This window comes from Schistocerca cancellata, chromosome 2 (assembly GCF_023864275.1).
Source record: "Schistocerca cancellata isolate TAMUIC-IGC-003103 chromosome 2, iqSchCanc2.1, whole genome shotgun sequence".
Lineage (NCBI taxonomy): Eukaryota > Metazoa > Arthropoda > Insecta > Orthoptera > Acrididae > Schistocerca > Schistocerca cancellata.
In genome coordinates this window covers 1028288201-1028360289 of record NC_064627.1, presented here as the reverse complement: position 1 = coordinate 1028360289, position 72089 = coordinate 1028288201, and the positions used below count along the sequence as shown (strand labels likewise).

The 72089-nt window shown below is 41.1% G+C and overlaps 1 non-coding gene across 1 annotated transcript; it reads right to left on the bottom strand.

Moving 5' to 3' along the window:
* Positions 1-34180: 34180 nt before the first annotated feature.
* On the bottom strand, positions 34181-34252 carry Trnag-acc (transfer RNA glycine (anticodon ACC)). Its single transcript has one exon. It is a non-coding gene; the product is annotated as a tRNA-Gly (tRNA).
* Between the last annotated feature and the right edge of the window lie 37837 nt (positions 34253-72089).

Sequence of the window (72089 nt, the reverse complement as noted above, 5' to 3'; positions counted from 1 at the left end):
CAGACACGATTTAACATTCGGAAAGGGCCTGATACGTAAAGCATTTAAAAGCTCTTTGACGATTTCCAACGGACAGGCTGGGCGGCTGATGATTTACCAGGCAATGTTACCCCAGGCAAACTACAGCTACTTCTCAAAATGTCGCCACGGTTTTTGGAACCATTCAGCAAACTCCACAGAATTCCGTTAGAGGAATTGCGGTAGAGACTGTTTTGAAGTGTTCTAGCTCGCAGAAAATACTGGGACAGAGCCTTCACATGCTTGCACTCAAATCCAAAGCCACCAAGCCATACTTGTACGAGCTGTGCCACAGAGGGCTGACTTTGCTGACCATATTCACACAATTATAATGAAGGATACGATATTGGCTGCGTCTGGTTGACAGATAAAGCTCACTTCCACCTTAATGGAGTCGTGAATAAGCAAAACTGTCGATTTTGGGGTGCTTGTAATCCCCATTTGTGTGAAGCGAAACAACGCTTCACACAAATGGGGATTACAAGAACTCCAAATTCGACAGTTTTGCTTATTCACTGTTTGGGCTGTGGTATGCAGCAGAGGCATTATTGGCCCTTTGTTCCTGCGAGAAATAATCACTGGTGAACGGTACGTTGTCAGTTTTGGAATAATCTGTCGCCACACAGATTTACCTCGCAGCGAGTGATTCATGCAAGTTGGGGTTAGACCTCATCGCACCGAACACGTGTTTCACTTTCTTGATGAATACTTCGGCAAAGAGAGTTATTGCGCTGGATTAGTTGCAAATTATTGGTGCTGGCATGGATTGGCCTCCATATTCGCTCGAAACTACTCCTTGTGACAACGTTTTGTGAGGCATATTCCAGGACTCTGTCTGACGGAACTATCCCACGATGTTGGGCAATCTTGAGTCGGCAATACGTGTGCCATAGGTATCCGTTTTCGTTGGGACACTACTGGATGCGATGTCAGATTTCACTGTTCGGTTACGCCACCTCCGTACTGCGATCGGTTGATGTTTCGAAAAGATTGTAATGTGATTGCCCGAAACTGCTTGCAGAGGAAGAGCTTAGTTACGCACGTTGACACTGTACGAGATTCACGGCGTACTGTGCCATCCATTAGCAGCTTTTAGAACCATTTTGAAACTTCTGTACATTCTTACAGATTCCACAATACACATACATTTTGCTTTACTCATCTATCGGTCTTAGTTTTCGACATATTTACTTTTGAAATTAGAGACTCGTGCGCTGGATACTCCGTATTAGTATAGTATGCCACATCAGAACGTAGCTTCAAAACGAGGCACGTCTTAACACCCCGGGATACCGAATCCGCGAAAACAGTACCACTTTAACGGCTGACATACTTCCGAATAAGAAGCACACAGCAAACTCTAGATTGAAAAGCAACAGCGCAGCAGAGAGATGCTTTCCCACACAGTGGTTGTGCAGAGGATTTACAAACACTTCAGAAAGAACTTGGCTAGCTTAATATCTCAAAGATGTAAGTAGGCTGTTTATGTTTTCTTACTGGCAACGTTACGTAGCGCTCTGTATCAAAATCACTTCACTGGCTGTGCTGTGTGCAGTCTGTGGATAGTTTGCATTGTTGTCTGCCATTGTAGTGTTGGGCAGCGGCAGCTGGATGTGAACAGCGCGTAGCGTTGCGCAGTTGTAGGTGAGCCGCCAGCAGTGGTGGATGTGAGGAGAGAGATGGCGGAGTTTTGTAATTTGTCATGAACTGCTATATATATTATGAGTATTAAGGTAAATACATTGTTTGTTCTCTATTAAAATCTTTCATTTGCTAACTATCCCTATTAGTAGTTAGTGCCTTCAGTAGTTTGAATCTTTTATTTAGCTGGCAGTAGTGGCGCTCGCTGTATTGCAGTAGTTCGAGTAACGAAGATTTTTGTGAGGTAAGTGATTTCTGAAAGGTATAGTTTAATGTTACTCAGGGTCATTCTTTTGCAGGGATCTTTGGTAGTCAGATTGCGTTGCGCTAAAAATATTGTGTGTCAGTTTAAGCACAGTCTTGTATAATTGTTCTAAGGGGACGTTACAAAGATAGTTGAAAAATAAATATTATAGATCTTGAAGAAGACATGAAAGAGCCAACAACAGGTACCTCCCAAGCTGCAAAAGACGGATTTTTTATTATCTGCGAGGGTTGACCAGAAAGTAATGCACCGCATTTTTTTCTTCAAAAATTATTAATTGAACATACTGAGAATTACACACACGAAATAATGGTGTTTTATCTACACACCCTATTTTTCCAAGTAATCCCCATCCCGTATTATGGCCTTCCTCCAGCGCGAAACAAGGGTGTGTATGCCCAGTGCTTCACTATGTGAATCACCTCCTCATCGTCCTCAAAATATCTTCCACGAACGGCATCCTTAAATGGCCAAAACAAGTGGTAGTACGAGGGGGCCAGGTCAGGTGTGTCAGGTGTGATAGCCGTGGATGGTGTCCCAGACCGCTGAAAATCGTGGAGCTCCGCCGAACCGCCTTCTGATGACCTCACCCTCCGTGTCCAGGGACTAACTGTACTTCTGTCTACAACAGATGCTCCATAGACTTTGCACTAGCGTTTGTGAATACTCCCCACAGTTTATTTCTCTGCAGTGAAAAATTCAATGACGGCACGACTGTTTGTAACGTACAACAACTACAGACACCGTTGTGAAACTGACCTGCAGCTAAGCTATCTGTGGAAAGTGATGGAAACTTGGCACGTTCACCCCAGAGACTTCAAATAATACACACGTAAAGTTTCGCATTCGTACCATTGTTTTCGGCTGAGAAAAAAAGAATGCGGTGCTCTACTTTCTGGGTAACCTCGTACATGATAAACCTAATTAGCGTTTTATATTTCCAAGCATCTTCGTTACACTTCCAATGTTGGCTAAACCGATCTTTCACAATCCTAATAGGATATCTCTAAATTCGAACGCTACGGGACTGGCAACTTGTACGCAGATTACTGTATAGTTGCATTGGAGTTTCCCAGAATCCGTCCAACATATGAGTCCACCGTTCGTCTTCCTTACTGAAAATTTCTCGTGGTCGTTTCAGTTTGTGGCGCTCCGTTGCCTTACCCCCAGACATTTAAACGATTTAACGCAGCACATTTGAAATACCTGCAGTTCTACATTTCCGTTTTTTTTTCACAGCTGTCCACATTTCACCTCCATTCTCAACAATTACCTAGGGTGACCTGGCCTGTGTTGGAAAGGTCTGTGGGACAGGAACTGTAATCTTTTTTTCCCCTCGTCTGTAACCATGTCGGGGGAAGGTGTCTGGATTTCCCCTGTATTCATTCCAGACCTGGCCGCGAATACGGCCGCATACAGTGCCTCTCTGACAAGACCTGCCGTGTTCCTATTATGCCCCTTCGACCGTTCCTTCTCGTTCTCTTTTTGTCGCCCCCGTGTCTGTAATTCTCTCTCTTCCTTTTTCACTCTTCTCTGCTTCTGCAGGTCAGTACGCGTGTGAGAGGAAGTCTGTGTAACGGAGTACCGGCTAACGTAACAGTGACGTGTGTGCGAGTGTGAGTGCGCGCTTGTGTGTGTGTGTGTGTGTGTGTGTGTACGTGCGTGCACTACTGCTCGCCACGAGAAGGAGTGCGGGATCATTTTTCTCTCGCGGGCTACCCTTTGTGGCCGCCTGCAGAGAGGAAATAAAATATTCACAGGTGCCGGATGTGGGGGTGTGTTGGGGGCGGACCGGCACATCCCTCTGGGAGCCCGGGCACCGAAGGCGCCCCCGTAAATCCCGGGGTACACCCCCGGCTTATTAACTCGCGCTCTTCTGCTCTGCGAGTGGTAGCCCGGCTCTTACGGAATCGTGACCCTTGATTTTACCTTTTTTTAACGTGGATTTCTTGAGCTACAAGATTATGGCAGGCACTGACTAGACGTATGGGAGGCGTTGCTGCTTGTCCAGTAACGGTGTCAGTAAATGTGCGCTGGATGCTTAAGAAACAAAAATTATCATTTTAAGCGTTAGTTTGTGATCGTTAACCGTATTAAGAAATTTTGAGGGTACAGCTTAAATTTTTTCTTTGCGAGAGGGTGTTCGAGCCCTAATAAGAGGATAAATGCACAGTGACAAACTGTTTGCTGTGTTTGTGCAGCACCAACAGCACAGAGATTTATGATTTATAAACCAGAGGCTCTACATGACCAGCAAACACGTAGGAAACCTGCTTATCCAGCAGGGAATGAACACACTGTGGTCACAGAATATCCACGCTGGCGATGAGCAAAAGATAAAGGCACCACAGAGGCAGTTATGACATTGCGCTTCATAATGTAAACGAGACTGGAGATAACTAAAGACTCCCTCGTAGGATATGCCGACCTAGAGAAAGCGTTGGACAATGTAAAACGCTGCAAGATTTTCGAAATTGTCATAGAAATAGGAGTATGTCACAGGGAAAGATAGATAATACACATTATGTAAAAGAACTAACAGGAGAAAAAAGCAGAGAAGAGCAATAAGGAAATAACCGGACCATAAAGCGTGTTAGATTGGGATGCGTCCTCGTTCAATATGCATATCGAAGGAGCAATGACGGAAATAAAACAAAGATACAAGAGCAGCCTTAAAATAAGTGTGAAAGGATACTATTGACAATATTCGCTGGTGACGTTGCTATTCTCATTGAAAGCGACAAGTGATTACGGGACATGATGAATGAAACGAACAGTGTAATAAGACCACAATGTAGACTGAAAGTCGCAGAAAGGCAAAAGTGATGAGGAATATTGAAAAGAGATTATTGATAAACTTAAAAATCAAAATTTGGGGCTAGAAAGTTGACGACATTAAGGGGGGAAGGGGGGGGGGGGGAAGGACGTCAAACGGGCCGACTTGGAGCAGGAGAGGCATCACAGGACATTTTAATTTTCACTGTCTATACTTTTACACATAAATTCATAAAACTTTGGCAGCATGACCAGAAAGGATTGCGCAATATACAAACCATAGTTACATGTGCATGAAACTCTAGAATTTCCCAAATTTATTGAAAACTGTTGCAAAAATTGAGATAATTAACTATAATATTTGAGTTTTTTTCTAAAGATGGAGTTTAAAATGTAACAGCCTCATTCATTTTTTTATAAATTAAATAAATTCTAGAGTTTCATACACCTGTATGTATGATTTGTATGCTGTGCGAAATTCATCTAAGAATCTCTCTTACTAATGAAGAAAGGTGTACCTATAGCAACAGATGCAGTAAGTGAAAAAAATGATGAAATATGACATGTAAAAAATTATTTTGTTATGTTTTTGAACTTCCACTGCTATGAGTGTGTATCCTGAATCCTTGCTGGTCATGTTGACAACGTTTTATGAATTTATTTGAAAAGTATAGACAGGGGAAATTAAAATGTTCTGTGGTGCCTCTCCTGCTCCAAGTCGGCTCATTTGACATCCTACCTCACTTAAGATATTCTGTTATTTTGGAAGCAAAATAACACATGAAGAACGAAGGAAGGAGGATAAACAATGCAGAATAGTAAATGTAGAGAACATATTAGCCAATACGATCATCATCATCATCACTAGAGGCGGACCCACTAGTATAAAGGAAAGCGGGTTTTGCCGTCAGGGAAAAAAAAACAACGTTAAAAGCAGAATGGATCAGTCAGAAGAGTTCAGTGACTTCGAACGTGGGCCAGTCACTAGATGTAACTTGATAAAAATGGAAATGAGCGTATGGCGTCAATGGCTGGGAGTTCCCAAGCGGGAAGTTCGGCCGCCAAGTGCAAGTCGTGTTAAGTGCGACGAAACACTGGGCGACTTGAGCCTCGATAATGGAGATGAAACAATGATGAGGACAGCACAACACCCAGTCCCTGAGGGGAGAGAATCTCTCACCCCAGGGGCAGATGTGGAATCTGACCACAATCTGTTGGTTATGAACTGTAGATAAAAACTGAAGAAACTGCAAAAAGGTGGGAATTTAAGGAGATGGGACCTGGATAAACTGACTAAACCAGAGGTTGTACAGAGTTTCAGGGAGAGCATAAGGGAACAATTGATAGCAGTAGGGGAAAGAAATACAGTACAAGAATAATGAGTAGCTTTGAGGGATGAAGTACTGAAGGCAGCAGAGGATCAAGTAGGTGAAAAGACGAGGACTAGTAGAAACCCTTTGGTAACAGAAGAAATATTGAATTTAATTGACGAAAGGAGAAAATATAAAAATGCAGTAAATGAAGCAGGCAAAAAGGAATACAAACGTCTCAAAAATGAGATCGACAGGAAATGCAAAATGGCTAAGGAGGGTTGGCTAGAGGACAAATGTAAGGATGTAGAGGCTTATCTCACTAGGGGTAAGATAGATACTGCCTACAGGAAAATTAAAGAGACCTTTGGAGAAAAGAGAAGCACTTGTATGAATATCAAGAACATTGATGGAAACCCAGTTCCAAGCAAAGAAGGGAATGCAGAAAGCTGGAAGGAGTAGGGTCTATACAAGGTCGATGTACTTGAGGACAATATTATGGAAATGGAAGAGCATGTAGATGAAGATGAAATGGGAGATATGATACTACATGAAGAGTTTGACATAGCACTGAAAGACCTGAGTCAAAACAAGGCCCCGGGAGAAGACAACATTCAGTTAGAACTGAAACTTCCTGGCAGATTAAAACTGTGTGCCGGACCGAGACTCGAACCCGGGACCTTTGCCTTTCGCGGGCAAATGGTCTATCAACTGAGCTACCCAGGCACGACTCACGCCCCGTCCTCACAGCTTCAATTCCGCCAGTACCTCGTCTCCTACCTTCCAAACTTCACAGAAGCTCTCCTGCGAACCTTGCAGAACTAGCACTCCTGGAAGAAAGGATATTGCGGAGACATGGCTTAACCACAGCCTGGGTGTTGTTTCTAGAATGAAATTTTCGCTCTACAGCGGAGTGTGCGCTGATATGAAACTTCCTGGCAGATTAAAACTGTGTACCGGACCGAGACTCGAACTCGGGACCTTTGCCTTTCGCGGGCAAGTGCTCTACCAACTGAGCTACCCAAGCTACCCAAGAACGACTCACGCCCCGTCCTCTCTTATTCCCATTGCCTAACCTTTATTCTACCGTAACCATTTCATTTTATTCCTTCCCGTACAACAGCTATCCATTCCCGCTCATGATTATTAGGTTTTCATCTCTCTTTACGCACTGAATTACCCGTTCGATACCCTCATATACTTTCTCTGTCCCTTCATCCTCTGCTTGCGACACCAGCACGTTTGCTTGAACTATTACTGTAGGCATTGGTTGGCTTTCGAATCTGATGAGACCAACCCTATCACAGAACTGTTCACAGTAGCTCTCTCTCTGCCCTGCTTTCCTATTCATAACGAACTCTTCTCGCATTATACAATTTCCTGCTGCCTTTGATGTTACCCTATACTCATCTCACCAGAAATCTTTGTCTTCTTTCCATTTCACTTCAATGACCCGCACTAGAGTGAGCCTTTGCATTTCCTTTTTCAGATTTTCTAACTTTCGTACTACGTTCCAAATTCTGACATTCCATTCTCCAAAACGTAGAATTCTATGCCTTCATTAGTTTTTCTCAAGGACATCCCGCCTTGACAGTCCCCTTCCAGAGATCTAAATGGCGAACTAAATCGGAATATTTTGCCAATGAAGAGATCGTCATGACACGTTTTCAGGTCCTCTGGATACTCATTATATATGTATAATGGTAGTGGTTTCCATTGTCTTCTGCATTCAAATGCTGATTCTTCCACCTTTTAGGGTCGGTTTCCCATTTCCCCCCTGCCCTCTTCGACAAGACTTTTGTCAGAGCCATGTTGATTTCTTATGCCAGCAATTTTCGGTCGCTATTGCTGATAATTTGTATTCAAAATCTAGGCAGAGGATACTTTGTTACCTGCGACTCATGACGTTTAGACTGGTAAGGAAAGACGCTACGGGCCCCCCTTTTTTTCCTTTATTTGTTCTCGGCATTTGGTCTGTGTGGACGTGACATGGCACGCCTTCCTGTTCATCGTTGATTAATTCATAAATTTTTATTTATTTTTGAATTACAGAGGGCAGCCAGTCCACTGACCTTAGACGTTGGACTGCCGTGACGGAACCCTTACATCACTTTGTGCTATCGTGTGCTCTGACTTTGTCACTACCAGTATGCGTCGGAATTTTATAGATATCACTCGAAAATGACAACAAGGCAGAAACTAGCTAGTTTAGAGGAAATAAGACACTAACATAAGAATAAAGGAAAATGGTATTATTCTTTGTATGACTTCAACTCTTCTTCCAGTTTCCATCTTCTCCTGTCCCTTTGCTTGCTTAATCCCTTTTTCTCCTCTCGTCACTACTTGCATTCCATTGTTTGTCCTACATCACTTCTCTTAAAGTTAGTCCACTCGTAAGGTACACTGCTGCCACAACCCTCTGTTATAGCTTTTTGTCATTTTATTCTCATCGCCACATGAAAACGTAAACTGTTGTTGTATCTTCACGATTTGTTGTTAATCCGATGCACTGTGCTCACAGGACAATAAAAAAATAATTACTGAAAGACTGCCTTTTTTCACTCAAACACTGGATCTAGGCCAAGACACTTCCCTCAACTGCACTGTGTAATAAAGCATAATAAATTACCACTCAGATTTTAATTACGAAAGAAAAATACTTAGTAAGAAAATTATTTTCTCCATAGAAGTTTCTGGTAGTCAAATTTATTTAATATATATTTTCAGTACGAAAGGAAAACTTACTGATGGTTGTAGAACAGTACCACAACGTGTTACGGTAACGAAAAGAAGAAAGCACTCTTCTACCATTTATTCTTTGCTGTTACTATAGAGGCGTCCCCCGAGGATTGATCAGTATTCAGGGATTAGATAGGAGACGTCGGTCGAACCAAAAATATTCTAGTGAGCATGGGCGCTGAAACGCACACCTTAAGAGCTATGAGCACTTCGTCTTCGATTCTGTGATATGAATCTTTTCTATTGCAAGTTCTTTGCTTTGCATGTTTTTGTAGGAGGTAATGTGGACCAAAACAATAAAAAGATGTCCAGTAAACATGGGATCTAAAGTGAAAACTTTAAGAGCCATGAGTACTTCTTCAACAGAAGAGACGTGTTACACTATAGGGAAAATGAATAAGTGTTTTTAGCTGTTAAGATATGCATTTTACAGCCTATGTTTACTAGACATTTTTGCTTCGACTCCTATTGTACCCCTGAATACTGATCATTCCTTCCGTAACACCCTGTATTCACAGCAATTGTTCTTGTTAGGTCGCATCAGTTTTCTATCAGAAACTTTCCTCATCTTACATTTCAAATTAAATCTAAGACCTATTTCAACTCATGCGGCATGATCAAGGTGCCAGTAAAACAGACAGAATGCTTGGTTTCACGTTATAACATGACACTGTGATTCACAGCTTACCATGAGAAAAAAGGCATAAATCAAAATAATTAAAAAGTATGTACGTCGCACTTAAAAATTCACTAAGATACAGATCAAATTGCATTTTATGCTGGTAACTTGTAAAACAAAAGCAAGACAATGTTTGGCGGCAATTGTTTAGCTGCTAGCTGCCGTCGATAGTAAACACAACTGAAGTAAGGGGGAAGTATAAACTTAGTTGTTGAAGCGCTCACACAAACTGCGGTAATAGCATCCACTTGGATGGCAGCTAGCGGCGGAAATATAACCGCTACCGAGGTTCTAAGCTTCGAAACTTTCGCGAGTCAGGAAAATTCGATACCCCGTCTACAACAGAAACCAAATTTCCGGCGCTCAGGCGTAAATGCCAGACAGAAGTACTTGGCAAACTGCATTACGAAACGAGAGGCCTTCCGATTTCATCGCTCGTGTTTCTACGTTACGACTGAAGGCAGGTTTGAAAGGAAAACGCAGTACACAATTCCACATTCACTACTGCGTTGCTGCACTGGCTGTTGTAGGCTATAATTTTAATCTGTAATTGTCTCCAACCTTTCCCTTCTCTGTTCATCTTTACTTCAGTTTTTGTCTGAATTAATTTAAATCGCGTAAGAGCAGAGACATCATCTTCATAAGCTCTATTTTTAACAGATTTAATTGTGAGAGCTCGTTTTGTATGAAATTATGCCGGTTTTCTAGTATTCCATCAGAATTCTATAGTTTCAGCTTGCTTTATTCCATCTACTGTTTCTGATCCTTTTGGAGGTAAGATTAAAAAAAATTCTTACAAAGTACTTCGCAGTACTGAAGGCTTAGTCCTCTCTCAAGCCCTTTTAAAAGTCTTGCAAGTGTCAGATCAGCACACATTTCTCTCGAGACTGAAAATTGTTTCTGGAAACAATCCTTTAAGCTGTGGCTAAGCCAATTTCACGCAGTATCCTTTCTTTCAGGTGTGCTAGTCCCAGAAGTAAATCAATTCAGATTTTGAGTTATACCTTGACAACTCAGTCGATATAGCATTTGCCCGCGAAAGGCGCTGGTTCCGGGTTCGAGTCCCAGTCAGCCACATAGTTTTACTCTTTCAGTAAATTTTGAAAATATTTCGAGTAGATTTCCCGCCCATGTTATAGTTCTGGGTGGTGATTTTAATTTGCCGGATATAGACTGGGAGATACAAACGTTTATAACGGGTGGCAGGGACAAAGAATCCAGTGAAATTTTTTTAAGTGCATTATCTGAAAACTACCTTGAGTAGTTAAACAGAGAACAGACTCGTTGTTAGACCTTCTGGGGACAAACAGACCCGAACTATTTGAAACAGTTAACGCAGAACAGGGAATCAGCGATCATAAAGCGGTTACTGCATCGATGATTTCAGCCGTAAATAGAAATATTAAAAAAAGGTAGGAAGATTTATCTGTTTAGCAAAAGTGACAAAAAGCAGATTTCAGAGTACTTGACGGCTCAACACAAACGTTTTATCTTAAGTACAGATAGTGTTGAGGATTAGTGGAGAAAGTTCAAAACTATCGTGGGATATGCATTAGATGAGTATGTGCCAAGCAAGATCGTAAGAGATGGAAAAGAGCCACCGTGGTACAACAACCGAGTTAGAAAACTGCTGCGGAAGCAAAGGGAACTTCACAGCAAACATAATCATAGCTAAAGCTTTGCAGACAAACAAAAATTACGCGAAGCGAAATGTAGTGTGAGGAGGGCTATGCGACAGGCGTTCAATGAATTCGAAAGTAAAGTACTATGTACTGACTTGGCAGAAAATCCTAAGAAATTTTGGTCTTATGTCAAAGCGGTAGGTGGATCAAAACAAAATGTCCAGACACTCTGTGACCAAAATGGTACTGAAACAGAGGATGACAGACTAAAGGCCGAAATACTAAATGTCTTTTTCCAAAGCTGTTTCACAGAGGAAGACTACACTGTTGTTCCTTTTCTAGATTGTCGCACAGATCACAAAATGGTAGATATCGAAATAGATAACAGAGGGATAGAAAAACAATTAAAATTGCTCAAAAGAGGAAAGGCCTCTGGACCTGATAGGATACCAGTTCAATTTTACACAGAGTACGCGAAGGAACTTGCCCCCCTTCTTGCAGCGGTGTACCGTAGGTGTCTAGAAGAGCGTAGCGTTCCAAAGGATTGGAAAAGGGACGTCGAACAGATGTGCAGAACTATAGACCTATATCTCTAACGTCGATCAGTTGTAGAATTTTGGAACGCGTACAATGTTCGAGTATAATAACTTTTCTGGAGACTAGAAATCTACTGTGTAGTAATCAGCATCGGTTTCGAAAAAGCCTGTCGTGTGAAACCCAGCTCGTGGTATTCGTCCACGAGACTCAGAGGGCCATAGACACGGGTTCCCAGGTAGATGTCGTGTTCCTTGACTTCCGCAAGGCATTCGGTAAAGTTCCCCACAGTCGTTTAATGAACAAAGTAAGAGGATATGAACTATCAGACCAATTGTATGATTGGATTGAAGAGTTCCTAGATAACCGAACGCAGCATGTCATTCTCAATGGAGAGAAGTCTTCCGAAGTAAGAGTGATTTCAGGTGTGCTACAGGGGAGTGTAGTGGGACCGTTGCTATTCACAATATACATAAATGACTTTGTGGATAACATCTGAAGTTCACTGAGGCTTTTTGCGGATGATGCTGTAGTATATCGAGAGGTTGTAACAATGGAAAATTGTACTGAAATGCAGGAGGATCTGCCACGAATTGACGCATGGTGCAGGGAATGGCAACTGAATCTCATTGTAGACAAGTGTACTGAGCTGCGAATACATAGAAAGAAAGATCCTTTATCATTTAGCTACAATATAGCAGGTCAGCAACTGGAAGCAGGCAATTCCATAAATTATCTGCGAGTAGGCATTAGGAGTGATTTAAAATGGAATGACCATATAAAGTTAATTGTCGGTAAAGCAGATGCCACACTGAGATTCATTGGAAGAACCCTAAGGAAATGCAATCTGAAAACAAAGGAAGTAGGTTACAGTACACTTGTTTGCCCACTGCTTGAATATTGCATACCAGTGTGGGATCCGTACCAGATAGGGTTGATAGAATAGATAGAGAAGACCCAACGGAGAGCAGCGCGCTTCGTTACAGGATCATTTAGTAATCGCGAAAGCGTTGCGGAGATGATAGATAAACTCCAGTGGAAGACTCTTCAGGAGAGAAGCCTAGTAAGTCGACACGGGGTTTTGCTGAAGTTTCGAGAACATGCCTTCACCGAGGAGTCAAGCAGTATATTCCTCCCTCTTACGTATATCTCGCGAAGAGTCCATGAGGATAAAATCAGAGAGATTAGAGCCCACACAGAGGCATACCGACAATATTTCTTTCCACGAACAATACGAGACTGGATTAGAAGGGAGAACCGATAGAGGTACTCGATGTACCCTCCGCCAGGTGGCTTGCGGAGTATGGATGTAGATGTAAGTTTCAAATCAGTGCACAATCTTATGCATAGTGAAAATTCATTTTGGAGATGTTACTGTATACTTCAGCTGTAAGATCTCCGCATTCTTGCGTTTACTGCTTGACGCTGTATCAGTTTACGACGTATTAAACCTAAAACCATTTGGATGAGGATGTGTACCACCGCACAGAAAAATATCAGGGAATGTCAGCTCAAAAACGACGATCGCTACTTCATTGTTGCATATTTTGACGGACTGTCGTTATTTAAGTTGTCCTCGATGTATTACAACAAACGGGTTAGTAGAACGACACGACTCAAATGTTTTGTTAACAATCCAAGTTTGTATGGTAGCCTTTAAACGACGTAAATCTCCATTTGAGGAGTATGAGCAATACTCCACAGAAGTAGTAAATCCGCATACGTAGATGAAAGCAGCTGAATATTAACAAGCAGTCGCGATGTTAAACAACTTAGTTATTTACTTAAATGATCACTTTGGTCGTCACCGTGTAACATTACTGTTTATCTGACGGATGGTGAAAGGAAGTCTACAGCTGTTTGCTGATGGCACTGTGGTGTACGGGAAACTAAGACCGTTAAGTGTCGGTAGGAGGGAAGAAGACGACTTGGATAGAATTTAATTCCGGTGTGGTGAATAGCAGCTTAATCTAAATGCGCGGAAATGTAAGTTACTGCAGATAGTGGGAAAAGTAATCCTGTACTGTTCGAATAAGGTGTTACTTGTATGCTGTTTACTCACAAGGAAACCTCGCCAAATTTACCTCATAGTTTAAGAACAAGGAAGCACATTTGTAATATATCAGACCCAGGAATGGATACCTCAGTACAATTTGGGTCACTGCATTCCGACAGTACGCAGTTGTAATCTTGTGAAGGTACAGCTTTTAAACTTCCGCGCGAACCGGCTGTTTGTCATTTGCTCCGCCCCACTGCAGCCACGTTATGCCTGGCACTTTGGAGATCTTGCTACTGTTTGTACTCATTTTCCAGTGTTATTTCTTTATTTATTAACTATTCTTGCACTCACTGGCCATATCCATAAATTATTCTTATTGTTTTCATGCTTGATTGGACCGTCTCTATTAATCATTCAATAAGAAGTTTCCGTTTGCGAGACATTATTCTTTCCTTAACTGTGCACGATTTTATGGCATGCTTCCTTTCTCTGTAGGTCACCAGTCATCGGACTACAGCATCGTATTGGTATGCTAAACAGCACAACCGACACCCCAAAGCAGCACAAACTCGGGTAGTACAAAGATAGGAAGGAATACAGGATATGGCGGTTTCAAAAGGAAACGATGGAAAACCTAAATCTAGTCGAAGCCCGATCCTCCCGATCACCAGTACAAAGTGTTACTTCTCCACTGCCTTACCTCCCTGGTGGGAACTAAGATGATGCTATTTAGATGGCGAATTCGATTAAAAAAAATTTCTCGTACTCGCCTCAGAACTACATTATTGTCGAAGCTGAACTGGAAGCCACTAACAAAGAGCGTGCTGGTACACATTTGGAACACAACAGAGAGCGATTCTGGAAGAATGGATTTGACAAGTCGTTGGTATGTTTCCTGAGGGATGTGGCACGAGCTGTTAGGATACAGGTCACGCAATTCCAATAAATTTCTGGCTGGTGGGTACTGGGCGCGGAGCTGGCGCCTGATAGTGTACCAGGTACTGTTCCATCACGCTTAGATCAGTTCATTATCAAGCTCCTCACATGGCTGTAGCACGGCTCTAGCCATGTAACATGGATAGTTATCCTGCTGGAAAATGCCATCGCCATGGGGGGAAAACTTGAGGCAAGAAGGGATGCAGGTGGTCCGCAGAACTGTTCACGCAGTACACAGCTGTCACGGTGCCTTCAATTACTCCCATAGATTCCATGGAGCCGTATCTCGGCTTCACGTGCGGCTGTTAGCAGCCCGCAGTGTTCAGTGTTCAGTGTGCGGCAGCCATGTACCTCACCGTTCCTGTACACCTGGGGATGACCGAAACCGCTTGTGATTTTGTACCAATAGAACTGTTTACAATTGAAACTGTTAATTTTCTGATTCTACTACGCTACTGGCCATTAAAATTGCTACACCACGAAGAATTGAAGATGATAAACGGGTATTCATTGAACAAATATATTTTACTAGAACTGACATGTGATTACATTTTCACGCAATTTGGGGGCATAGATCCTGAGAAATCAGTACCCAGAACAACCACTTCTTGCCGTAATAACGGCCGTGATACGCCTGGGCATTGAGTGAAACAGAGCTTGGATGGCGTGTATAGGTACAGCTGTCCATGCTGCTTCAACACGATACCACAGTTCATCAAGAGTAGTGACTGGCGTATTGTGACGAGCCAGTTGCTCGGCCACCATTGACCAGACGTTTTCAATTGGTGAGAGATCTGGAGAATGTGCTGGACAGGTCAGCAGTCGAACATTTTCTGTATCCAGAAAGGCCCGTACAGCACCTGCAATATGCGGTTGTGCATTATCCTGCTAAAATGTAGGGGTTCGCAGGGATAGAATGAAGTGCAGAGCGACGGGTCGTAACACATCTGAAACGTAACGTCCACTGTTTAAAGTGCCGTCAATGCGAAGAAGAGGTGACCTAGACTTGTAACCGATGGCACCCCATACCATCACGCCGGGTGATATGCCAGTATGGCGATGGCGAATAAACGCTTCCAGTGTGCGTTCACCGCGATGTCGCCAAACACGGATGCGACCATCATGATGCTATAAACAGAACCTAGATTCATCCGACAAAATGACGTTTTACCATTCGTGCACCCAGGTTCGTCGTTGAGGACACCATCGCAGGCGCTCCTGTCTGTGATGCAGCGTCAAGGGTAACCGCAGCTATGGTCTCCGAGCTGATAGTCCGTGCTGCTGCAAACGTCGTCGAACTGTTCGTGCACATGATTGTTGTCTTGCAAACGTCCCCATCTATTGACTCAGGGATCGAGACGTGGCAGCACGATCCGTTATATGCATGCGGATAAGATGCCTGTCATCTCGACTGCTAGTGATACGAGGCCGTTGGGATCCAGCACGGCGTTCCCTATTACCCTCCTGAACCCACCGAGTCCATATTCTGCTAACAGTCATTGGATCTCGACCAACACAAACAGCAGTGTCGTGATACGATAAACCGCTATCGTGATAGGCTACAATCCACCCTTTCTCAAAGTCGGAAACGTGATGGTACGCATTTCTCCTCCTTACACGAGGCATCACAACAACGTTTCACCAGGCAACGCCGGTCAACTGCTGTTTGTGTATGAGAAATCGGTTGGAAACTTTCCTCATGTCAGCACGTTGTAGGTGTCGCCACCGGCGCCAACCTTGCGTGAGTGCTCTGAAAAGCTAATCATTTGCATATCACAGCATCTTCTTCCTGTCTGTTAAATTTCGCGTCTGTAGCACGTCATCATCATGGTGTAGCAATTTTAATGGCCAGTAGTGTATATCACAAGATTGCAGTTTATCGTACAGTAAGTGTGCCGTGACCTGGTAGTCGTTGTACACTTGCAGAGTTAAAGTCGCGCCATGTCCAGCTGTTGGGCTGCCGCTGCTCATGTCGCTCCTGTGCAACGCCACAGTGAGGTCACAAGTGATTCAGAAGTGATGTGAAGTCAGAGCTGTGGCAGACTGACGAATGTAATGGATTTGGCCAAATCTGTTTCCAGCCATCATCGGGCGGCGATTGGCAGCTGCAATCAGGAGTTATGGTTCAGCGCCGAGCCTTGCATTGCACGCTGACGAAGCTTCTTGGTGTTTCCGGCTTGTCTGCCTCAAGGATTGACCGGCGATAGCGTCTCTATGGAGAAGGAGGACGTGGTGGCCACGGAAGTCATCGTAGCGAGGGACAGTGAAATGAGCCAGCAAAAGCGAGCCCTTCTAGATAACTGGTGTGTGGGAGCAGCTGCCAGGAGAGGAACCAGCAGACAGGACAGTGCAGCAAAGCATGTTGGTGGACTGATGGCTAAGGGTGATTATGGATTGCTGTCAACACAAGGCACTGTTTCGAGTGGAGCAACCAGTGGCGTTTGGTTGCTGATATCCAAGAGATGCAACGGAGCTGGGAACGAGGAAGTGCTTGCTGCTACTGCATTTAGAACGGCTTCTCTGTGACTAGTGCTGTACTGTCACGCAAACGGCTGAGAGACTACGTTTGTGAAGAGTCCGTTGGTCATGGACTTTGTAGATGAGAGCTCTATTTGACTGAATTGTGCTTGCGAGGAATATTGTCAAATTGACGTTTCCTTTCTCTCTCTTACTTGTGACAGGGTGTGTAATTACGTAATATCTCACCACTAATTTTGTCTATTTGTGTTTGTGTCCAATGTTAATTTAGGGTGCCGGCTTTGTTCGGGTGCATTATGTGATTACGTACTAGACTATGTCCGTTACTCGATATCCTTGTGTTCTCCTGTTACTATGGGAGTTACTGGTGAACCATGAATTTTAAAGCTGTTGATTTAGATGGGTATACTATTGATACTTCGTGCTATTTTCTTAGGTTAGTCCCTGACTAATTCGAGTGGGGCAAATATTTCATAGGGATGGTTATTGTATTAGGGCTCTAGTGTCATTTGATAAATTGAGTGTCGTTTACTTGTCGTTCTTTTTTTTGTATGAGCCCTGAGTTACTATACTGGTTAATAAATTTTAAATTCTGTTAAGAATTTACGCCCAAACTACTACCAGCCAGTCCCCATTGCCCCCGTTCCCTGCGCCACATAATACATTTTAAGCCGGTACCTTCCTACTGCTAGCTCAATAATTAATTAGACACTTTTCCCTATTCGTTTCTATCAAAGAATTTGCTGATAGTGAGTAAGCAAATAATAATGAAGCGGTGAATCTTTATCCTGCTATAGCTTCGTACAAACGAAGCTGGTTGGTTCCTCTGTACTAATATCATGAATAGTCGAACTGAATGTTCAAAGCTGATATTGGTAAGACGTCACACATAAAACAAGAAATGACATAAAGGCAAAGCATTTCTGCTTGTAATATTTTTTTTGTTCTTCCTTTCTTTACTTTGTAAAACGCTGAGTTACGAGAAAGAAGTAGTTAAACTTCAGTAATGTCGGTTGTGTTTCGGGATGCTCCAGCAAATATTATGTGCAGTGTCATACGTGTGATGTGTCAGTATTTGCATTAAAAATACAACTTTATAATTCAAACACGCAAACTGACCTCGAAGCGGGTTTTGACGTTGTCCGGAGAAAATGACCACATTGTTAGAAGATTTGAACGAGAAAGAAGGCATTTCCTCTCACTTTTATGTCTTGACATCTTTCATACTTTCCTATGTTGTATTGTGAACACTCGTAAACCTGGCTGACATGCTAAAGATGAGTTTTTATTAGGTAATTTGGAGCATTTTTCTTTCTCGTCAAGAATTCTAGCGAAATAATCTCTGGAAACTTTTGTTCTCATTCGATTAATATCAACGTAAAATCCATCCATAACTTTTCCTGGCTTCTTACTGTCAAACTTTTATTGAGAGTGCTTATACTTTCTGAGTAATTACTAGAGGCACTATAAATACGCCTCCTCCGTGTTTTGAAAGAAAAAATGGTGATTAGAGCTTAGTTTATAATTGACGACAAGGTCAGTAGACGGGGCTCATGCACGAATATTGCTTAAGAAAAGTCTTGTCTCATTATTGTTCTTAATTTATTTTTTGGAGGCTACGATAAACCAACACTGGCTTTGATTCTTTGCATTTAGTTTTTAGTCCTCCCAGATTTTCATCCTACCTGCGTCTGATTCTTTCTATTTGCTGACCTGTTTCTTTCCTGAAATCCTGCCTTTCATGTTGCTTCCCTGGAGAATGTTCTGTTGCCTATGTCCCTTCTAGTTATACTGTTTTTCATATCCTTGACATTTTCAGTGAACCATGTGGGTTCGAATTTGTCACTGTTTATTAAGGTGAAGGTCTGGTTGATCAGTCTGTCATGATCCATTCGGTATATGTGTCCATAAACTGTAGTATTCATTTCCTCACATCACTAAATATTTCTATTTTTAATTACATATCTCTGCTTTATGTTTCATGTTTCATTCAGCATTACTATTGAAACTTCCTGGCATCTTACCGTATGATTGTTATCTAGATATGTTTTAAATCAGCAGTTAGTATCCCTCTCCGTTGACAGTGTCAAGGAATAACATAAATATACCTAGTCAGGCGAGAGGAGATTGTAGAAAACTGCTCAAGATCAGTCAATAGCTCATCAATGAGCCGAAACAGGTAGTCAATAAAGAAAATTTGCGATCTGGACGTAGAATTTTTATGCACACACGCTTTAAATAAACAGATCGCTTATCTTGCCACTGATAATGCCAAAGAATAAAACAGTCAAACTATAGATAATGAAAAATAATCGGGAAGTGCAAAATCCCAAGAGCTGTAAACTTAATGAAAGGTGTGATATGAGTAACAGATGTGCAAAATTACATCTTTATACCAAAGACAATATCACATTTTTAAAAGAGTGCAATATTTATTGGTTTTAGAAGAGAATGTGAGAAATATAGTACCTATATACCTTTGTAAACATATCTGTAAAGGAATAAAACTATTATGTCTTATTATTTAATAATTTTTTTAAATAATTTTAATAATATTTTATATTTAATAATTAAGTATTACTCAAGGATATTGCGTTTATTCTTAAAAATCTATCTACAGTTGTTCGTCAGTGTCCAAGTAAATAAGCTTCTGCTTTTGACTCACAGACTTTGTCACCTGTTTGTCACGGTTGGCTTCATCAGGAGCAGTAAACAATAATTTCAAAAAATGTGAATAGTTATAATCCATCGCCAAGAGTCACTGATGAAAATTTATGTTTTGTACAGTTAGTGTCGGTCCACAGACCATCATCAGGTATCATAAGACATTTAGAAAATCATACAAGGTGATATAAATTCAATGGTGTCAAATAATATAAAATCCATCAATCGTTACTGTGGACAAATAATAGTATCCATGATTCGTCATTGTCTTTATCGCCTTCTATGCTGTTGTAAATATTTTATTATGCCTGATGACCGTTCAACACTAAAGAAATTTTTATCAGCAACTCCTGGCGGTGAATGATGACATTTTTGAAGCATCAAGCTGTCGAACAGGACCTTATTAAAACATATTAGTAAACAACATTTATTTTTAAAAAGTGTTTAACAGTTTCGATTCTCCAGAGCCATCGACGTGTTTTTTAAGATAAGTAGTAACTTGAGGGCTATAGTTGAAATAATGTACGCCAAAACTTATATGTGGAACTACTTTCACTTTGCAATGGCAGTGAACACCACGTGCCTTCCCACAGTTACTAGTTTTGCTACTTTTGAATGTACAATTTGGTAATACTCAGTCTATAGGTAGTACATCTTGTGTGATGTCGTTAATGAACTAAGCAAGTTGTGAAATCTCTGTTAAAGTGCTCAGCCAATTGTTTCAATCTGCAGCATACAACAAGGATAAAAACGGATTAATATTTTTAGGCTAATCTAGCTTCATAAGCAAGACTACTTGTCTGATGATCAGTAACTATTTACCTGTTTATACACTACTGGAAAAAGTTGCAACACCAAGAGATAATTAATGTAGAGGAATAAAATTTCGGAAATACATTGGGCTAGGTAACATATTTTAAGTATTCAGCTGTACAAGGTCACAGTTTAATGCAAGCACGAGATAAGCCTTTGCAAATGTGAAATGATGCCAAATTAATGAACTCCAGAATGTTGAATGAAAGTATACAAACGTGACTGCATTATGTTACACAGGTGCCGGATGTCAGTTTGTGAGATGGAGTTCCGCGTCTCTTGTTCTGTGTCGGTCAACACAGGGACGGTTTATGGATAACGCTGGAGATTTCGTCCGATGATGTCCCAAATGTGCTCGAATTAAGACAGATCTGTTGGAAGAGCAGATCTAGGAAACGTATCTACACCCTGTAGAACATGTTTGGTTACAACAGCGGTATGTGGATGAACGTTATCCTGTTGGAAAACACCACACAGGAGTGCTGTTCATGAAGGGCAGCACAATAGGTCGAATCACCACAGTGACGTACAGTTTTGCAGTCAGGGTGCGTGGGATACCATGAGAGTGCTCCAGCTGTCATGTGAAATCGCACCGCAGATCATAACTCCACCTGTAGGTCTAGTGTGTCAAACAGGTTGGTTGGAGGCTCCCAGCTCGCCTTCTTATAATCAATACACAGTCATTATTGACACCGAGACGGAACCAGCATATATCAGAAAACACAACAGATCTCCAGGCTGAATGACCTCTCGCTTGACACCACTGAAATCGCAAATGGCGATGGGATGCATGCTACACAGCCTCTTGCTGGGTGCCGTCCTTTAAGTAACCGTTTTGTAACAGTTTACTGTGTCACAGTGATGCCAACTGATGCTGAAAGTACTACTGCATATGCACCAGAGCCATACGCTGAATACGACGGTCTTTCCTCTCGGAAGTGTCACATGACTGTCCAGAGCCTACTCCGCTTGAGACCGTACATTCTCGTGACCACCAATGCCAGCAACCACGTATAGTGGCTACATTCCTGTTCAGTCTTTCTACGGTATCGCAGAAGGAAGATCCAACTTCTCGTAGCTCTATTATACAATCGGTGAGATGTTGATACTGGCGTGTTTGGGTATTTTAGGACATACTTGACTAATATCAACTCACCACGCCCAACTCATAGGAAACTAACCCTCATGACCATACAGCATGTATTTAAAGAAAACCTGATTTGCGTCCTAATAGTGCGAAGTGGAAGTACAAAAATGCTCCGGGAGACTCAGGAATACAGAAATACAAGTCGCTGAGGAACGAAGGAAATGGAAATGCAGGGAAGCTAACACGAAACGACTGAATGAAAAATGTGAAGAAATCGAAAAAGAAATGATTGTCGGTAGGACTGACACAGCGTACAGGAAAATCATAAAACCCTTCGGTGAAATTAAAATCAAGGGTGATAAAATTAAAAGTGCAACGGGAATTCCACCGTTAAATGCAGACGAGAGAGCGGATAGATGGAAAGAATACATTTAAAGCCTCTATGAGGTATTGGTATCTGAATTTAAAAGAGCTTTGGAGGACTTAAGATCAAACAAGGAAGAATGGATAGATAACATTCCATCATTCTAAAATCGCTGGGAGAGGTGGCAACAAAACGACTATTCACGTTGGTGTGCAGCATGTATGAGACTGAGGACATACAACCTCACTTTCGGAAAAAACATCATCCACACAATTCCGAAGACGGAAAGAACTGACAAGTGCGAGAATTACCGCACAATCAGCTTAACAGCTCATGCAAGTTGCTGACAAGAATAATATACAGCAGAATGGAAAAGAAAATTGAGAATGCGCTAGATGACGATTAGTTTGGCTTTATGAAACGTAAAGGCACGAGAGAGGCCATTCTGACGTTGCGGTTAATAATGGAAGCAAGACTAAATAAAGATCAAGACACATCCATAGGATTTGTCGACCTGGAAAAAGTGTTCGACAATGTAAAATGGTGCAAGATGTTCGAAATTCTGAGAAAAGTAAGGGTAATCTATAGGGAGAGAGAAGCAATATACAATATGTACCAAGAACGATGTGTTCGTATTGAAAAGGGAGTAAGACAAGGATGTAGTCTTTCGCTCTACTGTTCATTCTGTACATCGAGGAAGCAATGATGAAAATAAAAGAAAGGTTCAGGAGTGGAATTAAAATTCAAGGTGAAAGAATATCAGGGATGCGATTCTCTTACGACATTGCTATCCTGAGTGAAAGTGAAGAAGAGTTACATGATCTGCTGAACGGAATGAACAGTCTATTGAGTACACAGTATGGTTTGAGAGTAAATCGGAGAAAGACGAAGGTAATGAGAAGTAGTAGAAATGAGAACAGCGAGAAACTTAGGATCGATGATCACGAAGTAGATGAAGTTAAGGATTCTGCTACCTAAGCAGTAAAATAACGAGTGACGGACGGAGCAGGGAGGACATCAAAAGCAGACTAGCAATGGCAAAAAGGGTATTCCTGGCCAAGAGAAGCCTACTTGTATCAAACATAGGCCTTAATTTCAGGAAGAAATTTCTGAGAATGTTCGTTTGGAGTACAGCATTGGATGGTAGTGAAACATGGACTGTGTGAAAACCGAAACAGCAAAGAATCGATGGATTTGAGATGTGCTGTTACAGACGGATGTTGAAAATTAGATGGACTGATAAGGTAAGGAATGAGGAGGGTCTGTGCAGAATCGGAGAGGAAAGGAATATGTGGAAAACACTGATAAAGAGAAGGGACAGGATGATAGGACATCTGTTGAGACATGAGGGTATGACCTCCATGGTACTAGAGGAAGCTGTAGAAGGCAAAAACTGTAGAGGAAGACAGAGATTGGAGTACATCCAACAAATAATAGAGGACGTAGGTTGCAAGTGCTACTCTGAAATTGAAATTTGTGGTAAGGTCGTATGGGACCAAACTTCTGACGACATCGGTCCGTAAGCTTCCACACTACTTAATCTAATTTAAACTAAATTACACTAACGAGGACACACACACCCATGACCGAGGGAGGACTCGAGCTGCCGACGGGGGGTGTCGGCTACTCTGAGATGAAAAGGTTAGTACAGGAGAGGAATTCGTGGCGGGCAGCATCAAACCAGTCAGAAGACTGATGACCAAAAAACTTATTTAGTGAATTCCATACAATATCAATATCTCATTTGTTGTTGATCTTTGCATTGGCTGGGGCTGACGTAATCCGTTTTCAGCGCGAAACTTGTGCACTACATAAGCAGTGGATCTGCAGCCATCAGTCAGCATTTTGTAATTGCCGCTTGGGCATCTGAGGAGTCTCCAGCAGCAGCCAGATGGATAAATGATACAATATTACTTCATTGTAATTTCCTGTCACTCCATACTACTCAAACTTTTTGTAACAATACTACTCTTGTTCTTAAAGTACTCGTTTTCTGAAGATGACCTCTATATGTAGTCGATACCGGGCATTAATTCTTGAGGTTATTTTCGTTCTGTCGTTGCAACTACAAAAAATGCGCGTTTTTTCACCAGACGTATTTCGCTTTACTGAGGTAAAGCATCATCAGTGGTTTTTAAGTAAGTTATTTTCATTTTGATTCCCCTTACGATAGAAAAACAGTTCGTTAACAATATGTTGGTTTTTACTTGCGGTGGTTTCCGCTTGATTTCTCGCCTACAATGGGGAATAACGTCTGCTAGCACATCGTTGATGTTTTTCTTCTTTAGACACTGATAGTTGTGGTCTAATTTTTAGCTGCTCTGCAGAACTATGGATTTTTTTTATGTTTTACACAGTACAGTTTTTCGCACACCACTGTTTTCTGTTTGTTTTTATACCTCCTAAAAACGTGTTTTCGTTTGTGTTTTGTAGTGTTGCCACAATAACATTTCCGTTAACTTGTCTTTGACCTGTACTCTTCATATTTTTGGTTTACTGTGTGTGTATAATACTATTAAATTATGTTGTTTTGTATTTACATACAGTGTAAGAGAATTGAAGGAATAGTGATGGAGGGAGAAGCCATGTAGAGTGGACATAAGTGTATAGTAATGTGATGGATTGTGAGTTAAAGGAGAAGCTAAGGAGCTAGAAGTGAAATGAAGTTGGGAGGGCAGGGGTTTGATGGGAGAGTGGGAGAGGATGAAGGATAGAAAAGGCTCTTTTCTTTATCATGTAATTTCGTCAGTTATTTTATATAGTCTGATTTCCAATGTTTATTTGTCATTGAGCAACTGTTTATTTTTTGTTAATGCTTTGCGTATGTGGAAATTTTCTTGGAAAGTGAGGAGTTGTCTGTTTCTACTGACTCTTACGATGTTAATATCTTTTTCAATTTTGCTTGGTCTATCGCGTTCTTGTTTTAGATAGTCTTCAAATGCTGAATGATCTGTACCGTATTTAAATGCTCTGAAATGTTCTTTATATCTTGTGTCGAATGTCCTGCCAGTCATTCCAATGTATATCTTTTCACTGTCTCTGCAACTGACCTGATAGATATCAGATTTTTCGTATCTGTCTGGTCCTGGTTTCAGTTCTGGGATGTGCTTTTGTATTGAGTCGTTTGTTATATAAGCAATGTTTATGCCTTGGGTTTTTGGATATGTTACGTGTTTGATATGTGAGTTTATTGTGGTAGGTCATTGTATGCCATTTTTTGTAGCAGTGCAGGTTGTATTTGTTGGTGTGGTTTCGCTTTTTTTCATTATTTTTGTCTTTCTTTTTCTGTTTAGTTGGTCTACCATTGTTTCTTTGCGCCCATTTTAAACGCTATTTGTTTTACAACGGCTAGCTCTTCCTGGTAATCAGACGTACTTACGGGGATCGTGTTCAGTCTGCTTAACATGTACCTGTTTCTTTGGGTGGTTTGAGATTGCATTTAAGATGTGTCACTTGTTGTGGGTTTTCTGCGTATGTCAAATGTATGTTTGCTTTGGTCTTTTCTTATGATCATGTCTATAAAGTTGAGTGAGTTTCGCTGTTATTCTTCTATTTCGAACTTTACATTTTTGTGTACAGTACTTATGTCTTTGTGTGGTTGATTTATTCTATTTTTAGGTTCAGCTACCATACTTATTATGTCATCCATGTGTCTGTACCATTGTATGATGTAGCTTTTATTTATTATTATGTCTTCATATTTTAACCTTTCAATATGATCCATAAAATTTTGACTAATGTTCCTGAAATAGGTGAACCCATTGGTAAACCTTCGTCTTGTACGTAATATTCTTGATTGAATTCAAAATAATTTTGTTTTGTTATTAACTGTAATAATTTTATTGTTTCATCTGTGTGTTCATCTGGTAGCGGGTTGTGTGTCTCCGGGTTTTCTTCAATTGTACATACTTTCTACATCAAAGGAGAGCAGTGTTGGTGTACCGTGGATTGTACTGTCATTAAAAATGTTATTGCCATTTGGGCTGTTGGTTTAAACCAGCTACTCTAGCTTCGTCTCTTTTTTGGAGTCAGTGCATGAAGCATTAAACAACTGCAGACGTAGGTAGGCGACTTTTACGGTGCAGAAGTGTGCCAGTATCTTTTGTAGGGCACTTATAAGGAGAGCTGTCACTCATTCCCCCTTCGTAATCTGGGCCGCGCGGCTTTTCAGAACGCGTTAAGGCCAACCCTCTGGCGGGCGGTAATATGTCTGGCGTCATCATTAACGTCAGCCTGCAAAAGACCGCCGAGCGAAGACCGGGCGTCTGTGCCATCGGCTTTAGGCAGGCCGGTTCGCCCCCAGCCCCCGCCGGCCGCAGAAAAGAAACAAAACGGGCGGCGCGTCCCGCCCCCCGCCCCCCTGGGCCACCGGCGCTTAAACGCGCTGGCCGGCCAGAGTCGGCTGGCTTTGGGGGCGGCTCTGCTTTTACTTGGGCCTGTCGCGTGTCTGCCCCCGGGCCAGGGGCCGTGTGGCGCGGATTTTCTAACAGTTTATCCTCTGACGGCGCCTGCAGCAACAGCAGTGGCAGCAACAGCAACAGCGTGTACCAGTCCAGTGAAATTCTGTAAAGGCACCTCGCTTCTGCTGGCATGTCGTGTCAGCAGCAGCAGGCGAGTTGGAACGATCCTTTCATTAGGGCTAAATTTCAACTTACTTCTTTAAGCACGATGCGAAACTCCAGCTAGCTGCATCAGCTTAAACACGAACCCAATTTAGCTGAAGAAAACACACATTATAAAATATTATGAGACGTTTCAAGACCTACTGAGGTCTATATATCATTTATTTTAAACATCATTAATTCCAGCCTCACTAACGACATACGTTCTCTAATATACAGGGTGATTCAAAAAGAATACCACAACTTTAAAAATGTGTATTTAATGAAAGAAACATAATAAAACCTTCTGTTATACGTCATTACAAAGTGTATTTAAAAAGGTTTTTTTTTCACTCAAAAACAAGTTCAGAGATGTTCAATATGGCCCCCTCCAGACACTCGAGCAATATCAACCCGATACTCCAACTCGTTCCACACTCTCTGTAGCATATCAGGCGTAACAGTTTGGATAGGTGCTGTTATTTCTCGTTTAAAATCATCAATGGTGGCTGGGAGAAGTGGCCGAAACACCATATCCTTAACATACCCCCATAAGAAAAAATCACAGGGGGTAAGATCAGGGCTTCTTGGAGGCCAGTGATGAAGTGCTCTGTCACGGGCTGCCTGGCGGCCGATCCATCGCCTCGGGTAGTTGACGTTCAGGTTTCATAACTAACCTTTTTCGTAGGACTCTCCATACAGTTGATTGTGGAATTTGCAGCTCTCTGCTAGCTCTGCGAGTCGATTTTCCTGGGCTGCTAACAAATGCTTGCTGGATGCGTGCTACATTTCTCGTTCTCGGCCGTCCAGAACTTTTCCCTTTGCACAAACACCCATTCTCAGTAAACTGTTTATACCAACGTTTAATACACCACTTATCAGGAGGTTTAACACCATACTTCGTTCGAAATGCACGCTGAACAACTGTCGTCGATTCACTTCTGCCGTACTCAATAACACAAAAAGCTTTCTGTTGAGCGGTCGCCATCTTAGCATCAACTGACGCTGACGCCTAGTCAACAGCGCCTCAAGCGAACAAATGTACAACTAAATGAAACTTTATAGCTGCCTTAATTCGCCGACAGATAGTGCTTAGCTCTGCCTTTTGTCGTTGCAGAGTATTAAATTCCTAAAGTTGTGGTATTCTTTTTGAATCACCCCGTATAAATCCCATGATTATATTTATTTTTTGTCGTTAGTGGTACAGAATTTTTAAATTTAATTTGGGTTCTGTGCGTCAGTCGGTAAAGACAGAAACCTAATAGTATTGCTTTGTTGTTTGTCTGTCAGTCTATCTGTGATACTGTTAAGACGAATTTTTCTCCAGAACGCTTAGAAGTATCAAGCTGAAATTAGTTTCACGTACTAAGCTCAATGGTCCCTTGCCAATGTAGAAAATTAAAGCTTCTAAGTCAATGCAATAAAAGGATACGGCGATCTACGTCTCATATTTTGATACTCACATACTAACTCATCAAAACCTATAGGGTACTTCGCCGCTCTGGATTAGCCGAGCGGTCTAAGGCGCTGCAGTCATGGACTGTGCAGCTGGTCCCGGCGGAGGTTCGAGTCCTCCCTCGGGTATGGGTGTGTGTGTTTGTCCTCAGGATAATTTAGGTTAAGTAGTGTGTAAACTTAGGGACTGATGACCTTAGCAGTTAAGTCCCATACGATTTCACACACATTTGAACATTTAAGGGGTACTTCCCGTTAACCTAGAATCATAAAACTTGGAACGAAGCAATATTTCACAGTAGAAGTAATAAAAATCCTAATATTGTTAATCTGTAATTATATTACACGAAAAATACCTTTTGCTGTTAGTTATCCGTCTAGCTCTCCATTTCTTAAGACTCCTTTTCTCAGAAACGGGTAAGAATATCAAGCTGAAATTGTTGTCAGGTGCTAAGGTCTATGGTCACTTTGCTGTGTACAAAATCTGAGCTTGTAAATCAATGGAACCAAAACATACGACCATTTATGTGACTTATTTTGATACTCGCAAACTCACTCATAAAAACCTATAGGGTTCTTTCTTTCTTTCTCTTATGCCATCATCCCGCAGCGATCGCAGGGTCGTCGTGGTTAGAACGGATTTGCAAGGTTAGTTTTAGGGGTGCCTGGATGCCCTTCCTGCTGCCACCCCATACCCCCAGGGATGGAATCAGTGTACCCCAGTTGTCTGCGTCGAGTATAAATCGTGCAATAGTGCGAACGTGTGTCAAATGTCTGTGACACGTGTAACTGAGGCGGAACGTGGGGACCAGCACAGTATTCACCTAGTGGGATGTGGAAAACCGCCTAAAAACCACATCCAGGCTGGCCGGCACACCGGCCCTCGACGGTAATCCGCCAGGCGGATTCGACCGGGGGCCGGCGTGCCTAACCGAGTCCAGGAAGCAGCGCGTTAGCGCGCTCGGCTACCCTGGCGGGTCATCAAAACCTATAGGGTAATTCCCTTTAATCTAGAATCATGAAATGTGGTAAGCAATAAAGTCTCACGGCACATGTAAGGGAAAATATGCGAAAATCGTTAGTTTGTAACAAGAAGAATTTCTCTTATTTGTTATCCAAATTTCAGTCTGTCCGTGTGTTAATACCCTTTCTCAGGAGCATCAGAAGCATCTGCAAAATTGTACAAAGAATTAAAACATTCTCGAAGGGCTTGGAATTCCTCGGAACGATATCTTCCCAGTATCGATACCAATAACAGATAAAAACTGTAGAGATTTTCGTCTACTGGAATGAGTGATCTGTCTATATAGATAATAAAGTTTGTACCCGAACCCTCAGAATGTAAGTCCTAGTCGTTTTTGGTCTTTTTTTTAAAGTTGTCAGTAGTCTGACTTGTTAGATGAGGCCTTTCGCGGATTCCTGTCTTCTTGTATTACAATCTACATTGAACATGAAAAAGCAAGGGGCGCGGTTTAAGCAACTGAAGAGGGTCCAGATACTGCAGCTGCAGCCTATATTTCATTAACCAAGTCTACTATTAAATAACACAGGTAGGTTGAAAGCCATATAGGAGAAATAACGAAAAGTGTAGCACAATGTAAAAACTTTTTCCACTGTCAGAACATTTAATGGCGAAGTTAACTAACTAGTGAAACTCCCTACCGAAAGGAAGAAGCCTCAACTACTATTTAAACTTGGTCCCACTAGACTTCAGGAGGATGCAGAGTTATGAGAACAAGTGGTCAGCATTAGGGAGCAGTACAGTTTGGGGTATATTCCTCTAGCTATTAAAACATAGGATTTTAGTGAAATTACCATAGTTACGCAAATCTAATGCGCACTTTTTTTTACCATATAGAGTATTGTGAAATGGAGTGCACATTACATTCGATGGCGCGTTATATTATAGTCCAAACTTGAATGGATCGTTCACCAGCAAGATCATTGAAGTTTAGGTATTGTTCCTTATGTCATAATGGCTCACTGTAATTCTCAGTTTCCTTACATTTTTGTTGGCCTATTACTGCGTAGTGTGACTGCATCAGGTAGTCACGAAATGGTAGACAAGCATAGGGGAACTTCGTATGATGCTACTTTCAAGCGTAAGGTACTTCTTTGTGCTGAAAAATATGGTAAATGGAGGTCGGGACGAGAGCTCAGTGTAGCTGAGGGTAACGTTCTTTTGTGTAACGAACAGAGATTGGCGTTTGTTGCAACTACGGCTGACATTGAAGTAAACGTTTTGGAGTTCGTCAGTGAAAAGAGGAAGAATCAGCCTGTGACTAGTAACACTGTAAGAAACAAAACAAAAGAGGTGGCTGCAGTTCTTAATAAATTGAGGCAAGACTTTAAGGTTAGCAGTGGCTAAGTTGATCGCTTCATGAAAGAGGCAGGGTAGTCTCTACGACATCGTATAACAGTATGCCAAAGGCTTCTCCAGGATTCCGAGAAAAAACTTCAGAAACTCAATGTGTTTCGACACTATCGAAAGAGCAGAATTTGTCGATGGGCCAAATACAGGCAATGCTGATGAGATGCCAACTTGGTTTGATTTGCCACATTATTATACGATTTATGAGAAGGGGACAAAAGAAGTTACCATCAAAATATCTGGGTGTGATGAGACAACGCGTAAATGTAAAACTGGCAGTCACAACAGATGGGCGCAAACTTCCCCCTTTCTTAACCTCCATCAAAAAACAAGCCCCGAGACCCCTACAAATGAAGAGAAGACAATGATGAGTGAACCTTAAATGCCTGACTGGCTCCGAAATATATGGGAACTCTGTCTTGGTGCGTTTTCCCCCCAATGCTTTTTCTGACGCATTTCGTTGTCATCTCATTGAGAGGTAAAAAGAGAAGACTCGTAGCCCAGATAGTGACCTTGTTATTATTCCTGGGGAAACGACTAGTGTGTTACAGCCACTGTACGTTAGTATAAACAAATCTTTGGTAGGTTACTTTTAAAAATGGTTTTGTGAATCAAATAGTGAACTGATTCGGTCAGGAAAAATCATGCGTGCATTGCACAATGTCTTTCGGCTGCGTGAAAAAGCAAAGAAGCACCAACGATCGTAAAATCGTCAAAGAGGTGCTACAGGGTGACAGTTATTGAACTATATGAAATAAAATCGTCGTAACTTCTGAACTGCTTGCGTTAGGACGTTCAAACTGCACGGTTAGCCGCGGGGTATGATGGGAATTAATATACCCGTGTTGGTTTGGTTTAGCGACGAAGCCAACTTTCATTTGGTTGACTTCGTCAATAAGCAAAATTGGTGTATTTGGGGGACTGAGGTCCCGCATTTAGCGATCGAGAAGTCTCTTCACCCTCAATGTGTGACTGTGTGGTGTGCAACGTCCAATCACGGAATTATGGGTGCAGAATTTCTTGATGGCACGGTGACTACCGAACGATACGCGAAGGTTTTGGAAGACGATTTCATTCCCGTTATCCAAAGTGACCCTGATTTCGGCAAGATGTGGTTCATGCAAGACGGATCTCGACCCTATCGAAGCAGGAAAGTGTTTGATGTCCTGGAGAAGAACTCTGGGACCTCATTCTGGCTCTGGGATAGCCAGAGGCCTCTGGTAGGGGCACCGATTGGCCGCCGTATTCTCTGGGTCTCAGCACATGCTACTCCTTTTTGTGGGGCCATATTGAAGACAAGATAAACAGCAATAATTCTAACACTACTGCTACACTGGTAATAGCCATTTGGGAAGTCATCGACATAATTAATGTTCCAACACTTCGGCGAGTCATGCAGAATTTCGCTATTCGTCTGCGCCACATCATCGCCAATGATGGCAGACATACCGAACATGTCATGACCTAATTATAAGTGACGTCTACAAACTGAATAAAGTGTATGCACGCCGTAGTTCGTAACTAATTTACGTTCTTTTTCATCTAGTTCAACAAATTTCGCCATGTACATTTCAAATACCCTTGACGATGGTGAAGATGATGTGCTCAGGAAAGACACCGAGGATGATGGTAAGAGGGCAAATCTGTTTGTGTTGGAGATTCATCCGAGGTTATCAGCACTTACGACATTTCTAGTGAATAATGATGAGTAAAGCCTGTAACTGACGATATGCTTGTTTGCATGCCATGTAGGTAACCGATTTAGGCTTTCTTTACTAATACGATTGTATCACTTAACAATAGGTCACTTAAAAATTGTTTTCATAGCTAGTAACCTCCTTCTTCCTAAACGGCCAGCTGGATTGCGATATGACTGACCGTGATCGCATATGCCTAATGAAATTTTACAGTGAGTAAGGCTATCGTTATCGAAGAAAAAAACTCCGATTGGTTGGAGGGGAGTGTACAACAGACTCTTACGAAGGAAGGATCTATTCTAAATTTAAGCTAATTTAGATGATAATTTTGAAATGGGTGGAGTATAATCCAATCGCTCACGAACCGCACAGGGCGAAAAGGGTACCACGTAATATTTACTACAAAAAGCACTGATAACACAAAGAAAACAGTGATTATCTAAACAAACGGATAATTAAACGGTCGTCAGCCCGCTAGGAGAATGAATCTCCAGAATCTTGAGAAATGCAGTGGCAAAGAAATTTAAGCAAATGATCTCTGGCGTGGCAACAGAAGGTCGTCACGCTTTTCCACAGCGCAACAGTTGACGAGAAAATAAATGAATCAGGAAGCACTGAGTTTGCAGTTACTTATTCTGAAATAATAAATTTTGAAAGTAACATTGAAAGAAATTACTGGTTAAATAAATGACTGGCCTAACTTGAACTTTGTTATGTAAAAAAATAACTTTCAGTAATCTCGTTGTGACGTAATGTAAAATTTAAGATTGAATGAATGTACTTTGAGCAAATGAACAGTTACTTTCACTTTCAGAATAACAATAAAATACATACCAAGCCAGCAGAAGTCACTCGCTAAGTTAAATACAGAATAAATGAAGTTGCGCACTCTTAATTCATGCTGTGTCTTTAGTTATTAGTTTTGCCAGTGAAATTTTACTTTAATTTATGTAGCTTCTGTTATGCAATACAAGAATGAACAACTACTGTTGAAGAAAATTCAGAGTGAACCCTTTAGCAAACACGCCAACTGGCAGTAAATAATTAACCACTTTTCATATTCTTACGACACTTGGTGACTGCGCGGAAAGGAAAAGGGGCTCTGCTTTGTAAATAATGTCTGAGGAAAATGACAACACAGTTGCCCTACAAGTTGTAACTATCGCAAGTTATTATTCAAATTATTTCATACTTTGTGAAATATATGCTGCCGGGCAGTGCCTTAACAGTCTTACGATTATGTAGCTGTGTGGACGACGAAGAATGTAGCCGACGACAATGCTGAGCTGCCGTTGATGCTGCTGTTCCTTTCGATGAGAAGAATCCCGAGCCGTCCGAAGAGCCACGGATGATTATGCGAGAGGCAATAGTTGGAATTGCAGCTACCTCTGCCTGTCCACTCCTACCATGATCTCTATACTCGCAGGTTAACAAATCAGGCGAGCATAGCTGCACACCGCATCGACGGGAGCGCCCAACAAATACTTCCGCATTCTTTGATGACTCAACCTGCTCTGCCTCCTCTCTGCTCGGAACGCAACGCCAAGATAAACAACGGCACTGCTACTACCATTTTGTTGTTGCTATCGATACATTTCAGTAAAGTTCCCTTGCCTATTACCCAGCAATTTGCAATATTTTCGTTATAATTACAATCCGTTGTATACAGTCAAAAATAAATACACAAATACATCGACTATGTATTAAATATATTTGTGTAAACAGCTTACAGCTTCAGAATCAAAAGTACAGTGCAAGTTATCAAAGAATATTAAAACGGCGAAAGTTTCCAATGGTACATCTGCATTTTCGGTGTTACAAGTTCACGTATATACATCCATTGTTGTGTAAAATAACTTAACCTACCAGTGAAGTGCCAACAAAGTCTTTTTTATGATTTCAATTTTTAAAACTGGTGAGCGCATTACATTCGATGGCGCATTAGATTCGCGTAAATATGGTATTTATCAGAATTGAGGTATGGAAATGAAATGATCGTATGGCATTGTTGGCCGGGAGGCCCCATTTGGGGGAGTTCGGCCGCCGTATTGCAAGTCCTTTCTAGTTGACGCCACATCGGCGACTTGCGAGTCAATGATGACGAAATTGCTGATGAAGGACACACAACACGCAGTCCCCCGCCGGGAATCGAACCCTGGCCCCCTGCGTGGTAGGCGGTAACGCTACCGCTGCGCCACGGAGGCGGACAGAATTGAAGTATTTTGTCCTCTTGCGTCGACTGGAAAACATCCGTTACTTCAAAATGCTTATCTGAAAAAGGTGTCAAAATTAAGACGAACAGTGTTTTCATGTCGAGCGTTGCACGGTCATCTGACGGAAGCTGCTTCCCACCAGGCTTATTATGACAGAACGAATAAGGTGTAATTCTGACTGCCTCTCTGTGTTCATAAAGCTAAGGATAATTTCCAATAGCCAAACCAAATATGAAATCCTGAACAACACGAAGAAATATTATCAAGCAGATATATGTAAAAAGATCGATATGGAATGGGACGGACAATTTTAAGTAATTTTGTGTAGTGACCGAAGTGGTGGCTGAATGCTTCTGTCGAGTTAAATCAGAACCAAATTTTATCACGGAGAAACTAGTTCATGACAAACACAGCAGCTTTTAACTGTAGCAACCGAGTCACAAAGGATCAGCTAGTCGTATTCGATCTCGGATTTATTGAAAAAGCGCTTACCTGAAGGGCCAAAGAAACTGGGATACCTGCCTAATATCGCCTAGGGCCTCTACGAGCACGCAGAAGTGCCACAACATGAACTCAACTAATGTCTGAAGTAGTGCTGGAGTGAACTGACACCATGAAACGTACAGGTCTGTCCATAAATCAATTGGAGTACAAGGGGGGGTGGAGATGTCATCTGAGCACCAAGTTGCAAGACATCCCAGATATGCTCAATAATGTTCATGCCTGGGAAGTTTGGTAGCCAGCGGAGGTGTTTAAACTCAGAAGATTGTTCTTAGAGCCACTCTGTAGCAATTCTGGACGTGTGGGGTGTCGCATTGGCCTGCTGGAATTGCCCAAGTCCATCGGAATGCACAATGGACATGAATGGATACGTACGTGTCACCTGTCGTATCTAGACGTATATCACTCCAACTGCATACGCCCTGCACCATTACGGAGCCTGCACCAGCTTGAATAGTCCCATGTATTCATGAGGCTGTCTCCATACCTGTACACGACCATTCGCTCGATACTATTTTAAACGAGATTCGTCCGATCAGGCAACGTGTATCCAGTCATAGACAGTCCAAAATCGATGTTGACGGGCCCAGGTGAGGCATAAAGCTTTGTGTCGTGCGGTCATAAAGGGTATACGAGTGGACCTTCGACTCCGAAAGCTGATATCGACGATGTTTCGTTGAATGATTCGCACGATGACACTTGTTGATGTCCCAGCACTGAAATCTGCAGCAATCTGCGGAAGAGTTGCACTTCTGGCACGATGAACGATTCTCTTTAGTCATCTTTGGTCCCGTTCTTGCAGGATATTTTTCCTGCCTCAGCGGCGTCGGAGATTTGATGTTTTACCGGTTTCCTGATACTCACGGTTGTCGTGTTCCAAGGGTGGGTTATGCCTGAGATTGAGCGACACGGTTCTTAACCAGAACTTAGTTCGTTGGCCTTAGGGAGACTTTGACCTGACTAAAAAGTGACTGCCGCGCGGGATTAGCCGAGCGGCCTAGGGCGCTGCAGTCACGGACTGTGCGGCTGGTCCCGGCGGAGGTTCGAGTCCTCCCTCGGGCATGCGTGTGTGTGTTTGTCCTTAGGATAATTTAGATTAAGTAGTGTGTAAGCTTAGGGACTGATGACGTTAGCAGTTAAGTCCCATAAGATTTCACACACATTTGAACATTTTGAAGTGACTATTTCTGGTGTGAAGGTAGCAGAAGGATGGAAGATAACTAAGCAGCTCCCCAGAAACTTTTTAACAGTCTGAAGTTTATTAGAAAATGTACAGTATGAAACCGTACAGCTCTCCAAAAAAAAAGAATGGTTCAAATGGCTCTAAGCACTATGGGACTTAACATCTGAGGTCATTAGTTCCCTAGATTTAGAGTTACTTAAACCTAACGAACCTAAGGACATCACACACATCCATGCCCTAGGCAGGATTTGAACCTGCGACCGTAGCAGCAGCGCGGTTCCAGACTGAAACCTCTAGAACCGATCGGCCACACCGGCCGGTCCCTACAGCTCTGGCTGAGATGTTTCCTATGAGCGGCCAAGTCTGATACAGAGACAGCGTAATGACACTGCTGTTCCGTCTACTCTTAGAATGCGATCCACACGCAAATTCGAAGCCCCACAGCAATTGCCTATCGACGCCTGCAAACTGTCCCCGGACGGCCTACCGCTTCCTCGCGTCTAGACTGCCCCTAGTTCTCCTCTGACTATCTCTGTCGACTAACTCTAACCAGTCTAATCTTCTCTCGGAACGTCTTGTCCTTTTCTCCTTCGACGCCTCCGGCTATTGCAATGAAATAATGTCGAGGGCTACTTGCCTCCTTATTGGCTGTCACTGTGCACTATTTTGCAGTGGTCTTTCAGAGGCTGGATGGAGGAGTCGAGACCCCTCTGTTAATATGGTCTAACAATGCATCCTAAGCCCTGTATTTGCTTCTCATGACGTTGTGCTGTCCCCACCAGAAGGCCATCTCTCTTTCTCCCTCTCGTCCCACGCTCTCTCTCTAACCAGAAGTGCTGTATGCCTATTACTTTAATTTCATTCTTTATCGATGACCCCGGTGTCAACAGTACACAGAGCCCTCTTTGTGCCTATAGGCTTATAGCTTTTAGCTTGTTACCGAACACGGCTGCCCATCAGCCTGTCGTCGGCTAGCCCCCCTGCTTCCGGGTCTGTGGCTCCTCTCGCCGTGCGTAAGTACATTACTGGTGTTTCTTTCTATATTACCATTTTGTTATTAACAAAGCCCTAACAGTTCCTCGTTTTGTTGTTACTAATGCAATTAAGACTTGGCGTTACACTCGTGAAATGGTCGTACGGGAAAATCCCATCATCATGCTGTTTCCCTTCGCTCGCGCGCTGACTATATCACCACGTTCAAACTGACTTAAATCTTGATAACCAGCCATTTTGGCAGCAGTAACCGGCCTAACGTCTGCTCCCGACACTTATTGTCTTATATAGGCATTGCCGACCGCAGCGCCGTATTCTGTCTGTTTACGTATCTATGTATGTGAATGCGCGTACCTACACCAGTTTCTTTGGCACTTCAGCGTATATCAGACTATATAATCTGTATTTGACAAGTAGACGACCTCCACAAAACATATGGGCCAAAAGTAACTAGACGCCTTCTGGTGGGCATTAGTGTGGAGTCGGTCCACCCTTGCCTTTAAGAGGGCTTGAACTCGAACACGGATTTACCGCTTCTCGTAAGTGGCTGTCTGTACCGCATAGGCCATCCGGACACGGTCCCTGAATGACGCAAATTTCCAACTTATCCGCACACTGCTTGTACTCTCAGCGTTTGCAGATCCCCGTATGAGCTCGACCGTATGTGCGCATCTGTACAGAACGGATCCAGCCCTATTCAAAGGGCAGGCACCATTTGCTTAACCCAGAAGCCTTATCCGCATTTGAATCGAAGGAATGACAGACGATGACTGCTTGTGATCATTATGCTGATTACAAATGCAGGTAATAGGAACAACAACAAGATGAATAACAAGTAAGTGTATCTAAAGAATAAAATGTAGTAAATATGGAATTTGTGGAGTGTAGTAGGTAAACACCATTGTTGTTTTGAAGGCAGCAGCAGAAAAGTGGAGCCGATGTTTTTAACGATGTGCTAATTGAAGACGTAAACATGTATTACGCCAACTAAAGACGGACGAGAAACAGAAACGCATTTGGTATAAATAAAAGTACGTATAAGTTGGCTGTTTCCCATAATCCTTAAAGTAATGTAGTCAACAACCAGTGACATCGATAAATTAATATTGACTAAATCATACTTAATTTGCCCAATCGATGGAGCAACCTCAATATAGAATGCTCACTCTCGGAAAACAGAAAATTCAGTCGTAGTTCTGTCGCTGGGACATGCAATGATAGTAGCGCCACACTGGTCGTTAATATCGTGATGTGACTTACATAGAGTGAATCTCTTGCTATATTTTAACGTCTTACCTTTATCCAGTAAGCATCAGACACTGAAAGAAGCGAACAAAGAACACAGCCCTAGCATAGGCGCATTTAAACGATGTTTTGAGTGTATAGCAGATTAGTCATATTATGATTTGAGTGTTATTAGTGTAACTTATACTTTTGCGATTTGAAACAATTATAATTTAGAGTTATTAGTGGTGTTAGTATATGATTTATTAGTACTGGGATAAGAGGAATAATTCTTCTGTATGCTACTTATAAAGAAAATATTGAATACTCAGTTGAGCTATACATAATAGCTGAATTTCCTTTAATTCTCCTACATATAAAAAAACCATGATTAATGAAAACCCTTGGATTAACAGCTGTGATGAAATATCCGTCATTATCGAGATTTGTTAAGAAACTTTACACTCTCAGCAAATTATCCTGTTTAAAGCAGAGTTAATTATTATTCTTTATTATGAGTACATTTTGTGTAAAGTATTCGGAAATTCCCGTTACAGACTTCTAGGACTTGTAGAAAATAGTGAGCACATAATATTTTGAATCGGAACCCATTTCCGAAAAAGTACCTTTTGTTTTGGACGTCGATTTCAGTTAAGATGTTTAACTCACCCACTTCTTCTTTTTGAGAAACTGAATTACCCGTGAGGAGTTCAGTTATTAGATAACAGTTGGAAAGGAAACATAACGAAACACCTATTTATCACTTAAGCGTATTTGTTTGTATTATCACTTAAGAAACACCTATTTATCACTTAAGCGTATTTGTTTGTATTATCACTTAAACGTTATGTGCTTACTTTATTCCGAAACAAAGAGACATTGTACCTAAGGAGCATGTTTTGGTACACACTGTTTTGGTACACACTCTCCATTCCACGTGATGTCTCTTTAATTTCTAGTGCAGCGGCCAGAATTTGCGCTTGCAAATCTTCCTCTGCCTCTACAGGAGTCCCACAAATTAAACTGCATGCGACCCCACAAGAAGTTGTCCATAGGAGTTAAATACGGCGATCGCGGCGTCCATGGTGTTGGACCACCTTCGCCTATCCACCTTTCACCATATCGTGAGATGTCTCCGAACCACGCGTGAGAAGTGAGATGGTGCACCATCATGCTGAAACCACATTTCTTGACAGTCATTCAGTGGCCGTCATCTGGTCTACCCTGCTGCACATCATTACAACCAAATCTGAAACTTTCGTCTCCCTCTCAGCAGATATGGACATGTTACGCATCTGAATTGAAACCAGACGTGGGTTCCTATTTGTATATTATCTGTTCTCACCCTCCTACAATCCATAGTAGTTTATAACTGGAATTTCAGAACACTCTGTACACTGCTGTTACGGGTAGCTTGGGTGCAACAGATTGTTTGTTACTAAACGTTTTTTGCATCTGACGCCTTCCGGGCGTAGCCCATCCTCAGAACACAGAACAAAATCCCTTTATACATGTGCACACTATCAACATCGGTACTCAACAGGAGATCCGTTGTTTTTAAGCGACCCACTACAACAGTGTGTATAACAAGTGTTTAGCGTTTACATTGTGGTCGCCCTCCTAGGCGTACTTATGTCGCAACTAAGGTTATTATTTTATCTATTTTAAGTTTTAGTTTTTGTACAATTGTCTGTAAATGCTTTAAGATTTACTCAGTTCCGGTAATGTTAACATTAATAAGCATGACCAGTAAAATTGACGGGAAACTGTCTTCGGAACAGTCAGCAGGAAAAGCTAGAATACCATCAGTGTATTTGTTACGTATTTACTCTCACTGATGCACGAATTTCTTAATTCTGGACTCATGAAATATCTACGGTTTTCTCTTGGATAACTTCAATAACCGAAAAAATCACCGCTAAAATTGTGGTAGCGTTCGGTCAGAGATAGCGGTTTTTGGCGGGTGTAACAGAATTTCCAACTGAAACTTCTATAAAGTTTCCAATGGCACGTTCGCCGTGCGGGCCTAACAGAGTCCTGAAACAAGTTAACTCCCCGAGATAATGCACTCAGTCGCTCGTTCTTGATTGCTTGGCGCAAACTTTGGACGATCGAGAGATAGCGTCCCGCGTTAATGGTCTACCCGTGTTCAATAAAGTCAACAAGTAAACAAACTTGCACATCAGAACAATATGTGGCACTTTTGTTGCGAGGCCGGTGTGGGTTAGGGCTGTGCTTGCACCAGAAATACCTCAGATTCTCAAAGGAAACGAGGCGCTTCATCAATGGCAACTATAATATTAAAAAGACGTATACGGCAACGCAACATATGCATTAGTCTAATTACTTACTCAAAGCTGTAAACTCCACGGGAGAGTTTTTTTTAAATAACTTATGGGACCCAACTGCTAAGGTCATCAGTCCCTAAGCTTACCCACTACTTAACCTAAATTATCCGAAGGACAACCTCACACACCCATGCCCGAGTGAGTACTCGAACCTCCACCGGGACCAGCCGAACAGTCCATGACTGCAGCGCCTTAGACAACTCGGCTAATCCCGCTCGGCGGAGAGAGGTATTCTTAGACATTGCAATATGATTTCAGCTATTTGGAAGTGTGATAATAAGTGAAAAAACTATTCATACTTCTCCTCAATACACAATTTTTCTTTCCCAACATCTTTATAAGGCTGAAGTAGAATGAATGTAGAAATGTTTCTGATTTATGACAGTTCGTCATCCGAGAAATTCCATTCGTAACTATTATATTCGTTCCAGCATCCTGTTCTTCTTTTACTGCTTTTTCATGTTGTATCAGTTTCTTCCCATGTCCCTCATTCCTTGCTTCTGCTCGCACTATTCCTGTTACGTAATATCTAGATCCTCCTAAATTTAACATTACATTCTAAAACGAGCTTTCTCTGATGTCCGCATGTCCTCATCACGGTTAGTCAGTAGATATTTCTTAAATTGTGAGCCAAGATTTTTTGTGCTTTTTAAAATTTCTTTCTGTTTAGTATTACATTCAGTTATATGAGTGCCTTAGTATAACACAAAACCATCCCTACTGGAGTCAGTTTCAGGAAAATGTAGTTTTAGTATGTTTCAATTTTTAGGAGAAAAGTTTTACGAAATTTATTTTTGGCACTATATTACTGAACTAAAAGACATCTTTTCTTACAAATGGTAACAAGCTGCGTAAGTTATTTGAAATTATTAATTCTCTGTCACCCTTTTGACTCTTTCGCACAGAAGTATACAAACCTCATGTCACGTGAAAGTTTAGCGGCTTTCTCATTATTGCAGTGCTTTAATATTGTCACAGAAAGAACACATCTTTGTATATAAAAGTAAATGACTCATCATCACCCAGCCATAACCACCAAGGACAGGAACTTGAAATTTGTAAAAGCTCTTGATCTTACAGTGTAGGCGTCGTTTAAAAAGGGGTTTTTTGAATTTTAACCCCTAATGGGATGAAAAGGGAGTGAAAGATTTTGTTGAAAATATGTCAGTATCAAGATTACGAAAATTGGTGTTCGGTTTCTTGGTCAGAAATAAAGAAATATTTCTTTCAGCGTTTTTGGAAAGTTCACCCCTGTGGTGGTCAAATATTGGGTGACATTCTTTTTTGAAAATAAATTATTGTTAAAGAACTACTAAAGTATTTTTAAATGTTCATCTATGTAAATTGGTATTTGACTTTTCGGCCGGAATTTAAAAAATACGTCTTTCAGTGTTTATGAGCATTAAACCCCTTACGGGAGAGACATAGGGGATGAAACGTTTTATGAAATTATTCATTACGAAAACCTTTTCAAAGCTAAATTTATATAATTTGTATTTGGCATCCTAACAGAAATAAAAAAAAATGTGTTTCTCTGGTTTTGGAAATTCATCCTCCAAGGAGACGAAAATATTCAGACAATATTTGGTTATATTAAAGAAATATGTGTTAGGACATGAAAGTAGCTATGTAAATACCCGAATAAGAATGAAAAAGGCATGACTAACAAATATATTGAACTCCAGCTACCAGAATCGCTTTTTGGTCAGAAGTATACTTCGAAAAGAAGCCTTAATTGGCATGGAAAGTCTATAAAGTGTTACAATTTGTGAACTCAATCAGAGAAAGTTATTTAACAGTCACCACGACAAAACCGTCAGAATTGTGTTCAAAAAGACACTGTTCATTAACTGATTAATTTTTCAACGGGCCTAATACATGTCTATAAAATTATTTTTGATGCAATTTCTACGCATAAGCGGGCGAAGCAGCGGACGCTAAGCTAATATGAAATATACAAAGCGTAAACAGTGAAAATCAGAAAAGTACATCTTTTAAACACCAGCTCCTAGCTTCATGTCCCAGTTAATATCCCCAACGTTAGAAGTGCCTTCAGCTACACCGCGAAGCTCACAGCATTCTACTTCGCTAAACTATTTTTTTTTTTCAGATGTTCTGAAGGAAAATTTTACATTCACCTGACACACCTGTTTGTAAAATATGAACTGTGACACTTAATGGTATATAAACAGGGTAAATTAATTTAAGTTTTCTAAGAAAATGTAGTATCGATAACGTAGTAGCATCGCTACTCAACAGCGGTCGCTGATTCAAGGTATTATGGTAATGTGTTAGAGTAACTTTAGATCGCGAAATTTATGGAGACTGTCAAGTGTAAAGACGTATCTGATGTGTGCTGGATGTATACTTACCCGCTGCGGAAATTAATGATTTTTGTTTATTTTGCAAGATATTATGATGTTCGTTAACTGCAAAAGGAATGTAAACAAAAGTTGGAAATAAAGTAAAAAAGTTCTTTTGTCTAATGTAATGTGCGTATTCATAAGTGATGATTGAGACAATGTATACCACTCATATTCAGTGATTTTTTAAAGGTAATTGTTAATGTACTCACTGAAAATTAATAATGCTCACAACTAACACAATCAATAAATTTATTACGCATTAACAATTACCTTTACAAAATCATTGAATGTGAGGAGTGGTATACATTGTCTCAGTCATCACTTATGAATACGCCCATCGCACTAGTAAAAATACAACTTTCTTTACTTATTTCCAACTTCTGTTGAGATTCCTTTTACAGCTAGCGAACGTAATAGTATCTTGCAAAATAAAAAAAATCATTAATGCCCGCAGTGGGTAAGTATATATCCAGCACACATCAGATACAACACGTCTTTACACTTGACAGTCCTCTCCATACATATCTCGATCTAAGCTTCTTCTAATACGTTCCCCATGGCACCGTGAATCAGCGATAGCTATTGATCAGCGACGCTACTACACAATCGATACTACATTTGACCATCTCTGGTTCAATATCATATTTTTTTTACAAAACCTGATTTATTTACCCTGTGTATATATTCAACACTTTCGTTTTAGTTGAACGCCATGAACTGTGACGTCAACTTACACTTCTAACTAATCTCTTGATACATGACTTCCTCCTAACATTTTATTTAGATTAATAAATCCTTTAATTTGATGACTTGATAGTGATGATTCTGTAATGATTACTTATAATCTTTATCATGAGTTTCTTTCCGTTGTCTGCACATGTAAATTACCTCAACTCTTTTTTTTATTATTCTGTTATAGCAAAAGTTACATCATGTAGAAGGTTGTAGACCCAGTTCAGGAAACAGTATGCTTCGCGTAAAAGGCTGCAGTCAAAAGCTAGCATCGACTTCTGGTGAAGCTGAGTCAGGTGCCAAAATTCCTACTCTGTTTCGAATGCAAACTGAAACTGCCTTTGTGCGATCATACATTATCTGACAAAAGACACCCAGAAGACTTAGTCGGATGTCAATGTGACGCCGTACTCACACACAACATAGGCGAATACGTAAATAGTTTGAGATATAATAGTCTACGACAGAACGGCCATATGAGTGCATTAGCAGAGTTCGTGTATATTGTTGTTAACAGGTCTGGTAGTGAATATAATGGACGTGAACACCGTCAGGTGTTGTGTCATCATTGTAAATTACACGGAGGTGGTGCGTACCTGTGTGAGACAGATTTATCAGCACCTGACAAAATTTGAATTGGGTTGCTATGTCCGCAGACTGCGGACAGAAAAAGTTTCACGTCACTTGTAAGGATTTTATTAACTCTAAACTACCAACACAACTTCTCTTCTGACACACAAGGTAACCAATATACTGCTCGATTCTGAGGCCCAGAACATGGAATGAAAAAAAAATCCTTGTTCCCGGGGTAAAACAAAATAGGATGTCTAGGCAAAGAGGGAAGTTCGGCTTTGCCGGAAAAGTTAAACAACAGAACAGTTACTCTGGCGCTTCTTGATGAGCGGCGTCGGAGACCACGTAAATTTAGTAGATAGCCAAGTTCCTGGATCGGCGTCTTGGCGATAGAGGCCAACGTTTGAGGCCGTCGCGACTGCAACAATAGTACATGATGAGTGAAGAGCGTAAGCTCTCGGCCTCTGACCCAGGCGGCTCACTCGGTGTGAACGTCTTCTGACCCTCGGCGCGGGGCTATGCAGGACGCCCGCTGCTCGATACATCGCGGACTGTTCCCAGTGCGGAACCAGGTACACCGCGACGTCTTACGGTGCGGGTGAGCCCGCCTGTTGGCTGCCGACGAGCCTGCGTATACAGAAAGACCGGTAAGACGGGCCCCTACTCTTTCCGGGGCCCGCTTTACTGGTCGTTTCAGCGGGTGGCCGGCATTTCAGGCGCTCGGCTCAGACATACGAGGACTATCCGGAAGGGAAGATTTGAACGGTTGAAGCCACTGTGAAAATCAGAATGTTTTATTTACGACACGTTCCAGCTACTTCTCTTCATAGTCGCCGCTCCGAGTTAGACTTCTGTAGTAGCGTTTTGCCTACTTTCCAACACTCTCGTCACAAAAGGCGGCAGCCGCCTGTGCTTTCCGCAATACTCTGCGCTGGTCTAAAGCTCTTTGACTGTGCCAAAACTCTGTCTTCAAAGCCAGCGGTTCATGTCAGCAGAGATGAAACTCAGGGGCAGTCAGTTGCGGGCTGTATTGTGGGTGATTAATCACTTCCCATCGAAAACGCTGCAGGAGCATCTTCATTGCCCCGGCACAGTGCAGCCGTGAATTTAAGACATGCGCGGAAAAACGGGCTAACCCTTAAACGTAAAATCTTAAAGATAAGTGTTTCCATCTGTTTCTGGGTACGGGAACTATCAAAATTGACACTGGTGTCACCATTAAATATCACTTTAGGATATTTAGAGGTGAGAATAATGTCAATTTTGATGGTCCCCGTATCCAGCAACAGATGGCAACACTTATCTCTAAGCTTTTAAATTTGTGGGTTAGCCGTTTTTCCGGGCTTGTCTTCAATTGTGAAGAAGGAACCGCATGACAGTTGTGTTATGTGGGGTTCATGACATCAGGTGAAATCTCAGAGGCTCTCATACTAGCAAGGGACGCTATTTCCTAAGCATCTTTACGTGCTAACTGTGCACTCAGAACTGAAAAGACCGACGTGACGCGATCGGCGAGAATATGAGAGAGACAACCCAGCACGTCTGTGCATAGAAAGCGTCATCGGATTTTCACAGTAGTTTCAATTTCGCGACCGATCGGAACTTACTTAGGTTATTCCTCGTGTTGTAGGCTAAATTGTGGGTCTCCATTTGGCCGGCTGGTCGAATCGTGCAACATTCAGATTTGTGCGGCATTCGGATAAGACTGCTATGTTGCACTGCCTGGATATGTGAAGAGAGGCATACACGTCCTCAAAGTTCCGGTCGACCACATCTGACCACCACAAGGAAGGACAACGGTGTTGTGCAAAAAGCACAGAGTAAACCATTGACATCGAGAAAAGGATATGGATCACTTGCAGCCTTCTGTGTCCTCCCAAACCTCTGGTAGGGGACTAACAGCCTCTGGACTGGGGAATTAACGTCACACGCGCAGGGTGTCGTTAACATCACGACAAAAACAGCACTTCTTCTACCTTTTGAGAACATCGAATTAAATGTTTCTATCTTCTCTTTGGTATGCCCGCTCTATAGAAACCTCCTAAGCTGATATCTACCGATAGATTTTGGCAAATTTTCATAGGATATATGAGATCTCCAATTTTGACGAAGTTCTGCAAATATTAAGTGCGTACTGTCTGACTTCATTTCCTGTCCTTATTTGTCACACAATCTAGTGAAACATCCAAACGTTTGAGCCTTCGCACTCCACTTTCGACCTCTTTAGTGAGAAACCTTGCTTCAGTCGCACAAAAACCAGCTACTACTACAAAAGTTTTGTAGAAATTCAACATTATACCTTTCCTTACTTTGTTTCTTGGCGTTCTACTTACTGTGTCTAAATTCTATTTTTTTCCCCAATTTCGAGTTCTTCGAAAGGTGAAGTAGGCAAGGAATGAAAATAAATTGGCTAGCCTTTTTAATGAAATTGATAGGTAATATAATAATAATGTTTTTTTTCAGAGTATTCCTAAGTTAAATGAGATTTACAGTAGACCTGATTCGATTTACTGATAAGACATCGTCAATGGTGATTCTGGAAAGATTATGCAAAAACAATACTTAATGAATTTTGATTAACATAGATTCAAAACAGTTGTGCTTACGAATACGATGAAAACATTATTTACAATGTTGATTGCTCCATTTTGCCGGTAAAAAGCGAATAGTGTGAAAGAAATCATTCTTTGTTTTTTCGACTGAAACCTGTGATTCGAAACGAAAAATATCTTCAAACTACTGATTCAAGTGTGCTGTTCACCTCAGGTATATCCGGAATCTTGTAAGATATCGTAATTCGTTCTCACCGGGCTCAGATGTGAAAAAGTCTCAGAGAACGACGTGTAGTTTCTTTTCGAACTTACATTAATTGCAAAGTTATCGGCTTCAGTTTCATTTTTTCAAATAAAATTACAGCAATTTACGCTTGTAGTGCCGTAACTATGAAAGAGGCGAAATCAACGGCTTTACTCTTCAAAATCCGACTGGTAGTTTCGGAGACGTTACAATATTTAGAAGTTAGAATTTATGTATTTTTAGCATGAAACTGGTACTGTATTGTGTGAAAGTTCGTGTTGCTTGTGAAACGATGATGAATTCGTCTATTTTGGAACTACAATATTAACAGTAAAAATTACTGTAGCTCCATTTGGAAAACCGAAGTTGGACAGATATCTCTTTAACTAATGTAGGTATAAAAACAGAGTAATGACTTTTTTACAGTTCATTGGGGTGTAAACGGAATTACAGTTTCTTAAACGAATCAAAAAGTATCTGTTGTGAACTGAATCACCCATATAAAACCTACAAACTGTAGGCACCGATTCCTCACGGAAAATGGAGGAAAAAAGTTTCTATGAACATGGGTCTGGAAATGCATCACCTGACGAATGACAGTTCCTATGATAACGTGCCATATGTTCCTTGCATGTTGCAAGCTGTGAGATTTATGCTGCGTGCTATAAGCAGCAGAATATTACGGTATTTTTTGTCGAGAACAAGCCGAGACGGTGTTTGTGTACGGCCAAGGATATGGAAGCGGTCGACAGGCAGCACGGCAATACCAAAATATCCTCACAGACACCAACCACATCGCACAACATTCTGAGCTCTTTTTGTGCATTTGTGTGATCATGGGTCTTTTCAGACAGACAAACGTGCAGGGAGTCGGTGGACTGCGCAGACATCAGATTTGGAGTTTATACTAGGGTTTGTCTCAGTATGCTGTAGAACCTGGTCCATTTGTGACACGGCAGATTTGTATCCGGTCTGAATTTCCTTCCGCACAGGTTCTAACCCAGCCCAATCGATGGAGTTAACAGAGCCGACTATCCGATGGCTTAGCTGCTGCAAGTCCTACGGAAATATGGGTACGTGAACTATGTCCTACACACATCCCTCATCCAGCCCACCCCACTCCCCCCCAAAAAAGGTGCAATGTCAGGCGTCTTTGAACGCCGTAACATCATTTGACCCAGTACGGCCAATACAGCGTTAAGGAAGACGTTCGTTGAGGTGACTACTTATAAGATTATGCCAATGTGTCTGCATCCTGCTACGGAATGAAGTAGGATACCTCTTCTAGCAACTGAGGTAACAACCAAAGAGAAGGCATATCGAAGTACATCATACTTGTGATGCTAGACTTTGCAAAGAAGTGAGGACTAAAGTCTCTGCGGTTGTTAATGGCACAGAACACGCTCGGAGAACACGCTCATGTTTTACAGGGTGTGCATGTATTGTCTACCCGACATTCTCGAATTATGCTTGCTCACTTTGCTACTTAAGTGAAATGTGGCTTCTTCAGAGTCTGTCTACGAAACCATTCACCTCCATCCGTGCTTGAAAATCAGTGCTTAACTATCTCCGTTCTGATTTATCCGCTTAGTTCAGCGTTTGCAACATTTGAATTCTGTGGGCCTTGAACTGCAGTCGATTTCTTAACAAACACCACACTGTTAATTGGTACGCATACGCTTTTCTGCTGTCACGACGCTTGCATATTCTGGGGCTTCTTTCGTAGATCGTTAGAGTGTTTTCCATCGCTTCATTCTCGTCGGATGGATGTTCTTTGGCTTTCTTCTCGCGTATTATGATCTTTTAGGGCCCTTACTGTTAAAATGATAAATATCCTACGTTGAACTAGTTCTTCTAGTTCTGTCAACGTTTATATAATTTCTTATGAGCAGAAACATTATATCAGCAGACAAATCTTACCTATCTTGCTATGACCGTCCCGTTGTGTACGGTGTCGGGCAGTAAAAGTCGCCAGAACATTGTTGCTTTTTGACACCATCAATATTTATTCATAAATTCTTGACACTTTCTACAACATCATGTGTTAGATAAATGCACTGTGCAACATTTCACCACAGCATAAAGAACTTGATAGTTACATTGACCAATCTTAACAACAACTGAAACTATTATGGCGAGTTTATTATTACGTACAAAGCTTCCAAATTCTTCTACAACAGGATGTAGTTGAAATGAATTATATTATGACTTTGTAAGGTGTCAGGCAAATCAAACACCTTCCATGAAAACCCTGACATGATAAGCAAATCCAGTAGTATGTCACAAAGCTCCGAATAAATCGTGACATTAAAATAACCAAAGTAATACGAGTAACGAGTGAGCAAATGGAATACCACAGACTAACACAACAATGCCTAAATGCATGTCATACCTTCCCACCATGAGACAGACGTAGTTCCGAGGGGAGAAACGAGAACAGAAGTCGAGAGCAGAACCGTGTTAAGCTGAAGGCCCTACGATAAGGGACGGACACCCACGTCGCGAGCTAACCACTAGGACCACCTCCCCAGCCCATGTTAAAAGCTAGAGCCCTCCAGAAGAACAGTATAGATGTTACGATAACACTAAAAGGACCACACCAGCTGCAAGTTTTAGCGTGAGACTTTCTCGCGTCTCTGTTACATTGCAAACCTTAAAAACATTGCCCCACATTGCACATAAAGCTTCACTCAGAACTGCAGAAGTATCATCTGTTACACTCCCTTTTTGCGTAATACTAGTTTCGATCGTCAATTAAAGCTCATGGTGTTCACATTTGACACTTGAAGTAAAAATCTGAAACGCGATGATTTTTCTATTATATAGTTACATAGAAGCCACATCAGCCACTGTAATTTACGACAAGTTAGATAAGTAATTAAAGATAATTGAGGGTCACTGTAGAGCATTTTGATAGTTTTCACTTTTGTGAAACTTAATTTAAACCTAGATTATAGATGTGATATGGCATAGGTCATCCTTCGATCCATTGTAGAACTTGGAAACCCATTCAGGGAATATTCGTTTACATTTTTGTTGAACGCAGTTGGTTTCTACCATCCTGTATTAAAACATTTCCTTTTTATCAATAGTGCAATTTATAAACAATGTTTTGTGAGTAGAACAAAATTTCCAGTGGTAAACTTAACTGCTTTTTCGTCGTTATTTTACCAGCTGACTAAAAATAGGAAAGCTTTGAACCCCTTCCATTAAATTTAGTTAGTATTAAGATTCTTTTACAGGGAGTGCAGTGGAGCTGACGCTGAAATCATTAGTATTTGGTTATATCATCGCTAGTCTCACTCAACTCTTCTGAAGTCTACATGTCATGTGTGGTCTGGCGTCTCCTTACCAGCAACAGGTCCCAGGTTCAAATTAGCCAATTCCCTAAAAAACACGCTCAGAGCGTCGTTGCGCGAAAGTGGTAGGGAGACACGATATAGAACAAACAGATACCACGCAGAATGATAGAAAATGGTGACCCTGCCAGGATGGTAAAATACCATGAATGAAGGTCGACCACATGCCTAACTAGGTCAGAAAAATATCCTGCTGAAAAATTGTCGTAGTAAAAAATTTTTTCTTAAAGTTATACATAGTCGAAAACAGTAGCTGCAGCGATAGATAGTAAGAAAGTATCCAATAAAAAGTGAGACATTCTAGCAGAGACAATAGCATAATTAAGTTATGAATTTTAAAAAATTGTTAGAATTAAGTTTTCTCCGCAATGCAAGCGCACAGGTGGCGGATACGTCGTTGACAAGTTGGTTCTGACCCAACAAGTAAGTGAATTGATTGTCAAGTCGTGTGAACAAAAGGTTTATGAAACGAGTGAGATCGTATGAGCGCATGTTGACTCGAAGTAGGGCGCGTGAATTGTTTTTAAAACAGAAAATAAGGGATTCGGAAAGATTAGCAATGGCAAATCGAGACCTTGACCGAATTGAGGTAGAGACCCAGCATGAAAATGGACAGAGAATAGAGAACAGTACAACAGACGGTGCAGTATCGCGAGAAATAGGACATATAACGCACCATAACGAGGATAATGTACGTCAAGGCATAGAAAACGTAAGTCAGCATACGACAGAGGAGCAGGAAAGTAGAGAGACAGTTGATGAGGATTCTAACTTACGTCTTGAATACGTAGAACCCATAGTACAAGTAATCAGAGCTCCCTCACCACAGAGTACAAGGAATTCGAGCAGAAACGTGTCGCCGCACAGTTCAATGCAATCGGTTGCGAACCGACTCTTGGGCGAAAACGCAGAGCGTAGGACGTCGGAAGAAAACGCAATAGGACCCACCGATCTGGCAGAATTATTAAAACAAATTACGGAAACCATAACAAGGCAAAATAAAGACATAGCGAACCAATTTCAAATTGAGAATGCAGAAACCACGAGACAAATGCGTGAGATTAAAGAACAAAACAAAAAAAAATTCAGTTACACCTAAGTCATATTGAAGACGAGGCAAGAGAATCTCGAGAAGTGATAGGAAACTTAATAAAAGGTCACATTCAATTGTGAACAGACATTGACAAGGTACAAGCGGACGTACAAACATTGCGTAATGACACTCAGGGCGAGATCAAAACATTACGTAACAACACCCAGGGAGAAAAGAAACTAGAGAAACAGATAAACGTAATTACTAGACAAGCAGCAGGTACAGCGCATAAAATTGTTGAAAACAGTGTGTTACACAAACGTATCACAAAAGCAGCGCTGAAAAGATATGATAACCGCATAGTCAAAATAGAAGCGCAAACGAAGCGACAATTTCAGAAATTGCGAACAGAGTTGTTGCAAACCATTGAAGCGTGTATTGAACAGGATCGAACAAGCACAGAGTCTGCAACCACATCCGTATCTGTAACAGCACCGGAAAAACAAGCAATTAACGAAGATATTACGCATTTGCGATTCCAATCACAGGCGGAAAGTAACATACGTGAAATCAGACAGCCTGCACAGCAACAAACACGTTTCGAAATTCTTGATGAACAAACGTCATCACAAACATATGCGGAACCACAAATGTATGTTTCAAGACAGTTTGGATCGTGCAATGAAGCAGCAAGGTTAGCCAGACAAGATACCGAACCAATACCTGACAATGGGAAGCCAGGTAGCGAAGAGTACAGTACAATGCATTCAGCTACACGTTCACAACCGATGGAAGAAAATTATCGCGTACCACTCCAATGATACTACGCAAGGGTAGGCGAAAGTAACAGATGACAATATCCAATGGATCTACCACAACCGGAAAGAACGACGGGAGAAATGATCAGAAACAAAAGTAGCGAAGAATCGCGAATTTCGTATGGAACTATGACGAAGTACGACAACGATCATTTCCTCACAGTCAGAAAATCTCAACACTTTTGAGAAGGAAACTCATTACATCCACGAACTTTTATTGATCAATTCCGAGTAGGATTACCAGAACACTGGACGCTAGCACACAAATTAGACTTTATATGTGCACACATGTCAGGAACAGTCGCAGAAACCATGCAGAATGTTGCTGCGACATGCCGATCGTACGAAGATTTCAGAGAGAAGTTTCTCTCACGATATTGGTCCAGCGAAGCACAGAACAGAGTGAAGTACGAATTATTACAGAGCCCATATTTTGAAAATTCAGGAGAGAAGAGCCCCGTGAAATTTTTCAAAGTAATGGCAAACAAAAATCAATGCTTGGATGCACCATACAGTGACGGAGAGTTGATTAAATTTTGCGCGATGAAGTTTCCATTGAAATACCAGCAATCATTAGTAGGTCGTGGAGGCAATGACGTCGAAGCATTTAAAGGTATTCTAAGGGAACTAGAGTTCATATTTTCGGAAGAAGACGCAAGAAAAAGACGAAGCGCACGTGAAAACGAAAGCAAAAAGCAGTGGAATCCACAAGACACAGCACGAAGAAACAATAATTACGAACCACGTGATAAATTCGCACCAAGAAACAACAATAGATTTCAACAAAGAACCAGTTATGGATTTAGAAGAGAATATGGCAATAACTATAATTCACCCAGGAACAGCAACAACTATTACAGAGGGAATAACGACAACCGGAACGGGTATTGGAGCGCCAATAGACCGACAAATTATCAGCAAAGAAACCAATATCAACAGGCGGAGCAAGAAAAGAGAATACAGATAGAAGAGGTGGAGGTAAGACCAGCAAAGCCCGATAAACGTTCGAATTGACAGCTAAGCGCCCATACCAAAGGGAATGACGCACTGACCCAGGCTAATAGCAGCACCTTGAACAGAGAAGTAAATACCTTATCACGGGAAGAGAAGAAGGAAGAAACAAATCCGCAGGGATCAGATGAAAACGAAGACAGGAAAATAACAATATCGTGTTGGGACGAAATTAATTGGGAGAATACTGACGAGGAAGATGAATTACCAGAGGCATGCACAACGAATGTAGGAGGAAAGGACGAAGTAATGAGTATTGCAGAGCTATTTGAGATGGAAACCAGGGAAGCGAATTCAATGAGGATAATGTGCAGTCGACAGAAGTTGAAAATAAGTTACGAGTGGGCACACAACCCAACGTATATAATGAAGGAAGTTATGAAGCGATAATTAAAGCATTTAGACGCGATTATGTGGAAAAAGCGACGAAGAAGGAGAAGATAGACGAGGATGAGGAAAAAGTAGAGGATGTTGAAGAAAGCGTAAATGAAGGAAGAAATAGAGAAGAGGAAATGAAAGAGAGAGAAGTAGCAGTCGAAGCTTATCCTACAGAAAGTTCGAATTCACAAGGGAAATTCCTAAAAAGACTCATGTATGATTCAGTGGAGGATTCGTTGATGCAAGAAGAAGAAGAACAGAACCGACCCTTTCAAATTCAACCAATTGTAAAGGCCATGGTAAAGCATATCCCAGTCAATATTGTAATTGATAGCGGAAGTGAACTGACTGCGATCTCGGAAAATTTATTCATGCAGTGTAATGCCAATGAGGAATTGCCAGTTCTGAAAACACAGATTGAAGTAAGAGGTCCTATTAGAAACAATGCTGCGGAAGCTACGAGACAAACAAGGTTGACTCTTTCGTGTCAAAGATAAAAGATTGAAGCCAACTTTGTGATTATACCTAAACTAACTGTAGATTTGATTATAGATGTAGATTTTTTAAATGAGAAACGAGCGATATGGGGAAAGGTAACGTAACATTCGGGAATGTCACACTTCTCTTTGAGCAAAAGCTAAAATTGGAAGAAATACCAGTTATAAACAAACAATTAAGAATGATGTGAGATAAATAGGATGAAGAATTAGAATGGTATGCACAAAAGGGGGAATCGCCTCAACTCATGTTAGAAGTCCATAAAGAAATCGATGAAAAATTGCAAGAAGTTCAATGTATTTCGGAACCCAGTAAAAGAGAATTAGAGGGTATTTTACGAGATAAAGCAGAGGTATTTTTACCTAAGACTGGCACTATTAAACACTTTCAGTACAAGTTTGAAGATTAATTTTATTACTGGTAAATAATCAACACAATATTTCAAGATTATGTTGCAGATAAGATCGTCAGGCGAAAGAAGAATGAAGAGAGAGGAAGGTGGAAAATAGAAAGTAGTTTCAATAAAAACAAAAACAAAAATAACACCAATAGTACCATAGATTAAGGTGAAGGGATAAAGCGTAGATAGTCTAACAGCATGAAATATTAAAATGCTATACACAACAACACTACACAAAAATAAAAAAATGAATTTGAGGATTTTTGTAGAAGTTAAGACTCAAAATATCTTAGGATTGTAACATGGAAAGGGCACCAAAATTTGTAAAGCTTTTTAAGAAGGCGTAAAACAATGTAGGTACTAGACATATGTTAGATGATTATAAGTAAAACTTTTTGTAAGAACCATTGTAAAATCTCCAGCAAAGGCCAGATGCAACAACCCACAAGTTGCAACGCAAGAATTATCAAGAAAGAAAAGGACGTAATTAGCAAGAAACGATTCCTACAAGGCAGAAGCGTCGAGAGAAGGGAAAGGACAGTGAGACCAACAGAAGGCCCTTGTAGCTGAAGTGGGCTGTATATCTGCTGAACCACAGGGTGGCGGAACCCTGCTGGGACAGAACATGGAACCACAGAGTGGCGGAACACGGAAGGGACCAGTGCAGCGACTGACAAGCAAACACCGGACTTTCACCACTCGTAAACACCGGGACGCCCCGACTCAGTGGAGCGAGCAAAAAACGGCCTGACAAGAAGACAGCTTGGGCAAGCCAATACTGGCAAAAAAATATGTGTAAAAGTCACACTACCGCTATTAAACAGTACGCTGATGCACGAAACTGAAGAAAATGTCCACAAAGTAGAAATGACATACACAAACCATTTATCAAACTGTTACTAGGAGGAGAACTTCAAAGCATCTAGTTTCAATAAATATTTCCATATCCTGCCCAGAGAAGAACCAAGAAGCAAGTAAGAAGCAGAGAAAAAGCAGGAAGAACAGAAGTTAAAGATTCGCAAGATTGAGACCAAGAAAGAAGATGGGTGAAGAATAGACGACATACCTTCCAAAATCCCTATCCTATTGTAAACTAGTCTTCTGCGAAGTATTACAACGAAAAACCACCGCTTTCAGCGACACATAACGATGACTTTCACGCATAGAAAGCCAGTAAACCACGAGATTCTGCACTCACAGTTCCATTCCATTATGGGACCTCCACAACAGCAACACACACTTGCAAAGCCAACAAGGAACGACGAACAAAGCTGTACATCAAATACTTGCCCACACCCATCTCGCTCAAGTCCATCACCTTCATGCAAAAAACATTCGCCAACCTCATGCTTAAACATTCATAGGATTGTGTGAACGTGTGAAATCAAATTATGTGATGTAGGAATAGGGCAAAAGAAATGTGTGAAAAACTTAATAAATTAAGCACACCAGACAGCTCAAAAATTACAAAATAACAGTCATTGACTATGGACTTAAGTAAAAAATAGACTATCGATAAAAATAAGTCATTAGTTCTGAAATGGACAGTATATAAAGAACAAAAGTAAGCTATAATAAATACTAAAACTATATGCCTATTACTTTCTCGTCATAAAAATAAAAGAATAACTATATTTTACTTATTTTCTCCTTATAAAAACAAAGAGTAAAAAATTATCTTGTTGGATGTTTTCCCTTTTTTTAACATTTGTACCATTTGTTAGGATAATATCTCAATACTTGTGTATGTATATTTCTTTGTCAAAGCAATTCTTGGAAATAATTCTTATTTGTTAATGTAACAATGTTGAAATGAGTGCCTAGAAACAAAAACATTTTACTTGTACATGATATTTAGAAAATGTATTAGGAACAGATTTTACTTAATTACTACATTTATAAAAACAATATTTCTAAGAAAATTAATGTGAAGGACTCCTCACTTTCGATAACAAACTTCTTAAAAATTAACTTCACAATTAAATAAAGAAAGAAAATAATTAAAAAATAATAATTATAATGGAATAAAAATATTCTTCCCTTGTCAATATAAACATATTTTTGATAATAATGTGGAAGAATATAAAAATATAAATTAGTAATACACACTAGCATAGAACAGAATACCGTGGCTGAACAGTAGGCAACAAAATTTAGATAACGGAATAATTTTTGACTGGCTTAGACAACGATTCAATAATGCCTAACTTCAGTAAAAAAATTAAGTTCGAAGGGCGGTGATATGTAAGGTGTCAGGCAAATCCAACACCTTCTATGAAAATCCTGACATGATAAGCAGATCCAGTAGTATGTCACATAGCTCCAAATAAATCGTGACATTAAATGAAAAAAAGTAATAGGAGTAATGAGTGAGCAAATGGAATACCACAGACTAACACAAGAACGCCTAAATGCATGTCATACCTTCCCACCATGAGACAGATGCAGTTCCGATGGGAGAAACGAGAACAGAAGCCAAGAACAGACTTGCATTAGCTGAAGGCCCTACGATAAGGGACGGACATCCACATCACCAGTTAACCGCTAGGACCACCCCCCAGCCCATGTTAAAAGCTAGAGCCCTCCAGAAGAACAGTATAGATCTTACGATAACACAAAAAGGACCACCCCCAGCCGCAAGTATTAGCGTGAGTCTTTTTCGCGTCTCTGTTACGTCAGGACCACCCCCCAGCCCATGTTAATAGATAGAGCCCTCCAGAAGAACAGTATAGATCTTACGATAACACTAAAAGGACCACACCAGCTGCAAGTTTTAGCATGAGACTTTTTTTGTGTCTCTGTTACGTTGCAAACTTTAAAAACATTGCCCCACCACGAAAAGTATAACGTTCCTCATTGGATAGACAGAATTTTTGTAGGCGGAGCTTAAGGTTAACATTGAGACCCTGATTGGTGAGATGAAAACACAGCCAGATAACTTTTTTAAACCAACTTCGGTAAATTGTAGTAAGGAGAAGTTAGGAAAGAGTTGCTTCTGAGATGGCGAGGTGAGCGGAGCTGTGCTGGCCGCCGCCCCCTGACAAACACCGACAAGGTAATGAACGCACGCGATGCCACATAACAGCACATAAAGCTTCACTCAGAACTGCAGAAGTATCATCTGTTACACCCCCTTTTTGTGTAATACTAGTTTCGATCGTCAATTAAAGCTCATGGTGTTCACATTTGACACTTGAAGCAAAAATCTGAAACGCGATTATTTTTCTGTTATATAGTTATTGAGAAGCCACATCAGCCACTGTAATTTACGACAAGTTAGATAAGTAATTAAAGATAATTGAGGGTCACTGTAGACCATTTTGATAGTTTTCTCTTTTGTGAAACTTAATTTAAACCTAGATTATAGATGTGATATGGCATAGGTCATCCTTCGATCCATTGTAGAACTTGGAAACCCATTCAGGGAATATTCGTTTACATGTTTGTTAAACGCAGTTGGTTTCTACCATCCTGTATTAAAACATTTCCTTTTATCAATAGTGCAATTTATAAACAATGTTTTGTGAGTAGAACAAAATTTCCAATGGTAAACTTAACTGCTTTTTCGTCGTTATTTTACCAGCTGACTAAAAATAGGAAAGCTTTGAACCCCTTACACTAAATTTAGTTAGTATTAAGATTCTTTTACAGGGAGTGCAGTGGAGCTGACGCTGAAATCGTTAAGTATTTGGTTATATCATCGCTAGTCTCACTCAACTCTTCTGAACTCTACATGTCATGTGTGGTCTGGCGTCTCCTTACCAGCAACAGGTCCCAGGTTCAAACTAGTCAATTCCCTAAAAAACACGCTCAGAGCGTCGTTGCGCGAAAGTGGTAGGGAGACACGATATAGAACTGACACCACGCAGAATGTTAGAACTTAATTGAAATTATTTTTCACGTATAATTTACATAACGTTTCCTGAAAACATGTATTTATGTAAAGATTTATGCACCTAATAATTATTAATGAAGGTTGCAAATTTTTACAGTTGAAAACTACCAGCTTCCGTTTTTGTATAGCTGCCGATTGAATTACCGATTGCAAAATTATAAAAATTAGAAATGAAAACAGAAATTATGTTTACACGAAAACTGAGACATAATAATTTTAGTTTCACTGGGAAGTGGTTTTAGAGTCATTTAAGTTAACAACTATAATTACCATTTCTCACGATTCAAGATCGATGTTGCTAATTTTATACGCAGTTGAAGATTTCAGCTGAAACACGAAAGTTCTGAGGACCCTAGATTCATTACAAGATGCTCACTGTCTTCTCGAACTACTTTGAACATCTTGCATTGTTGTGAGGATGTGGTGCCACTTTACAAACTTGGTCCGAACATATCTTTGAACAAAATTTTTGACGAAGTTTTTGTGTATTTTGACACAATACACCTTTTCGATCACGGTTTCCGCCATTTTGAATACTAACGCCATCGATGGGCACCAGGACTTTCCGTTGTTTCATTGTCGCTAACATGAACTGTGACAGTTAACCTTCCAGTCTTTGTGCGAATTTGTGAAAGAAAGTCACTACTGTAGTCTTAGAAATATTTTCTTTTCGTGCAATACATTTTGAATCACAGTATATAGGATGCTCAAAAATTCCCGTTACAAACTTCTAGAAATTGTAGATACGTAAATTTCCGGATACGTACCGTTTCTGTGCTACAGACGTTCGAAAACACGTTTGCTAGGTATGTATGCGACACGACACTCATGGTGGGAGTGTGCTTACGTCGGATCGGCGGATGTCATCTGTCGTCTATCCTATATCTCTGACCTGGTTCTAGCCTCGTTCACGAGGTCGAAGTGTCGAATGACGAATACGGTTTATGAAACTCCTCTAGGGGTAGAAGAAGAATTGAAGTCGGTGCAGGACAGATTGCAGAGATATCAGGTGTGTGTACCTCAACATCATTCGTAGGTACAATATGTGCACCGAACATGTTGGTTGCCACTTCGAACCTTACTTGCATTGGATCAACATGCTAACCCTCCTTTGAAGAAGACAAAACCAGTTTACGTTTAGCTGCAAACGATGTTTGTGAAAACTGTCTAAGTTTTCTGTTCGTTTGTTTGGTTATTAATGAGTGGAGTTGTAAAACAAGTGATGTACTGGGTCACTCCTCATAAATTTCTGGTAAAAGTGGTCGCTTAACAACATGTTTTCAATTGGTTGTAGAATGGAAACGGTACTTTCTGCACATGGGTTCCAGTTCAAAATATTATCTACTAATGCCCCTCTGCAAGTCCTAGAAGTTCGTAACGGGAATTCTAGATGACAGAGAGAGAGAGAGAGAGAGAGAGAGAGAGAGAGAGAGAGGGAAGAGATGAGACAGAGAATATGCCCAAAGAATGAAATAGAGACAGACATTTCCATCGTATCTGACAGCGAGATTTGTAATACTGGCCACTGAGAATTTTTATTTTTATTTTATTTTAAGGAAAAGGAGCGAAACAAGCATGGCACACAAACGAACCAACAAACAAACAAATATCTCGTTTTGTTTATTCAATGAGACTGCTGTCAGAAGATAGTAGGCATGATCAAGTTAGCGCCTGATGAACGAAAGGAAGTGTATAAAATGGTGGTAGGGTAAAGAAATACATCTGAGAAGTGGAAAATTAACAAAACGTGTGTGCGGCTGTGTAGAAAGATCAACAACATGCCGGCATCCTGGGAGGCAGGCGGTGGCAGCGGAGCGGAAGACGCGCCGGCAGGAGTATGGCTGTTGCATGGGAAGCGCCTCCAATAACTTTTAATAAAATTCTCGTCTGAAGTCAAGTGCCTGACATTTTGTGCCAAAGAAAGCAATATCGCCCTGCAAAGCCAGGCGAGGGTTTTCTTCTGACAGAATCTCATCCTGCAGCGGCAATAAATCATGTTACTGTTTGCGCCAAACGCACCTGCGATACGGTTTTCCCCAAACGTCCAAAACTCAGCATAGCGGAAGATATTCGACATACATCCGTTTACTTTGTGTGTGATCCACTTTCGTTTTCTGTGGAATGTTTATTGCACTTTGTCAGAAGGAGTGCTATGCATAGGAAAGAAACGTCTTGTTCTCTTTGTAACATCCAACACCCTCAAGCACGTGTCTTAAATTTCAAAATTTTCTAGAGGTCCAGTTACATATTAATTTCAGATATCAGCACGTAAAAATATTCTTGTTCCTAATTGTATATTCACATCCATAAGGGCCCAAAACACAAATTTTCATTGCTGTAGGAACGCTAACTGGCTACACTGACACCCATTTCTTTATGAAAGGTGGAAACCCTTGAAGAAACACATCATAAACTCACCTACCATCGTTTCAGCATTGCAAACTGTAAAATGGACGCTGAAGATTTCAGAATCTTTAAGAGCGCTAACAAAGTCACTATCGAACCAAATTTTGATGTTCGTGGTAACAACGTATATTTCAGAAAATTTATGAAGATAAATTTGTCAACAGGTTGTCATGAACTGTTGTTTAGAGTAACATAGTCTTCACTGGAGTCGTGGGAGGCCACTTTTTCTTCGTGTCACATTGAAGGACACAAATTTGTCATTCCGCCTTGCAAAATCTAGTGTCCAAATAGGTGGAAGCACAAATCAGTCTTGAAACATAACAGACCGACTAGATCAGATTTAACAGACAGACTAGATCAAACTTGAAACACATAGACTTTAAAAAACTAATAAATGTCGAGCCTAAAGTGAACAGATAGTTTTAACTGAAACTCAAACCGTAAAATGTGCTTCCTGAAAATGATGATAGCGAGGAACATAAAGAGTTGGGACAGGTTATTATGTAGGTGGTGCATTTAGTATCTGTTCTTTATGTTCTGATTCTGGTTTCACATTAACTACAAACTACAGAAGAGTCAAAAAGACACTACTGACACTAGTTTGTGTATGAAAATTTTGCGTATTAATAACAATAATAACACTAAATATTAACCTGTCGTCTAGAGTTAGCGTCTTTGATTAGTAAACAAAACTACTTCAGTCCTTGGTTCAAAATATCCAACGCTTAAAATTTTGATTAGTAATCAGCATTGGCGGCGTAAAACTTCAGGCACAACAAGTCACCCTCATTCTGCCGACGGCCTTGTCAAAGAGTGCGGAGGAGCGGACAGAGGTTCAGGGCACTTCTTGCCCTTGGAATGGGAAACTGCCCCTAAAGGCGGAAGAATCAGCAATGATCAACGGCACGAGGATGCAGTCACCCTCAATGGAAACCAATGTATTAAAGACACATAACGCGTATCCACGAAAAATGTGGCCTGTAATTGAAAATGTGTCACGATAATCTCTCCATTGGCAAAAGTTTCCGAAATAGACCCCCATTCGGACCACCGGGAGCGGATTGCCAAAGGGGAGGTTACCATGAGAAAAGGGCTGAACAACCAACGAAAGGATAACGCTCTGTGAGTCGGCACGTGATAGGGAAGCTAGAATATCGAAAAGGGAAATGCATAGATTCAGTCTATATATAGTAGGGGTCAGTAAGTGATATGGAAAAAGACAAGTATTTCTGGTCAGATGAGTAACTGGTCAACAGCAGCAGAAAATGGTATAACGGGAGTAGAATTCGTTGTGAATAGGAAGGTAGGGTGTATTACTGTGAACCATTCAGTGATACGGTTGTTCTTACCAGAAACGACAGCAGACCAACGACAACGATAGTTTTGGTATACATGACGACATCGCACGCTGAAGACGAAGACATACAGAAAGTTCGCGAAGTTATTGAAAGGTTATATAAAATGTAATAGTGAGACAACCAGTTGCACACAATGCCGTTTAAGAAAACACATTACCCAGGTTTCGAGCGTTTTAAGACTATATTCGTCAGAATGGTAGAAGCTACATGAAGGGGTAATGCAGTACGTAAAGGGAGATGAAAGTTTAATAGTCATGGCGGACTGGAATGCTGCTGTAGGTGAAGGAGTAGAATAAACAGTTATAGGAGATTGTGGGCTTGGGAGAAGGAATGAGAGAGAAGAAAGGCTAATGGAGTTCTATAATAAATTTCAGTTACTAATAGCGAATACACTGTTCAAGAACCACAGGAAGAGGTGGTGTACTTGGAAAAGGCCAGGATATACTGGAAGATTACAGCTAGACTACTTCATGATCAGAAAGAGATTCCGAAATCTGATACTTAATTGTAAGGCGCACGCAGGAGCAGATATAGACTCAGTTCACAATGTAGTAGTAATGGGTAGGCTGAAGTTTAAGACATTAGTCAGGAAGAATCAACACGCTAAGAAGTGGAATACGGAAGTACTAAGGAATGACGAAGCACGCTTGAAGTTCTCTAAGGCTGTATGTCCAACAATAAAGAATAGCTCAGCCGGCAGTACAGTTGAAGGGAAATGGACATCTCTAAAAAGAGAAATCACAGAAGCTGGAAAGATAAACATAGGTACAAAGAAGGTATCTGCGAAGAAAAGGAAAGGCAAAGGTCCCGAGTTCGAGACTCGGTCCGGCACACAGTTTTAATTTGCCAGGATACTTTATTTCTTCGACACTGACTCCTGTGCTGTCTTCTATCACACCAGCAGACAAGTCTTCGCCCCCATAGATGCCTTCCATGTACTCTTCCCACCTACTCTCTGCGTTCAACAGTGGAAGTCCCATTGCACTCTTAATGTTACCACCCTTGTTTTAATTTCACCGATACTTGTTTTGACTTTTCTCTATGCAAAGTCAGTCCTTCCGACCATCATTCCTTTTCTTCAGGGACTGTTAAACGCATTAACTTGAAGTTTATGACACATAGTAACTTCAGTGGCCCCTTACTGGCGTAAGAACGTTAAGCTTCTGTGCCAACATAATAAAAATTTGTGTGACATATTCTGATATTCGCATATTCACTCATTAAATCCTGTTGACCTATTATCATGAAATTTGGCAAGAAGTAACGTTTCACATTAAAATTACAGGAAAAAATCAGAAAGTTGTTAATTTTTAATTATATCACATTAAATAAATATTTTTTTTGGCATTTGTTATCCGACGTAGAGTTTTAAAACTTTCTCGAAAGTTTTAGAATTCCTGGGACCGATATTTTTGGTATATGAATGAGATGCTGCCAGAACTCTCACATCGGTTACGTAGCCGTGTGCTGTGTGGGGACGAGACCGTTGATACAGTGTGGCTCGGATGTTGGGACGTTTGCGTTTTGCAGGCCAATGAAAAACACAGGAAATTAGATAAATTAAGCCTTTTTTTTCTTTATTGGGATTTTGATCACCTTACACAAAGGCGGGCTGTCAGCATCATAGTACGCCGCTCTTCAGCCTTGAGTTTTACAATAAGTATTAAATATAGGTGGCACAGAGAATACAATCAAAACGGCGGGCAAAAAATGTAGACACTAAAAAACAAAAAAACATGGAGCCGTTCACGCTGGACGAGAAATATCACTAACACTAGTTGACACGGCGCACATAACATGGAAGACGGCGACGGCACACGTGAACAGTGGTGGCGTGACAGCGGAAGAACACTAAACACAAACGAAGGCACACACGCGAGACACTGATGGCGATGATCTCCGGCGCGCGAATGTTAGCGTGTGCGAGTCCGGGGACCTGCCAAGAGAGGAGGAGGAGGAGGAGGAAGGGGAGTGGGAGAGGGGAGAGCAGAGAGCAGAGATGCCATGGGGAGGGCAGAGAGGGGGAGGGAGGAAGGGAGAGGGGAAGCCCGGGGGAAGAGGGGCGGAGGAAGGGGGACGGGGGAAAAGGAAAGAGAAGGGAGGGAGGGTGCCTAAAGGAAAGGACACAGGAAGTGGGGGGGGGGGGGGGGGTTAGGATCAAAGTTTATAAATTAAGGCAAATCTAAAGTCAAGTGATGGCAACAACAACAATGACTACAATGAGAGTAAACAATGGAATCGTAAATCATAAATACATGAGATAACAGGCTAAAATCGTCCTGGGCTGAATGAACTTCTGTATGAGGAGTTAAGTTTGTACGGAGCCCTGAGAATGCGAGACCTAATCACACTTGACCATTTCTCTTTTATTTGAGCACCTTGTTTCAGGCAGGCTGCGGTACTCACCACACTCCCCGGGGTGGGCGAGGCGCGTGCGGTCTCTGTGCAGGCAGGCCTTCCTGCGCAGCAGGCAGAGGTTCCGGTAGGTGACGCCGTCGGATCCGCACACAGGGGCCAGGTCCGGGACGCAGGCCGACGGGCAGTCTGCGAACACACGAGGCCCAGGGAGAATGAGCACCGCTCACCGGGCGCGCCGGCGAGACAATTCCGGACATCCCTGCTCTTGTGAGTAGGGCTATGATCCCGTAAATAATGTGTCTGTCTGTATTGCTCTCGAATAACCAGTTGGGTGCAGCCGTATACAAAACACGGTGTTCAACAGCATGCCTGCTGTGATCTTCAGGCGGTACCTGCAGAGAGAGCGTGTTGGCTACATTGTGCCCCGTTTATACTCTTACCAGTAACACCACTCCCATACTCGAACTCCCGTGTACAAAACTGCTTCAAATGTCTGATTAATTTACAACTGCGTTAATGCGTTAAATATTTTATGTGGAGAAAAGGTGAAAAAACTGCCAATTCAGGTGCTATAGTACAAAGTTTATTGAAAAACTCTTGACCTGTGGTTTCGACGTCTTTGAAAACATCTTCTTCAGAAGGATCAATGATTGACACTGGTTACATGATGGTGTCGAGTTACGTCTAAATATGTAGCTATAAGGCACAAATCAGATGCACCTCTATAATAATAAAACCACAATGTGTCGTGTCAACAGTTATTAGAAAGTGAACTCACTAGTTGCGTTTACAAAGCACTTTCTAATGACAGTCAGATCGATATTTTGTGGTTTTGTTATTATGGAGCTGAAACTGATCTTCATTTGTTCCTTACGGCTACGTATTTAACATACTTGCCAAGAGGTTTTCAGTAAACCTTGTACTGTTGCAACTAATTTGGCGCTCTATCTCTCTCTCTCTATCTCTCGTTCTTTCTCGCTCTCTTCTTTTTTTCACGAAGAAAACGTTACAGATGCTGTTTCCAGCCATATTCTAGTTTTTAACATCTTTAAATGTTAAATATTTGACATAAGCTCATAAAACCTTTGTGTTTGAAAATACAAAACCCTAATTATGTCGGTTTTATCAGTTTCGTTTTATTCACCCACACACTAACGAATACGTCAAAACAAAAATTGGAAAACCAAGAATGTGATAAATCCTTTATACGTTGACGTTTGATACTTTTGGAAAGTACAAAATAGTGTAATGTTGTTTATTTTAGGTTTCATCAAAAATAACTCGTCAAAGTAGTCATTAATTCCAAGTCAACATGTTAACTATTTAATCTTGGTACAAGTTACGTAATTTACATGTTAAGTTTTTTACGAAATCTAAGTGCATTTAATTGTATTTTTAATATAAGTAACTAAACGAGTCGGCCGCAGTGGCCGTGCGGTTCTAGGCGCTACAGTCTGGAACCCCGCGACAGCTACGGTCGCAGGATGTGTGTGATGTCCTTAGGTTAGTTAGGTTTAAGTAGTTCTAAGTTCTAGGGGATTGATGACCACAGACGTTAAGTCACTTAGTGCTCAGAGCTATTTGAACCATTTAACTAAACTAACACAACATATTTCATTTTATGGTTCTAACAGTAATAGCAAAAAGAATGACTTAAAAAAGGATTTCTACATTTGAAAAATGTTTAATGTTCTGCGTTTTTAAGGTTTGTTTTACCGAAATGATGAAAAGATAAATTATCAGACACTCGATGAGTATAGTCAGGATAATACGAGGGTTTAAACTTAAGTAGCAGCAACTATTTATTCACAATCGATACCAAAGAGTTACTTGTTTGCACCTGTTACTGTCCTTCGAAGTAGTCACCAGCGTTGTGTAGTACCCGTTGCCAGCGATGTGGAATGCGTAGTATACTGTTAGCAGAGCCTGTTCTGTTAATGGTGCGAATGGAGCAGTCTACTGCCTGTCGAATCTCTCGAACAGTTCTGAAGCGAATGCCACTAAGTGGTTCCTTCACCTTCGGAATCAAATGAAAGTCACAAGGACTTAAGCCCAGGGAGTATGGTGGATGGTACAGTGCTTCCCAGTCCCATCGACCGAACAGAGCAGCCACAGCTTGCACTGAATGCGCCCGCGCATTGTCGTGCAAAATGATGGGTGGGTTGCGCAGAATGCCTTCCACATCGCTGGCAACGGGTTCTACACAACGCTGGTGAGTACTTTGAAAGATAGTAGCAGGTGCAAACATGTAACTCTTTTTTATCGGTTGTGAATAAATAGTTGCCACTATTTGTGTTCCAACACTCGTATGTGCACCATGAGCAATCCTGCTTCAAGACGTATAGACAGTTTCTAACTTCAAAACAAGGCGATTACAATTAAATTTCCGCTATTTATTTACCGTATGCGTTCACAACTTTATATGAATGATGTTCGGACAGTGCACTGCAGGATTTGCGTTGTTAGTAGTGTTAGTATCCAGACTTGCCATTAGGTGCCGGTACTGGTACGGCTACGTAGGGATGAAACACAGACATCAGATATGCATTACGGTTTCAGACAATCAACATGGTATGGACAAGGTGAGCAGGGCTTTACTCGTATAGCTGTTTTATCAGAATAACAGCAATAGTGCTGCTGGTCTTCGTGAGTCTCGATGTATTAAAGGAGTACAGAGAGCTTCTGTTTCTGCACCGGCGTTGGGGAAGGTGATTTGGAAATTTGAATTAAACGGAGATTTCAAAATTGCTCCTGGGAGAGGCCGGCGGCCAGTTGCGCCACATATTGCTGAAGTTACTGTTGCCATGGCAGAGAATGCGGAAAGCAACGTGCGATCTTCAAGCAGTGCATAAGCTGCGTCACGACAGCTGATCATTTCGTGGTCCACCGTTCGACAGGTGTTGCGAACAGTTGTCCTGCAGTCTCTGGTACTATCGTGATTGCAGATGGTCGTCACACTGACCAACGTTTGTAGCTTGGAACACAAGCATGGCGCCAAATTTGCCAATGTTACCCTCTCACGTGGAAATCAAAATGTGTTTCTCTCCATGTCTCATTCATTATGTTTCTTCCGCATGACTTCTATGAAGTTTGGTTGTTCTAGAATCACTCGTTTTTCATGGGGGCACTCTCAAGTAGCGGAAGTTCGATTATAACTACCGTGTAATTGACTAAATGTATTAAGCTTAATGTAAGATTATACCTTTTAATGAGTAGAATCTGGCAGTAGTTTATATTTTTAAATTCGATCAATAATTATAAAATACTGAAAATGAAATTTTTGTCGCCCTGGTAAGCTGATAGATAGGCAACCGGAAACCGGTACTGGGTGGTTATTTTAGCCGTTTAGTGTTATAAGTTGTTCCCCATCCATCCTGTCACTACCCAGCCACATGCTGGGTGGAGTGGAGTGTTGGTGGTGGCGGCGGTGGTGGTAGTGGTGCTGATGGAGTGGGAGGGGGGGGGGAATGGTGCAGTTGCCTAGTACTGGTCACAAACTCTGGCCCTTTTCTTTTTCTTTCTACTGAAACCAAGACTTCTTTCTCTAACATTATATGTTCATTTTAGCCATTTCTCAACCACAAACTGGATTTGTAGGCTCATGCGCTATAACCCTGTTGGGATGGTGGTTCCATTAATCTGTTGTGCCACTAGCTCTTCAATAACTCACCGTGGGACTCTAACTCGATGCCATGGTTCAGGTTTAACCATTCCTGTGTATTCGAGGTGGGCCTCCTTGCTTGTACCTTTTCCGGTAATTTCCATGTGTGACGTTTTATCACGACAGGTAGAGTGGTTATATTTAGTTCCCCATGCAGGTCTTGAATGTTCGTCAAATGTGGCGCCTTTAAAATAAGTCTCAAACACCTTTTTCGTATGACATGGGGTATTTTTATGTTTGAGTTACATCTAGTTCCACAAGAGGAACTTCCATAGATCGTAGATGGGAGCAGGATAGCTTTGCAGAGGCGAAGTTTTGTGGAGGTATTCTTGTAGCACTGGATAGTAACACGCACAGAACATGGAGTGTCCTAATTAACTTTTTCTTCGTTATTACATATCGTTTAAAAAGTAGTTTGTCGGTAAATAGTTGACGCACAAGCTAAACAGTGTTGGCGACAACACCTGATCCAGATGTTTTGAGCTGGACCGCTGACAATCTGTTTCAATGAATAACCGTCTATCTGTTATGAAGCTTGTAACGCCGGAAACGCATATCCTCCTATTTCCATCTATTGTACTATAAATTTTTTTCCTTATTTTGTTACCTGAAGATATGAAATTTCAGTGTCTTTGTATATTGTAATTGTTTTACTATTTGTATATATATATTTATGCATTTATGTCGATGTATAATTAGTTTGTTTTGTAAGTATTATTTGAATTTTTACGCTGGGTCTTGCTTAGGGAAAACTATGCTATCGAACGATTACTAGATAGGTCATGTGGAGAAGCAAAGTGTTTAGGATCTTTGGTAGTGTTAACTCTGCCGCGTGGAGCGCGGGCAAAGCGAGTCTGGATGAAGTAGGGCGATGGAGTAGGTGTGTTGAGTGACGCCCCCGCGAGTTGCCGCGCTTCCGGGGTCTGGCAGCATGTAATTGCGCTCGACTTGCTATGATATTTTCTGGGACGGTGTCGCGGACGGGAAACATTAGTAGGCACATATCAAGAGCCCCTTTCGCCTGGTGACCATGTCGAGAAGAAGGCGCGCCAGCATCCAGCTTCTGCAACAGCTACGGCCGACAGTGAGTTATTGTCGCCACCTCCTCGATCGACGACTTCAAACCTTCAATCAACCAACAAGGAAGACTGGTAGCATGCAAAGTTTTAAAATTGTATGGCAGTTCCATTAGCATCACTAAAATACAGCAAATTAGCATGAACCTTTGTTGCTCATTGTCCCGATTGCATTACCAAGCAGGGTCCCTTCCTTTTCCGAAATGGAGTGTCCTTGAAATTCAAACGCCAGTATTAAAGTAATATCATTCGATTTCACTGCTTAAATTTCAAAGTTCAGTTAAGGTGTTCATAGCTGGCTACAATATTTATATTACACAAGCACAACTTAACAGTGCGAGTTTTGTTACCATATTTTAGCTTACCTGTGATTGCAGCTCAGCTTGGTAGGTACTAAATTTTACTATTGTAAACTGCTCAGAATCATTTAATTCACGTTAAAAGTTAAATCTCTTATTTCTAAATTGCCTAGATTCAAGTAGCTTTGGAAATGTTTATTGAGGTAGCCCAAGACTAACCTTATTTTATTGAATTTCGTAGTGCTTCAGAAACAAAGTTCACTATTAATTTCAGTCACTAAATTAACTTTCAATTTTCCGGTTTTATTAATTCTATTGCTAAATTAAGTCAGAGTGTAGCGAAATTTATTACTTCTGACAAACATTCAGTTTTCACACAACACGTGTCAACCTTCAGTTGCCACGCTCTTATTGCTAATTATATGTGCAATAACCTTTCTTTTTCAGTTATTATAGTAGTTGTCCATAGGACTGGCGACCGTAATTTTCCCCAAATCTCAAATATCTAATTAACGTCAGTTAATTGTCAACGTAACGACCGCACATTTACTTTCTTTATTAACTTTACCCTTTTTCAAAATTAATTTCCACCAGTTTCATTTACATTTTTCCGTTCATTTAGATGTAACCCTTTCCTCCCTCTTTACCGACAGATTAACTTCTCTGACGATTGCTTTTCCTAAATTTCCATTAGGTACACGTGGCTTAATTTTTACTGTCATTAAGGTCGACAAGTGAGGGGGAGGTTACAAGCTGTTCACTAATTTAACCAATAGTCCGGTATGAATAACATGTCGTTCAGTTTCAATGCTTCTGCCGCACCCTTCGCCCTTAGAACTCGCTCCCGGCCAACGTTGTGTGCAAAGCCACCGTTTCTGTTGATCAGGCTATCGAACAATCAAATCTCAATACGTTCCTTAAAATACCGTCCCAAAACGAGGTCTACCTCAGGTTCATATCTCACTGGGTCCCCTCCTGTAGCTATGCAGTGTTCCGCAAGAGCGTATTTTGTGGGTTCGGTGTGATCCCTGTGCTCTTCGCACTTTTATTCCACTGTCCGCACGGTATGCCCAGTGTATGCAAATTTTCAACATTCAAGCCGTGATTGGCCGACATTCTAAGGAACTCTGCGACATTATTGTGGCCCTGTCACGAGTCACGTCAGACGTTGACTCAAGCTCACATCTTTGGTAATTTTGCAGGTATAACAACATATGCTAAGTAATTAAATGAGGTAAAATAACAACCACATTTCATATTAAATCTGTTCGAAAGTGCGCATCAATAAAGAATGATCAGAGATCCTTTATTTCTGAAGAAAAGGTAAAAGAAACAGTTCTCTGTACATACGTACCTGTTCACTATTTCAGTACTAATGATTTCAGACACTGTCGCCAAGCTTCAGATTCTATTAACAATTGTACAGCAACTGCTCGTACAGAACGACTTTCACTGTCGCATAAAATTTTACTGTATTAAGCAAACGTTGCGTCAGCAAAAGGTGTAAGCTTACTGTCTTATTTTTGGTATTCAATGTAAGTGAGGTAAGCTCTAATTTTATTCGAAGTGTCATACTTCATATTTAAACACTGGACTTTTTCAAACAGGTCTTGAATAGTCGACATGTTACGCCACAGTGGATCTGAGTACAAACAATGCGATCTTTGTCAGTAGATTGTCGTCGCCAGTGGCATTCGGTGAGAAGTAAGTGAGAGGGTCACATGTTCGGTACGCTGCTGTGAGGCCTGGCAAATTAGTGGAACACAAAGAGGCAAATGCACAGGATGTTGCTTTTTGGAAATGTGATTCGGTAAAGACTGATTTGAGAACTGTGAAGATTTTCAGGTAATGATATCGCTCCTTTGCTTCTCGTGCGAAATTTATCATGATTTTGCGAAATCAAATTTTAGGTGATTTTTCTTTATTGATTTAGGTTAGTTAGTCTCATGGATCAGACGTGATTAAAGCAAGTTTTCTGCCCACTTGCATTCAGAGTTGTAGATTCAACATTCACTAACTCATTTCATGGCAGAGTCGTATTTTTTTTATAAGAAGTGATTTTTGGAAAGATATTTATAGTTGTCAAGACTCAAAGTTTCACAATATAGTTTTAGAATACTGGTGTCTTTTCAGTCACATAGTAAGTCGAGTTGCTACCAGCGTCTCCTAACAAAAATATTGTTTTGTAAATATGTGTCGCAGCACTGCACTGAGCGGAACCCAATCATTCAGAGACGCATGATACTCTTATGCTAAGCAAAGATGCATGCCCTTGAGTTGCATTGTGCAGGGTTTTCTTTTCTTTATCTAGTTTACTGCTGCGCTTCATTCTTATTTGCATCACTTTCGAGTAGTAGCGAGTTTCAGTTGTCACAAGTAAGCCACGAAAATTGATAAGGGCCAATATAACGTTTGTCAGGACACAGTGAAATCATTCACAGCTAAGCGTTGCATTTCAAAATCATTGCAGGGATCAGCTTAGGTAAAGTTAAGATCTCATTTTCTTATGCAGATAGTCTTATTCTTACTGTGCAGTCTTACATTCGCCTGTGCATCATTTAA